This window comes from Choristoneura fumiferana, chromosome 12 (genome assembly GCF_025370935.1).
Source record: "Choristoneura fumiferana chromosome 12, NRCan_CFum_1, whole genome shotgun sequence".
Taxonomy (NCBI): domain Eukaryota; kingdom Metazoa; phylum Arthropoda; class Insecta; order Lepidoptera; family Tortricidae; genus Choristoneura; species Choristoneura fumiferana.
Genome location: NC_133483.1, coordinates 15177615 through 15241847, shown reverse-complemented (window position 1 = coordinate 15241847; position 64233 = coordinate 15177615). Strand labels below are relative to the sequence as shown.

General features: G+C 34.2%; 2 protein-coding genes across 2 annotated transcripts; both read left to right on the top strand.

Annotated features, from left to right (window-relative positions):
* The first annotated feature begins 31129 nt into the window (after window positions 1–31129).
* LOC141433467 (uncharacterized) lies at window positions 31130–40539 on the top strand. The gene is made up of 4 exons (XM_074095519.1): window positions 31130–31209; window positions 34843–35094; window positions 38470–38566; window positions 39288–40539. Exons 1-4 carry the CDS (start codon window positions 31195–31197, stop codon window positions 39443–39445), a joined length of 522 nt encoding a protein of 173 aa, XP_073951620.1. The 5' UTR covers window positions 31130–31194; the 3' UTR covers window positions 39446–40539.
* A 5515-nt stretch (window positions 40540–46054) lies between these two features.
* Window positions 46055–55668, top strand: LOC141433447 (uncharacterized). Its single transcript, XM_074095493.1, has 4 exons — window positions 46055–46175; window positions 46681–46761; window positions 53208–53304; window positions 54251–55668. Exons 1-4 carry the CDS (start codon window positions 46152–46154, stop codon window positions 55258–55260), a joined length of 1212 nt encoding a protein of 403 aa, XP_073951594.1. The 5' UTR covers window positions 46055–46151; the 3' UTR covers window positions 55261–55668.
* Window positions 55669–64233: the final 8565 nt, after the last annotated feature.

Genomic DNA, 64233 nt, shown 5'->3' with positions numbered 1-64233 from the left:
GGGTAGTCTATCACACACAGTTGAGGTATCAAGGGAAAGTAGAAATAAACAAACAAGCGATTTTCACGCTTCAAATATTAGGATGAATTAAAATTCTTACTACGTACAATCTTTTACATGACTTCACATTTTTATACTACTTAAATGTTTGTTGACTTCTACTTTGATATCTATCTATACAGTACAGCCAATAACATTGATTGTATGAACGAGAGTATTATCCTTGGAAAAAGGTTCAATCTGGTTTTAAGTATTGTTGTGTCCTTTGCAAGGCGCTAATGGACAATTAAATAGATAGGTACCAAGTCAGACAGTGCATTTAGTCTTAAACGATTCAACAATTCATTTTAGCTATCGTGGTACTGGTGCATCATTGAAATATGTACTTAATATCAATACTTAATTTCTAAAACGCAGCACACTTTTCTAAAACATTTTATGTTTTGTACCCTCCAATTTCAACGAATGTTATGAAAATTACTAAGCATTATTAAATATTTTCAAGTTAATTAACCTACTCGACTCGACACAATATGACCCCAAGCTCCAAGAATGTTGCTAAACTGTAACTGAACCATGAAGTGAACTATCAACATAACTAGCTCACTAACAACGTAATTACGTAATTACTCTCATGCCTTGCACCAAACCAGAAGGCACGGTCATTAGTACGAGTATCATCGCGAGGGCTGCAACTTCTTTACTTCCTAGACTAAAGCAGTTAAAATGTATGACAATATAGATAAAAGTAAAGCCGTTTCATACAGGTAGCTGATAGATAAAATGAGATAAAAAAAAGAAGAAAGAAGAAGATCAGAACCATTCCTTTAAATAATTTTGATATGTATGACACAAAACAATCACATACATTAGAAAAACACCTGCTTAAGTTAAAAAAATATGCAAAGGATATTTTAACAGAGCAAAAATGGTTGGTTTGCTTTTGTTTGTTTACGTTTTATTTGGGAAAACTGTCAATCTAAAAATAAAAAAAAATTGATCGATGATCTTTTGAAACTACCTAATAAGACGAAATTTTTGATCGTGTTATCTACAGATTGCTTTATGTTATGTCACGTTAAAATACTTACTTTATAATAATCCTTGATAACGTCCGAGTTGAATTACATTACGGTCAATGACCATGACTATTACATGTGTCAATTTTTTTTAAACATTGTGTAATTTAACCCTTAATAAGGTAGAGGTAATTTAGCGACCACATGCATTGACTTGGAAATTCAACCTTATTGTTTTACCTATAGTATTAAGTTACAGTGTGTCGTATTCCTCAGTAATGAGGGTCGTGACCACCCTTCTGAATCACTTTCTCTCGCACGAACTTTTTCCATCTATTTCTGTCTCTGGCGATTGAAAATACTACTAGCTTTAAAAATATCCTGTCAGGTATGTATTCGATAGCTGCTTTTGATTCTGTGGTAGTATGCTCCAGTAAATGGGGCCTTATTAAGGGGTAATACGCACTCTAAAACATAGTTCAGGAGACTCCCATTTACGTAAGCGCGTCCAAGCAACATTGAATCAGGAACAGCTTAATACCAGAGTTATTAAACCCATTTTACCTCGTAATTAGGTATTAAGTATAAGAAGTAATTGCAACTCGCTGCAAATGTTTCTTGCCTCTAAATATCAAACAAGTAACCGAAACAATGATTAAGCCTACAAAGTGCAGTTAGTGCAATCTAGAACAAGTTGCGAACTAAAGTTCTGTTCTACCTCTCAGAAAATAAAGTTTGGAAATGACAGTTCCTATGAATCGCTGCAGCGACCATTTCCTAATTACATTTTCTTTGAAGAAACTCCATTTCAATGGTAAGGTATTCCGTGAATTCTGCCGCATGTGTGGAACGTTTAAAAGGTACTTGAGTATAGAAATAAATTTAAGAACTACTAGAATTAGAGCGAGCATCATGCTATTTAAAAAATAATAATCATCATCATCATTTCAATTTATATAATATCCCACTTCTGGGCACAGAGATCTCCTCTCAAACTAAAAGGGATTGAATCGTAGGCCACACGCGGGCCTTTCACAGATACACTTTTACATATACTAGAACAGTCACCTGCATTAATATCTGCCAAAATATTTGACACGTCCTACCGGTCCTAGAAATAGAGTTAAATCAGATTTTATGCACGGTTTGTTTTGTCAAATATTGATATTGGTGACTGTATTAGGATTCGTATAATAGGGTAATGAAAGTATCATATCAAATTAAATTGAAACCAATTTTAATGATATAAATGGAGCCGTCATAGAACCTTACACCAGATTCTTTGGATCATACCTTAGGTTTCATGTATGGTTCCTACAATTTAAGATTTATTTGTGGCGTTCCTAGAATTTTCCGCAAGAGTTGATTGATCTAGCTTTATGAAGTTTATTACGGATCATTAGAAGCTGTAGGTACAATAATTATTTTCTTAATTGCCCTACATTTTCTAAATCAAAATTGGGACTGTATCTTTCTAAGGATTGATATGTGGGACATGGACACGGTGGCTAGTCACATGTAATTCATCATCATCATCATCATTATCCCAGCGCATACATATACATCCCACTGCTGGGCACAGAATGAGAGGGCTTGGACCGTAGTTCCCACGCGGGCCCAGTGCGAAATGGGCACTTCAGACATACCATCGAATTGCTTCACAGGTCTGTGCAGGTTTCCTCACGCTGTTTTCCTTCACCGCAAAGCCCAAAGTATATTTCAAAAATTTAATTTCGCATATGGATTTCGAAAAACTCAGAGGAGCGAACCCGGTCTTGAAGCCACGTGTCCTCTGCTTAAGAGCCGATAAATCAAACCACCACGGCATTTAAAATTAAATTATTATTACAATTGACTATGAAACTCGTTCCCGTCAAATTTTTTAACGTAACATTGCGTGAAATAGAGAAGAAAATATAATACCTATGCAAGAACTGAAATGTACGGCATGATGAAAATGGTGGTGAAGAAACTATAACATTTCGCCCTTGTTAAGTAAACACGGCACAGTCTTGAATGTTTAAGACTTAATTAAGCTCAGGTAATTGCTTGCTGATTGCGTATTCACCAAACGTAGGCAGTCATATTTGATTGGAATTCGATAAACGGTTGATACATATTGATGACAATCGCATACTAAGTTTTCTGTCCGCAAGACCGTATAATACTAGTACCGTCAATGTTCTGACGACTGCAAACCATATTATTTCCACGAATTATCTACTATGAGTCCAATGCAACGGCAGTTATTTAGTTTATCACAGGAAAAGCACGGTGATTTTCGCACGCGTGACTTTAGGTCCTGATGACTGATGAGTTATTAAAAAGTGCTTGCGGCTAGCATTTGTGTACCATCACATATTCGCTGTCCATTTATATTAAATTAAATCTGCTTACTTTACTAACTCAAATCTGAGTACTTGAGGTGCTTTACCGCATGTAGCAATTTAGCAAAGCATTATGAACTGCGGGTGCAGACAAAGGAGAAATTTTAGTATAAACCTGTTTTATTTTATTATATAAGTTACCAACAGCCCGTGAAATAGCAAAGAAAATAGTTATATGCACGACCTTAAATGTACGGTCTGATGAAAATGGTTAAATTTGCAAAAACTTAGCCAAGTTCGAATTCAAGGCACACACGGGAAGCTCCGTACTACGTAAAGAAAAAATCACGTTTCTTGTACACGTTGCTTGTAGGACACTCCTTTTATTTTTTTAATTTAAGTATTTAGTTTTTAACAAGTTTTGTTATTGTAGTCGACATAGTAGGTGAATTACTGTCATAACTTCAAGTTGCCTCTTACGATTAAAAAGCACTTCCCTTAAACTGACACACGTGGAAGCTTAAGATTCGATAGGGCCCCTTTGAACAACCTTTGGGTGTGAAATCCTAAAAATAGGCTTTAAATATTAATACTACGAGTAATGGTTTGTCAAGCATGGTTGCTCAGCCACAATGTAAAGTGGCAACAACGAAGTTTCATGAAAACAGTTGAAAACCGGTTCCCTTGGACAATTAAAATATAATTATCAGTAATCCTGCAACTAATCATCCTTAATAACATCGCTGCATTGTTATAACGCGTGTATTCAAGAGGTGTGTTCCCACGATATATATCTTGTTTGTTGCAGAATAAACAGATGAGTAACATGTTAATTTATGTTGTTTCTGATAAATTAAATCTTATAATTTAAAAAAATATGGCAAAAAAATTAATCAATACCAAAAGCCACGAAATATTTTTCTAACAGTTTGAAGTCGTTGCCTCGGGGGTGAACGACCTCGCTTGGAAAAACCTACCTTTGGAAAAACGCGTAATTTCGAGTTAAAGCCCAAACTTAGCTCGGTTGCCCAGCCCAACACATTTGTAGTAAGTACTATAACAAACAGTGGTAAGGAAAAAAATAACTTTATTTTTGTCACAGAAGTCACCTTCAGTTTGAATTTAAATCATAAATCTCTCATATCTCTTTTATGTATCGTTACTCATAACAATGCGACTTAATTTAAATCTAGATGCGCAGGCACAGTTCAGGCAATCGACTTTGAGCTCACGCTCTACTTTCACCTACTACTTTGAGTCTAAACTTTTTTCACATCTCGGCATCAACGTCTCAGCAGAAACTAGTTCATGGTGTCATTTTGTCTCACTATCTTTTTATAAAATGTATGAAAATATCACAATTATTCTCATTGCTGGTTAGTTTCAAATACAGATGTCTCAAAGAATGTAGCAACGTTTACTTTTGCACAAACAGTTCAGATTCACTAATATCTAAAATGTAGGTATAAATTTAACATAAAATAAGATAAACGTAATACTTTCGCTCTGTCCCATATCCAGGCAACTAGCTCACAAGCCGGCTCTGCGGCTGATCAAGCCCAACTCCTCAAGCACCGCAAGTACTCCTCTTTATTAAAAGATTACGAGTTTGCGGCGCTTGCTGTTGAGACTTTAGGGCCTTGGTCAGCCGATATGAAGTGTTTGATAAAGGTCCTTTCTTCCCGGTTGGTCGACACCTCGGGGACCCAAGAGCTAGACCGTATTTATCCCAGAGGATGGCGCTTGCGGTTCAAAGGGGTAATGCGGCCAGCATCATGGGAACCCTGCCACAGGCAGATCTTTTGGACGGGTGTCCTTTTTATAATTTTTATTTTTATAGTAATATATCCGTACTAATATTATAAATGCGAAAGTGTGTGTGTTTGTGTGTATGTTTGTCCGTCTTTCACCCCGTAACGGAGCGACGGATCGACGTGATTTTTGGCATATAGATAGTTTATGAGCCCGAGAGTGACATAGGCTACTTTTTATCCCGGAAAAATGCACAGTTCCCGAGGGAACGGCGCGCGATAACCGAATACCACGCGGGCGGAGCCGCGGGCAAAAGCTAGTAAATAGATATATTTAGTTAAGGTTTCTTAGGTAAGTTTTCTTTGTCTTCGTTTTAATTATTAATTTCATGTTACTATTTACTGAATAAACGCTCAAAAATATTATTAATGGTAACAACTCCACGTAAATGCATTATTACATAAACATAAATAAAGTTTTATTATGAAGTTATACCTAAGTTGCGTTAATAACACGTAATTAAATAAAGAAACACTAACTGATGTCACTGAATTACGCCACTACCTACTACATAGCATAAATCAATCGTGTCAATTATTCCTTACCTTCTTTTATCTTAGGTCATCGTCTTGACCTGCCACACGGTGTAGGAAGATGATGCAGATGAGAAAAAGAGGGTGAAGTAACCGCGAGCGCCCGGACGTAAGTCAATACGGCCCCTGATGATACGATACTTACCGTTAGTCACCGCTTGCCAATGACGTGTGACGTTTGACTAAATTCACTCTCGCCCATTCACTTTCGTTGAAAGTGCAAGTGACCATGAACGCTCACTGTGACGCGCCATGACGATTGTGACGTGGACTTTCTTGTCGCGTCACATTAGTATTGTGAGTAATATTTTGATAGAATCATGACTGTGTAAGTATTTACACATGACTTGTTATAGGACTATCACCCTTCTCAGTATTGTTGATGAACTTCAGATTTACCTACATACTGTAACATTTTAGGTTTAAAATGAACTATTATTTATATATGTAATCACAGTCTCAGTAAGGATCCTACAAGTAATATTACATAATTGTTTACACTTGACGTGTATTTGTTGTTCTTATACTTATAAGTTTGTAAAAAACATTTTTTTTTTAGTAATGACATTATTACCCATTTATTTAATTATCGATATTTAGTGCAAAGCGTGCGTCAGCTTTTTGCCTGGCGTAGTAATTTTAAATAACTGGTAATGAATTTGGAGGTAAAAGAATTACACTCCTTTCATTGAGCAGTCGTGTAAAATGACTAATCGATACGTCATAAAGTGACGTTGACCAGATTCACTTTCGCACATTCACTTTTATCGAAAGTGCGAGTGACCGTGACCTCAATGTGACGCGAATGACGATTCTGACGTAGCACTTTCTTGCCGCGTCATTTTTTCGGCGATAGTGACAGTGTTCTTAAAAGTTGACCCACTGTAATACTTTTCGATTTGATGGCAGTAGAACGATTTCAAATTGTATAGTTATGTAGGTAATATTTTTTAGGCTTGGTGTTTAATCTTAATGTTTGTTGTAAACTAGAGTCTAAAGGAGTAATTGTTGTAGGTTTGCTAGCCTTAAAAAAATCAAAAATTTAAGAGCCGATGATTTATCTATAACTACTATTAATTATATTATTAGCAACAAATAGCACGTAAGTGCGATAGCTAATACAATGATATTTCAATCACAGTGCAACTGTAAGAATTTTCCGTGAATATGTATGTAAAGTTAGTTAGTATTAAGTTTAATATAAGTAGAACACTTTCTGGATAGTAAAGATTATTAATTTGTTTTAGCGATTCAATATGGATGAAACGGCGTAATTTTACCTACTTTAATATTGTTCAGATGCTGTATTCGGGAACGGCACATGACAGCGTTCGAGAAATAAGACTGAGCCCTACGAACAAATTATTTATTCGTAGATTGAGCCTTAGTCATTAAAAACAACCGTGGTGGCCTAGTGGCTTGACCTATCGCCTCTCAAGCAGAGGGTCGTGGGTTCAAACCCCGGCTCGCACCTCTGAGTTTTTCGAAATTCATGTGCGGAATTACATTTGAAATTTACCACGAGCTATGCGGTGAAGGAAAACATCGTGAGGAAACCTGCACAAACCTGCGAAGCAATTCAATGGTGCGTGTGAAGTTCCCAATCCGCACTGGGCCCGCGTGGAAACTATGGCCCAAGCCCTATTGTTCTGAGAGGAGGCCTGTGCCCAGCCGTGGGACGTATATAGGCTGGGATGATGATTAGAAACAATTGATATTCGGCGCCGCAAAAAGTCAGTTTCGTGTGAAACGAGCGACGAAAAAGAGACGTGCTGTTAGTTTGATATTCAGCGCACCACGTCATTGTGGTGTGGAAAAAATCAGAGAAATTGTGATAGCAAAATGTTTTCACATAATAACATTTACAGAGCTACTTACCTAAAATGGGAATATCAAAAAGATCACAGTTAAAGTTTTGGATAAGGAAAACTTAAACCATGAATCCTCATTTTTGGGGCCTGACATTCTTCCTTTTTTTAATAAGATAGGCGGAAAACGAGCAGACGGTCACCTGATGGAAAGCAATCACCGCCACCTATGGACATCCATAACATAAGTTGAGTTACGAATGCGGTTCCGGCCCTTTGAGAAAGGAGTAGGCACATTTTTTGAAGATTCCCTATGTTTTTTTCTATTCGGTCAAAAAAGGAGTCTTCTAAAGTCAGTTTAGCTGTAACTTTTTGACGCAGATACCTACTTTCTCGTAACTTTGAAAGAAATTTTTCTTGAAGCTATAACTTGCTGTGTTTGGACTGTACCACGTGTGGCAGGCTCGTAATTATGACACATTAGGGCCCACGTAATTACGTGATCATCACAAAACCAGTTTGTTTAAGGGTAATCTCTCAACTTAGGCATGAACTTATTTTATTAACCCCCGACGCAAAAAGAGGGGTGTTATAAGTTTCACCGCTATGTGTGTCTGTGTGTCTTTCTGTGGCACCGTAGCTCGTAAACTGCTCGACCGATTTGAATGCGGTTTTTTTTATTTCAAAGTAGGTTTTCTAGCGATGGTTCTTAGACATGTTTTATCGAAATCGGTTTAGCCATTTTTGAGCTATTGAACTTTGAAGTGAAAATATATATTCGTGCAAAATTACAGCTTGCCAGCATTGATAGTCCCTGAGCAAAGCCGCGGACGGACAGACAGACAGACATGGTGAAACTATAAGAGTTTAGTTTTTGCCATTTTGGCTACGGAACCCTAAAAACCTTCTGGGTTCAGATTTATAGTCGACTAGCTCTTGAACGCGACTTCGTCTGCCCATAATTCGTTTACCGCTAGCCCGCGGGAACTAGGTAAGTACGCAATTTTCCGAGATAAAACTATCCTACTTATATACTTTCTAAGGTCTCAAATTATCCCATATCAAATGTTACCTATGTCGGCTCAGTAGAATTAGCTTCGCATTTGTCTAAGATGACATATCTTATTACCTACCTATTTAAGACCTATAATAAGACTAAGATGATATAATAAGTGACTTTAGTTTATCTAGGATAAACTATCTAAGATAACCCTACACAGCGTACATTTTGCTTAGAAGGCTTCGTGTTCACCAATAATGTGCGAGGATGTGTTGCGAGTGTATTTTTCATGAGCCAATAGAAACTCTTCATTTACCCATCCTCGCACAGCACATCTCTGATGGAAACAGCTGAGCGGAGTGAGTGAGTTTTTTTTTTACATTTCTGGTGGAAATGGAACCTAACACTGGTAATTTATAGATACCTAGAAATTTGTAGGGAACCCTCGGTGCGCGAGTCCAGCTGGCACATGGTCAGTTTTAAGTTTTATTTGTAAACAAAGATTAAATTACGGTAAATAATGTAATCATTTTCATCTGAAATATTTTGCGGTACGTCATCTTAACACGAAGCTGTCACTAACATTGTATACAATAGAAACAAGCACAAGGTCCATCGCTCGTGGCGAGCCATTGCATACGTTGCATAATTAGCCAACGACACATAAAAGGACTTTGATGGGCTGCAACAACGATAAGAAATTGGAGGTCACCATATGTTCTCAAAATACTGGCGCTTCCAAAAGGCGTGTACGATACCTACGCGTTTCAAATATACTTTGAATCTTTTTCCAAAACTAGTAGGTATTAAGATATATTGAAATTTTATCATTTGTATCCTCCTATTACTAACGTGCACATGTTTTTAGTATTTTCATGGGTTTCTAGTTGATAATGATAACAATTCACCTGTATTTTTTTTTAATTTTTTTTTTGTTTATTGGCTTTAATAGTTATAAAAATTCTAATATAATTTATGTATTAAAAATTATTTTTATGCCAAGTTTTTTGGGGCGCATTCTTCAGAAAAAGATGGTCTTTCCAAAAGCGCTTGTATTATAAAAAAGTGACATGTAAAAGAGCCTTTTGCGGCTTCATTTCAGAAGAAATGTTTAGATTTTTAATGGGTTCCGTGGTGTAGATATTACAAAGAAATTTATCAGGCCTTGTTATAAAATATTTTCAAAAACCTGTAGACTTGTTACTTTACTGCTCTGTTGGAAGCTTAAACCGACAAAGCCCCTATTAAATTTAACATATAAGTTCATCTTTCGATACTCATATTAACCTTATAACTTAAATAAATTGAATGTCAATAAACGATTGCCATAAATTGTTGCCGGTTAAAGGACATCAACAATTGCGATATTGTTGCGTTGGACGTTGGAATTTGGTTGTTTAACCCGGCGCTAAAAGAGTCGCGTTAAACCTGTGTATCTGTGTGTATTTATAAAGTATCATAATTAACCTAGTGCCATCCACGAAGACGCTTGATTTTGACAAAATTAGAAATTAATGACATTGTAATAAGAACTACGGCACGCGTCATTGTGAATTACTCTACCTATAGTTCCTAAATTAATGAATCGATTTTTATGTGTTTTTTTAGTAATAGGTACTATCACAGTTTAACAATATTATACGTTTATTAGTTTTATCTCGTGGCCTCAAATTCGTGATAGATTAAAAATTAGCTTGCTTTCTACACCGTCTTGGAAAATTTGGGAAATCCTTTGTTCCTGTGACTGCAAAATTTCAAGTCACTAGAATTAATTAATAATTAATTAATTAATAATTTAGGCTGTGCGTCACTTTTCAGATAATCAGTTATGATAGGTACTTTTTTATCAGTTAATCAGTTACGATACTTTTTTAATGTATTTATATCTAGGTATGTATATTTATGAGGTCAGTGACTCGACGTGTGTAGAAAAAATTGTTATCATTGATCGCTGTTAATGACATAATAAAATAAATTAATATTTTCACTGAAAAATGTTCCGAACAGTTTCATTCGATTACGACTATACTCCGGTCGCGAAGCAAAAAGATGCATTTTAAGTATACAAAAAAATAGTTATTTGTGCAACAAGAGAGCAAAGTCGTTTTTTGGTGCGAGTGTTGATTTTGAATCCCGAGTAAGCGAAGGATTCTACAATTGAATCACGAGCGACAGCGAGTGATTCTAGGTTAGAATCATGAGATCAGCAAGGGATTCAAACACACGAGATGCAAAAAAACTTTGGTCTCGTGTGACACATACAACTTTTCACCTGAGCAGCGAGAACATTTAAATTAAAGGTTAAAATAAAACCACATAAGTACCTATATAGAGAAGACAAAAAATAACAAAAACTTTAAAATATAATCCGATTGTTAAGAAATAAATATAATACCTACTTATTTAATGATATTTAAAACTTTTTCTCGAAAATGATTCATACAGTCGCCATTACATCTTTAAAAAGTCACTTAAGAATGCCAGACAACGATCAAAAGTCTCCGGTAAGTAGACAGGTTTTGAATATGGAACGAAAAAGTATCCAGTATAAAAATAAACCTTTAAATATGATTTTATTACGATTTCTATTGTTTGAAACATGAATATAAATATATTACTTTCAAATTCATTCAATTTGACAAATATTTGATCCAACTTTAAGAGTAAGGCAGTATACGGAACGAATTTATTAAAAAAAAAACAAGAGCAGCGGCTTTCGCACACCGAGGTTGCATACTTTATTATAAGAGTGGGAAAATTGAAAAATTTCGGAAATATTTCGCCGTCATATAATGCACTATGTTTTTTAATTTAACCTCGTGTTTTTGTTCTTCAATTTGTCCTTATTATAATTAATTCATTATTGACATATTTTTAATGCTAAAGGTCAACACAGTATTTTTTTATTAGGTTGGTATAATGCTTCTTGCTTAATTAAAAAGTAAAAAAAAAACCAAGAAAAAAGTAAAATTGAGCGGGATATTCGTTCATTTACGCTCGTTTTGTTTGCTAATTTATCTTTGTAATTTTGCGGTTATATGTGTATCCGAACGTTTGTTTGTTTCTTTTTAAGCCTACAGAATTTGAAAATCGAACTTAGTATCGATTTGATCCTATCTCTCGCTTTTTTCATATTGAAGTGAAAGTGACACATCAAAGTCAGGTTCAAATATTTGGCATTCAGTGAGTGGACCCAGCACTGTCCTCAGCATTTAAAAAAAATAATTAAAAAGCTACTTTGTCTCACGGAGTGAGCAAAATGCGATTTTGCTCACTGATTCTTCATAGCAAAACCTGCTTGTTTGAGCTGCTGAGGTGAAAAAGGTTTTTTTTCCATTTTTAATCTGCATAACACCATCCCGAGAAAAAGGTCATACTGATGTAACATGAGCTAAGCTCCTTTCCCTTGTTACAATTGGAGTTGAGTATCTTAGAGATGACAAATGTTATTTCGACTAAGCATAGCTAATTACCATCTCAACAGACAATACATACCTTTGATGAAATAACCACACTGAAACTAGTTCATCCGTTTGGGAGCTATGATACTGGTGACCGACACACAGAAACGCCATGCTTTTCACATAGGGGGATAAAAATAAGTTGACCAGTATTACGGGATCACGAATGTAGATTCAGACGATTTCGAAACGCTTCGCTACCGTTTAAGATCGCGACCGATCGGAGTGTATTAAAATATTCGTAATTACCAAGACAAGCGTTGAATGTGGAATATTACAGTTCAACCTCGAGATAAACTGGCCACAGCGATTTATGAGACAATTAAGTCGCGATGCGCATCGGCAGAGGTGAACCAGTTAAGCCTGTGGCATACTGATACGATGCAATATAAGAATGTAGACCATGCTATGAAAATATAAACGTAACATATTGTTTACACTATGGATACTCTGTTTGTCCGAAATAAAGAATTTGAATTTGAATTTCACACGCGTTGTTTTCGGGGCTAAGTCGCCTTATGGGCCAAAGAGGTCTTCGCTTCTGTTTACTTGTTTGTTTGTTTTTTTGTTTATACTAGGTTCATATTTACTCTTTAATGTACAAAAAATAAATACAAAAAATGCTACAATACTGTACGCAAAAAAGTGCTTTAGTACGAAGGCGGACTTTCCTTCCCTTGTTGTTGTTGGTAATTTGTTAGACTTGATTTTGTTTTTTAAATTTTATTTAAGATGCTTTATAGGAGATGGGGGCGTGGAGTCGGGAAAAATCCGTTATGGACGAATAGCAAGGGAAGACCCAGATAGTGCCGGACTCTCGCCGGTTAAAAAACCCGGCTGCACGTCTGCAACTCTCTTTACAAACGCATAAGCATATGTCATCAATTTTCATTGAAGACCACAACCACTTTGCCAAAAACGTAGTGACTTAGATTAGAAGTATAAGAATTGCTATACCTAAAGATACGAGGTGCCTCAAATCATAATTTAATAATATCATAAAAATAAAGAATTCTGCTTTTTATACGTTTCTGGTTTTAATACTCTCACTAGTTTTTTGCGACTTTAAACCCACTGATAATGTGGTGTTTTAAAAATACACGCAACATAGTAAACTAGTTTTACAACATAAAAAATAAGATTAGTAGAAAATAGCTAAACTATTTTTATGTACATATAGAAGTACATACAAATAATTTACAGGCCTTAAATCCACGAGTTATCTCACTAAACACATCTTGTCTGAAATATTACAATTACTTTATTGCTAAGTGTTTAAATTTTACACCACCGTTAAAATTACTTAATTAGAAATATTCACAGATAACTGGTGTATGAAAATTTCACATTAATCATTTTGGTCTAAATTGGTTACAGTTCTTAGAATTTATACGGTGTTACAAAAATACCCGTAAAGCGGAAAGGGGGTGAAATGGTCCCTTATAAAGAGTCTATGTAGAATATTTGAAAACCAGTATCACTGTATAACTTTCGAACAAAAAAAAATCATTGATATGTAAATCATGTTTCGGTAAAATTAAAGACTAAACTACGCAGACTGTTTATTTACACTTTATACCTAATATTTATCCATGAAACGACAAAAAGTCTTAAAATAAGTGTACACCTCTGTTAAATATATGCTAACTCCGGTAGCAACATTACAGCTTACTAGGGTTGAAATATTTTTCGCTTCAATAATTTGTAATATTCTATACGGGTTACTCAGTTACTCTGTAACGGTAGTACTATACTTATTCTATGGTAACACATTGTATAAGTAGTACTAGATATAGATTATAAACTGCCTTGTATGTATAGGTAATAATACTTTATTAAAAATGTATTCTAAAACTGAACATACATAATACGTACCAGAGGTTTTAATATACTAAGTGTGTCCCAGGAGCAAAGTAATATATATGCAAAGTAATACTAATAATAGTCTATACGGTCATTTATATAATGCAATACTCTTGCAGTAAAAAAACCACTTGTTATTAGACAACATTATTTTTAGTAATAATTATACCAAGCACGTTGATAAAATGATTACATTGAAATAGAGGCGCATAATAAACTTAATTTAATTCAGTAAATTTTATTTCAAAATTCACATACATTTATAGCCGTCACAAGTATCGTATCGTATAAGATATCTTGATATAAATTTAAATTCATATGCAGGTACGTTAAATGTCATGAGTCGGTAATCGGGCCATCGGATGTGTATTTTATATTTTTTTACTACATTTGTATTAATTTCAGAAGCGATGTTGCAAAATTCAATAATAATCAAATTGATTCTGAACTCGTCTTTTCTTCAACCTACTGCAATAGCTTTAGATCTTTACTTTTTAATTAAGTATGACCGAATTGGTGTTGTTTGAAATAAATTGAATTTTAATAGTAAGCAAGCTATTCTCGTATACGCGTTTGCTTTCAGTTTCTGCAACGATACATTGCATCAATACGTGTTGAAATAAGATTGATGTATTATTTTTAAGTGTGACATAAACTTTCATTGACAACCGGATGGGCAAGTGGTTAGAGAACCTGACTACGAAGCTTGAGGTCCCGGGTTCGATCCCCGGCCGGGGCAGATATTTGTGTGAATAACACGAATGTTTGTTCTCGGGTCTTGGATGTTTAATATGTATTTAAGTATGTTTATCCGTTGCATAGTGTCCATAGTAGGTACAAGCTTTGCTTAGTTTGGGACTAGGTCAATTGATGTCAAGTGTCCCATGATATTATATATTTATTATTTATTGATAAGGTAAAATTACTGGCACTTGAGGTATTTCATCTTAGGCCTCTAGGTTGGCAACGTATCTGCAATACCCCTGGTGATCTCTTACCATCAGGAGACCCACTTAAAAAAAGGTAATCAATCGACCGAGTGCCCGATACGCTAATGCACAATAGACGACACCCTGATGTCATCTCTAAATTGATGATGAATGACATAAGATGAAAGATGACAACTATTGGGGCAGTGACGTGCACTCGTACGTTTACTAAACTAAACGTCAAAGGCAAATGGTAACTCCGGCTTTGATACGGTATTTTAAGCAAAAAACTATCGCATTTGTAATGAAAAAATATGTTCATGCAAAATTGCACCATTTTAGACTGAATATTTACGCATCAATAATAAAATTTAAACTTTCATACATACATACATAAAAGACGCAAATTACTTATCATGAGTTTTTTTCAAACATATTCTTTATCGTGTTATCGTGGTTCTACTCGTTTTAATGTCGTATTATTTAGACGTTTGCATAGCAATGGTTGGAGAAACTGAGTACGAAGCTTGAGGTAATGGGTTCAATCCCCTGTGGCAGGTATTTTATAAACAATACGAATGCTTGTGTTCGATTCATAGATGTTTAATATGTACGTACGTATATGAGTAAAAATACTTAAGAGATTAAATACTTTAGATTCAGCCTTAAAAACGAATGCAACGAATAAATTGTAAGCTTTGATGCTATCTTAATGTGATGAAGATCTCTTCGTATGTTATTTAAGTAACACTTTGTGTCAAGGACTTGTTTACATTTAATTTCGTAATTTTTTCAATACAACAATCAGAATCCACTTGCATAAGATACAAGTAAATTGCAGTACGAAGTTGCTAATACTATTTTGCCCGGATTGTTTGTTGGTAGAAATTTACTTGCAATTTGCGAGTTATGCAGTAAAATATGCCGTTAACAAGCAAAAATTAGGAAAAAAAAATATGTAGAAATACGTTCAGTGTTTTATAGTGTAACAATATACGTAAAAATAAAAACGTTTCTTGGTAACAGTCTTAGAGGAGGTCTGGGCCTGGAATATGTACGTAACGCCAGATGTATGTACGTACACATTTGGTCAGAAAAGGGACGATGATCTAAATCGATCGAGTATATGTACATATAATAACAGGTCTAAACCTGTTGTTACTCTGAAATTGTTAACTAGATAGGTATTATAACGTCGTTTTAATACTATTGATATACGTAAGAAAAAACAATTTCACATTGCAATATTTTTACATGGTAACTTACCTGAGTAAATCATTCTAAGTAACTGACATCTCACTTATTCTATTTATTTTCTCTGGAAAGGCAAACTTTAAGTGAATTACACATCCGATTATCCGAGTTCTGTTAATCCCACACTTAAAATCGCATCGGATTCTGATTGGCCAATCAGCATGGTATAATTAAGTAAAAACCAATTAATTGAGAGTTTATTGACTAAGGAAACCATTCATATCGATCACAGTGTGACACTTATTTTCAAGATTACTGCTAATAACTAGCAGTTAATGTGTTAAGATTTTAATGTAGTCGTGAGAAAATGCGTAAACGCCTTCGCAGCATAACGGTTAACTACAGTCATATTTACCCTTAGTACTCGTAACTTGCTCGTTTTCACCTGTAATATAAAAATAAATTTAAAGGACTTATGTAAACAGATTGTTTGGTATGTTTTATTTAACACTTCTTGACAATGCTATTAAGATTTTTTTAAATGTGCTTACCAAATATTCTCATACCTTGGTCTATGTTTAAAGTGTACGGCCTCAAAGGGATGAATTCATTTTGAATCAACATTTTTGATAAAAATCGTTCATGAATAGAGATTTACCGAATATCACGTTCAGTAAAACTAAATTCTCCATACCTATGTGCTAAAATAGGAATTTGATTTTAATATGAATAAATTTATGTATTCTACATACCTAATTAAGCAACACTCAACCATTTCCCATTATACAAATTTACTAAATGAATAAATTTCTCGTCTCCGCCTAGAATTGCACTTTATTGAAATGGTGAGGAGCACTGGTAGATAATTAAGAATTGACAGATTTATTGCAGTTGAGATACTTTGAGAATTGCGTTGTGTGCAAATTGCATTTACTATTACAATTACTGACCGTATGTTTAATTATAATTAACCAATAAATTACATAGTTTATTCAAATCATGCTTTAGCCTATTACTTCACCTGTGCAAAAAATTTGAAAAGTTAAATTAAAATGACAGATGATATCATTCGATTTGGTTTAAAAGTGACAAATAAAATGTTAAGCTTATAGTTTCAGTAGTTTGGAATCTGCGTTATTTTTATGCCAGTCAGTCATTCACTTAGCTTTAGCTCAGCTTTTTTATTTTATTGTGAGAAGGAGGAAAACGAGCAAGCGCGTCATCTGATGGGAAATGACCACCATGAATACTAACAACTCATGGAGAGTCACTGGTCTGCTGCCACCTTTTAAAGGAAATATAAACCCTTTTTTTTTTTCTTCTTTAAATCAAAACTGTAATATTTCTAACACTCAATGATTTTAACGAAATACCTTACAAGATTGATTGCATAGTTGAATGCATCTTATTTTTATGACTTGCAGATTTTATCGTTGGCAATATGAAATGTTATATTAACAAAGTAATCTGTTTGGCTACGGCGTGTCAGCATCGTAATTATAAAATACATGTAAGAATTTATATTATATTTGAACTTGCTCAGTATGTTCAACCAAGTAAGTCCTTCACCATATTTGTAACAGTTCATACACCAGAATAAAAATAATAAGGCTTACTGTCACATGGATTCGGAAGTGAAAATAGCATTTGATCCATACAACTGACGTTGAACCTTAGGGTGGTTAAATACGAGTATTTTAAATATAACCAAATATGGCCATTGAGATAAGTCACGTTAAAAAAAATCATCTACAAATACAAAGCTTAAAATGAAAACAAAATAAACAAACAAAACTGAAACATGGCAGCAAACGGACTGCTTTTGCAACCCAATAAAATATTATTTGATAGTGTTACTCTGCCAGGTTATTAATTTATATTGTCTGTTACGTTTTGCAACATATATGGCCGAAGTGTACAATTTTGTAGGAAACTTGCGAATAAAAAGCACACTTGTTATGTCATATGTGTTTACTAGTTACGTGATAAATTGATGATAAAAATTTAACCAATTAAAAATCTTTATTAAAATAAAGAAAATCAACAAATGGACGAGAATAGACGGATGTAAAAAAACTATTACAAAAAGTATTTGGAAACAACAAAAAATAGTTTTAAAGTCTTTCGTGTAAAAATTATAGCAAAGTAGGTATAGTTTGAAATTTTATTCATCTCTAACTTAATTATGTCGTTCAATCGGGCACAGATCTCCTCTCCTAAATAGAGGTCAAGAATTTAAAATTCTAGCGTCATCATGCATACATATTTTGGTTGTTTATTTCTAAATCCAACCATCCTTTAAAGGTTGAAAGAAATAAAGTAACACTTGGTCAAGTACCCTCGGATTTTGTAATTAAATATTTTACCTAACAACGTCTTAAATCTGGTTGATTGTCAAGCAACAAATATATAACTTGTACTCGCAGAAATAGATTTTAAAAGTTGAATATAAAAACCAGTATACATTTTTTATTTTTTACGGGTGCCATTGAGACCTTGGTTCTTGCCCAATTTCATGATTCTAGGACAATTTGAGGAACCCTAAAGATTTCATTTACTAGGAAGTGTCAAAACTCGAAATACTAAATGATAAACAAACAGCCTGTGAACAAAGTAATCCTATAAGGGTTTCTTTTTTTTCATTTCAGATACCTACCCTAAAAAATAAGGCAAGCAACAAAAGATGCAAAGGAAGTGCCATATTTGAAATTGCAGTTTGTAAAGTAGTTGACATTTTAAATTATGAAGCAACTTGTTTTGAAGGTTGCATCATCAATTTTATGCAGTCTCGCAGGAAAGAATTTATTAATCAATTGCCTTGTATAGAGACAGGTTCACCATATTCTGATTTAAGGATTGTTTCATGTATTTTTTCAGATTAATTATCAATACTCTGTCAATTTATTTGTCGGCAATTTACAGAATTAGTTATGAAAAATAATTATTATATTTAATAACAGAATTTATTAACTTATTGTTTTTTTTTAAGTACCTACAGACGTGTTTTAGCTTAATTACGCGCTTTCTTTGTATGATAAATGCAAACTAAGTATCGAGATGACAGGATAAAGAGAAAACAAATTACCTATGCTTTATGAAGTCAACTTATGAAGAGACTCAGCTTTAGTTTAGAGTCTTCTTAGAAAGGTCCAAATGAGACAACTTTACCAGTTCGGTCAAAATCCCATCAGAAGTTTTGCGAAGAACTCTATCCAAGGTACGCCATCTAGTGACAACGACTTATATTAAAAGCTGAAATAAGCAAGTATGCTTGATTTTATGAGCTTACGTTCACCCTTTCGCTCTAGCGGACTGACCAAGCTATGCGCACGAGTCTACTAGTTTGCGAAAATGCCGTTAGATGGCGTTATGTCAAAGAGGTGTTGTTTACTACAATGGTTTTTGATAGTTTTGTTAGTTCGTTGGTCACATTACATACCACGCAAATAAATAAGTTTTTGTTGAAAAAGTTTTTACTAACTTTTAATCCGTAGCAAGTTTCATGTTAATGCCATCAACCGTTGAAGAGTTCCGTCTTGCAGAGACGATCCTGGCAGGGCCACTTGAATTTCACTACCAGTATATTGTTTCGTCCCAGGACTTGTAAAATTTGGGCTTAATCGAATACCGAGAAGTGATTTAAAATTGATTAGTATTTTTTAGCGGACAAGCTGCATACTCGTACATAGACACATACAAACCGTGCAAATAAATAAAAGCTTTGGTAAAACATTTCTATAACAGTATATTTGTTGTTATAAATAAGAATGTTAAGATTGTAAGCTATGTAGCGTACGTAAATATTATTTGACTACTTCTCATTAAATAAATGATATTATTGTTAAAATGAATATAATTTAAAACCGTGGGTGGTGGCTTATGGTTTTACCTAATCAGAGGATCGTGGGTTTAATATGGGCCTGCTTCTGAGTTTTTCAAAATTTATGTGTGAAATTGCATTTGAAATTTACCACAAGTTCTGCGGTGAAGGAAAACATTACGAGGAAATTCAATGATGTGTGAGAATGAAATGCGCGGGAACTACAGCTCAAGCTCTCTCATTCTGAGAGGAGTCTTGTGCCCAGCAGTAGGACGTATCTAGGCTGGGATGGAAGACACAATACAAGTATCAAAACTGAAAATGAGGAACTTTTTCAACGGCCTTTAATCATGTCACAAAATCTACGCTTCACTGCCTTGCGGTTTCAAACAAATCCAATTCGATCTCAATGACCGAATTCCTCGGTCAAGTTCAATACAGTTAAGACAATAACGAGTTATTTGCATACAAAAAAATATTTTTCCATTGTCCATGACTCAGTGTCAAGTTTTAATTATCATACGGTATCAAGGTCGTCTTTTATGGCTGCCGTGTGAACTTATCTACTTACGTATGCCCCACTTTCGATTTCATCGTGCTAACATATCAGGCAAATGAAATTGGAGGCATTGTGTACACATCATGTAACCTATGGGCAAGACCTCGTAGTGAACTAGAACGGAAGGCGGACTTGTCAAAATGACTTCTAATTCAACAAGTTTCTGTAAAAAATCTCATTCATACAAGCTCTTTCTTGGAAAAAGGCACTATAGGTCCTTTTTTAGGTACTTGCATCGTCATTCAAATCTCATTATGAGATATCAAAACTAAATAGAACAGGGTGAACTTAATTTTGCGACATATATGAAGTTGCAAATTAAATAAGAGCTTGTAAAAATATTTTACTACCCTTTGTTGAGGATGAAAGATTAGAAAAATCAGAGAGTTTGAAACAGAGAGGGAAGACATTAAAGGAAATGTCGAATATACTCTTGGGGTAATAAGCTAATAAATATATTCTATTAATTACATGATATTAGTTTGTAAACTCTGCCAGGGTATAATTATGATAACTTATTAATATTTCTCCTTTTTTCGAAAGTTACAAATTAGTTGTAGAATATTATGTCTGCATCTGACAGAAAACAAATAACAAAATGAGAAAGATTAACGTAAGCATAAGAGACGATAAATAATAATGGAGTTAATGAAATTCTGAAAAATTAAATTTGTGTTAGTATGTGCAGGTGGTAGGACCTTGTGCAAGGTCCGCCCGGATTGCTACCACCATCTTGCTCGCTAATCCTGCCGTGAAGCAGCAGTGCTACTACTACATATATTGTGTTATAAGCTGTTGGTTCTCCTTAAATAATATTGCCAATGCACTCTTTTGCCTTGGCAAAATAAAATACTTTACCAACTGTCAATCTTCACTACGAGTAGTTGGAGAAGTCTCATTTAAGAAGAAAATAAACTAGACAGGTAGTGGCTGTACAACTATGTGGTTACTATATTGAGAGTGAATGCTTCACCTAAAAAGCAATTAACAATATTTCACGCAATGCAATAACATTACGTAAAGATCAAATCAAAATGATAAGAAAGCACACTGAGAAATGAGTCTAAGGTGTCAACGTAAGTTGCGTAGTCAATAGTTTGTCAAATATTATGAATAACGTTTTTTGTATAGTTCCATAGAAACGACCACGGATCAGTTGTTATGGGGCTGGCTCTGTCAAACGAAGCTTGACGGTCAAATGAGTACGTGGTTATTATGTTCTTTCCTTGGCCGACTCAGTGTGAGTTTTTACGGTGGAAATGAAGAACTATAGTTTTGCAATGATTCTTTAGGTACTTTAAGGTTCTAAGTACATTTGCTGAAATCACGTGGCCAATTTTCAGCGTAATGACGCCTGCAGTGTTGTTTCAACTAGCAATATTCTCTGATATAACGTCACAAAAAACTTTGTTGTTAAGCTTTTTCTAAAAAACCTAAAAGATAGAGAATTTATTTTAAATTAAAAAGGTACAATTGAAGTTACACTAAACTATCCTAAAAATAAATTAACTATATATACAATTCCCCCAAGTCTTTTCCCTGAGGAAGTGCCCATAAGGCTGGCTGCATTTCCGCGCTGGATCGTTATTCCAATACGTTGGGCGAGAAATGCACCAGCCCTATGGTCATTGGTAATTTCGTTTTTTTTATTTGTCCAAAAAGTTTGTGAGCGTCCGAACTCCATGGACCCAAAGTTTCAAGTTTTTTTTTCTTAGTGAGACCAAAAAATAACGTTTTTTCAAAAAACTGTTATGCAGAACGTAAACAAAATTATTTTCGAATCTACTTCGATCGATCATGCGTGAAACAAATCAGTATCGATTGTAGATAATCGATGCATCGATTGGCAATTACAGAAGTTCTTTGTTCCATCGACTCGTCTAATGAGCAGTTTGGGGCAGTTGCATCGAGCCTTGGTACAAATCCTGCGCAACCGGAATATCAGCTATTTTATCGGATCTTCCACCGGTAATTAGAGGCTTTTGACCGCATTTTTGAATGCAAAGTGACGACGATTTCTAGTTGATTTGGAAAAATGCTGAATATTAAAAACTATTTATACAGAATAATTTTAAAAAAATGTCCAAGATTTATGAAAAATATCAATAATCAAAAACTTATGCTGCGGAAGGATCCTTTCACAATTTTTTCTAGCTATAGGTAATAAATCTAGTTATTAGTTTTTATTTTTATTTTAAGGTAATAAATAATTTTAAATTGGTTTAATTTTGATTGTTTTGTAATACTTTATTTACGTAATTTTATATCAAATGTATACGTATACTTACGTTATTAATATTATAAATGAAAAAGTGGGCATGTTTGTTTGTTACGCTTAAACGTCTAAAGTACCAAGACAACCGATCGTGATAAAATTTGGCATGGAGATAGGTTTAAGACCCTGAGAAAGACACAGGTTGGTGTTTGTCCCAGAAAATTCTATAGTTTCCACGGGGTAGCGAATAAACGAATATTTCGCAAACGGAGTCGGGGATGAAAGCTAGTCCATACTACTAATAATATAAAAGCAAAATAGCGAAAGTAGTTCTGTTCGCCTGTCGGTCGGTCTATTACTTCTTTGCGTTTAAATAGCTGAACCGATTTAGGGGAAATTTGTAGGTTTGGATATATCTTAAGACCCTTCTGTTATTTTAAAGTTTATTAAAGTCATTAAATATGGAGCGCATAAAGTAATTATTTATTGTTAAAATTATTAAATATAAAATTTTGTGTGCCCTAGTTTTGGCGTGGTCAATCTGTAGGAAGGACATTGGGCAGTTTTCATCCCAGAAAATTCCACTGTTCCCGTGGGATAGCGATAAATGCATTCATCGCAGTCAAAGTCACTGGTAAAAGCTAGTGAAAACCGGCCAAGTGCGAGTCGGACTCGCGCACCGAGGGTTTCGAACAAATTATTATAAAAAAAATCTATAATTTTTTTTATAATAATTTGTTCGGAACCCTTGCATTTCCTCGTAGTGAGATCTGTGTAAGATAATAACGTAGTATCACCGAATTACCAAGTATCATCGATAAAGCAAGGTTTTTTCCCAGCTCACTTCTTCAGTGACAGACAGCTTAGTCTATTCAGTCTAACCTTGAATTTTTATATGCGAAGCTGCATAATATAGGAGTATACGATTATTTTACTTCAAAATTATCAAAAATATTTTTATTATATGATGTAAATAAAAATGTATGCTTTTCGCAATTTTTCTTTTATCTGTGCTATAAGACGTTGCTTCGTACCAAATTTCAAGATTCTGAATTCATGGGATAAGTACCCCGTAGCTTTTGATTTCCTTGCGAATGTCGAAAATTTGCAGCATAAACGGCTGTATCTTTTGATTGCGTTGCCTTAGAAGTTTGATTTTTTCACAGCTTAGAAGGACAGTAGAGCTGAGTATTTTGTATAAATTTCAGCTTGATACCTCCACGCGTTCCTGAGAAAAAAGGTCTTGACAGACATAGACAGACGGACAAAAAGTGATGCTATAGGGATTCCGTTTTTTCCTTTTGAGGTACGGCACCCTAAAAATGAATATAAAACCTTAATCTTTTTTAATGATATTTATCAAGCAATCAAGCAGCGCACGCGTTTTCAATAATTTAAGTCAGCGCATTACCCCAGTTGTTACAAATAACTTCGCTATAGGATTAAGCACATCCAATAACCGTTAAATTAGTTTCGTAAGTAAAATGCATTTAATACGTGTAGTTTGAAGATGTATGTGCATTCTGTTTGTATTGCTTATGTAATAATTTGAAATCAGTTTGTTTTTGTTTTTCAAAGTTCTTTATTATTAACTGAATAGGTACATATTGGAACGAATATAATTGCTACTTAACAACTATATTAATTTGCTAAAATTAAGGGTACTTACAGGCTATTGACGCCTCTTAAAGTTGACGGCAGGCGTATACATTTTTTATGACCACAGTAATTAGATTAAAAAAGAGATACACTGTACATACAATGTCTAACTATGACCGATGCAGGCGCATAACTTTGTTTCAGTTATTGCTTATAGCATAAATCTTTTGGAACACACAAACCACTACACCTGGGTCCAATTTGCTGCCTTAACGGTTTACTCATGTCTAACCAAAACATTTTTTTACAAATGATTCGTTTTATTTGACTTAATGCATTTTATTCTGAAACAGTAAATATTGTAGGTATTTTATAAAACTAACTTTAGGTACCTAAATTTTTGTAGAACCTATACAATTGCCTTGAAATAAATCCCGAAAAGATTCACAGTTAAAAAAAATGCACTTGGCCAAAATGAAGCATTTGTCAAACGAAAAAAAAAATTTTGGCAAATGAAACAATGACCTGTCTAAACAGTAGTAATGTAACGATTACACGAAATCATGGTAAAAACTTGCCAAGCACGAATCGGAGTCACAGAGTAAGGGTTCTGTATATCAAAGGCCAGCAGAAATTAGTTTGATACATAGTCTTTTTGTCAGTAGGAATGACCTTAGATTTTGATTTTTACGATTTTGGTATATGAAGTTGTATCTTCGGTTGCACGAAATCAGAAATCTATTTTTTTTGGGACGGTTGCAAGATACTTTCATAGCCGTAGTATTTTGTAATGATTTCAAATTAATATAGATGTGTGTCTGATATAAAGAGTCTCAATATTCTTTTTATCACAGAGATAAATAGATTATACAGTCATGATCAAAAATATAGTCATCACAAATCCTATAAGGAACCCTAATAGTTTCGTTGTCCGTCCGTCCATCCGCATCCGCGGCTTAGCTTAGAAACTGTAATTGCTAGGAAACTGTAATTTGGGATCACCTACGCGGACAAAGCTTAAAATAAAAATAAGAATAAAAATCCAGTGTTCCTCCACAAGTCAAACCGTTGGCTTAAAAACCTGAAAAAATAAATCATGCCGTTAAAATTTGAAAAAAAAAACTACCACCGATTAATAATCTTCACGAGTAAACGAGTACAATAAAAATCACACTTTATTGACCCCACAAAGGGACATATGAGATGGACCAACTCTACCGGATTAAGTTACTTAAAGCTGCTATCGTACCAGTTTTAGTGAGATTAACTTTTTTCTAAGAGTTGCAAACAAAAAGTATCGAGTCATTTACTGGGTGCATGGTCACTTCAATTAAAAGTGTGACGGATATAAAAAAAAATTATACGATCTATTATTAATTTAATTACTGAGTGTTTAGAGTTGGTCCTGCTCACCTCTCCCAAATCACCTTGTATTTTATACATATAACGTCAAAGATAAAAATATTATTGGACGATTTAACGACAAAAAAATCCCATAGTTAAGAACTAAATGCTCGTATCATACGACACATGTGACCATAACGCAACGCGCCATCGCCGCGACACTCAGTTTCATTAATGACATGAAATTTCGTTGTTTATTGCCAACATTGCTACCAAACTAACCTCGGTTCACATTACCTTTTTACCTGTCAACGGTTGCAAAAAAAACTGACAGTTTTTGATCGATATTAGATTGCTATCGACGAAAGAGCAGGGCGTTTATTGACTATTTAACTACTAAGAGTACACTATATTTCACAACCGGATAGCTTAGTGGTTAAGGATCTGACTATAAAACTTGAGATCTCGGGTTCATTCTCCAGTTAGGGTACCAGCTGATCATGAATTAAAAACCATCCTAACTTCAATTACAATTTGTGTGTGGGGTGTTGCTGAATATTCTGAATTAAAAACAGAGCTCGCTTTGTCTAGGCTTGTGTAATACTATCCGAAGAAACACCAAACTGTGTTTTAACTAATACATATAACTTACCATCCTATAATTCAACAAACACAACCTAAATCCAGGCCATCTTGAGCAACTTTACATAAATCGTTTTTGCGGCAATTGACGTACAACTAAAACTAGTTAGTAAACTGACAAAATAAATAATAATAATAATAATAATTCTTTAAGAAACACAAAAATCATTACAGGATCTGTACAATAAATGTAGCTATATTTAAGTACCTAGTTCTTTAGGTTTGTGTTAAAATTTAACATGAGCGTGATTGGACAATGTTCCTTACTCCCCGTACTAGTTTAAACTGTATCACGGTGAAGTAAGATAAAACAACGTTTATGGGAGTGCCAACATTAAGAAAGCATGCATAATTGTAAATGTCCATAAATTACTAATACCTAAGGACTTGATCTACTCTTTCCGTGTTATATAATTGTGATCGTTTCATAATAAATTCTGCCGCCTTTATGTCCCGGCCCTATAACACCTGTTACGCACGAATAAATTTAGGTAATTCACCAATATTTGTTTGGTTTACATAAAAAAAGGAGCCCCTGAAGAATTACTCACTATGAATTAAAAAGCCGTGGTGGCCTAGTGGTTTGACCTATCGCCTCTCAAGGAGAGGATTGTGGGTTCAAACCACGGCCAGCACCTCTGATTTTTTCGAAATCCATGTGCGAAATTACTATTGAAATTTACTGCGAGCTTTACGGTGAAGGAAAAACATCGTGAGGAAACCTGCACCACCTGCGAAGCAATTCAATGGTGTGTGTGAAGTTCCCAATCCGCACTGGGCCCGCGTGGGAACTACGGCTCAAGCCCTCTCATTCTGAAAGGCGGCCTGTGCCCAGCAGTGGGACGTTTATAGATTGGATGAACATAATAATAAAGAATTACTCATGTGTTTGTCTGTCACAGCCAATTTTCTACGAAACTACTAATACTAGAAAATCGGTGCACACAATGAAAGCCGGTGATCCACAGACGGAGATGTGATGTAAATAACTGAATTTTCAGTATGAGACAACTTCGTAATTTTTAAATAAAAAAATGTAATTATGAACTATATCGTGTGACATATCAAATCAAAAGAGATGTTGTAAGAATCTTAAACACTATTTAATTTTCAAAATTTATCTTCCTCGAACTTTTTCTCTAAAATTACTGAGCCTTAAATGTTGAAAACGTAGTCCAGAAAATAGTTCACAAGAAAAACTATAAAAAATCTAAGGAAATATGGAACCCTCTCCACGCGAGTTTTACTCGTTCTTGTCCGTATAGTGTTTAAATTGACAATGTGTAAACTATTTGTTGTTTTTTTTTTTAAGTTTAGTACTCAAAAAGAGAAAAAGGAGCATCAAGTTTAGATTACACTCAGGTTTATTTATTAGCTCTCTATAAATTATTCTAAGACCTAGTATAGGTAATTTTAGTATTACATGTCAATTAATAAAATAATTACTTCCCGTTGACATAGGATTATGAAATACTATATTATTATGTATTTTGCTTACTTTAATAGCATTATTTCGTACGGCCTTATTTTATGGGGATCTGCTGCAGACATTGAGTCAATTTTTATCTTACAAAAGAGAGCAATTAGAGCAATTTATAATTTGAAGACGCGTGAATCTTTGAGATCTTTTTTTAAGGAAACAGGTATCCTAACCCTGCCGTCGCTTTATGTTTTTGAAATAATCATGTATGTAAGGAAGAAAATATGTGATTTTCCCACTAACGTTGATAAGCTAAAGGCTACTAGAAACACAGGGAAGCTTAAACTTCCATCTCATAGACTGGCTAAAACCAAAAAGTCGTTTCTGGGAAATTGCATCCGTTTTTATAATAAAATTCAAAAAAATATTATAAATGAAACGGATACAAAATTCAGATTTATTGTCAAGAAGACATTAATATCAAAGGCGTATTATAAAGTGAATGATTATATCATGGACAGAGATATTTGGAAATAATTCCGATCCTCATTAGCGATCCCTTCAAATAGCGAACCTACTGTGTTAAAAATGAAGTTGTGTTAAATACTTGTGATGTATACATATCATTTAACAATATTGTTGCCTTGTTGAGTTTCTTGCCGGATTCTTCTCAGCAGAGGTTTTTCCAAACCGGTGGTAGTTTTTTTTTGACATTTATAAGTGCTTGTTATAGCCTAAATTGAATAAAGATATTTTGACTTTGACTTTGACTTTGAATAGAACTTACCCGCGGCTTTGCACGCATAAAACATTAATAAACCCGGCAGTAGAATTAAATTCAGAGATTTTACGAAATTCCCATCGGAATTCCCAAAAAATACAATAGAATTCTTTAAAATCTCACATAAAATACTATGTAAAATTTGGTCTCTAATCCTATCGTTTGATGTTGGTATTTTATCCCGTGGAAATATCGGTAAAAAAAGTAGCTTATGTGTCATTTCAGGCATCCAGCTGCCTACCCATACCCGTCCATCCATTCTAGCGCAAAAGAGTAACAAACAATTTCCCACGATAATTCCCAAGACTTACTTATATATCATGGTTTTTATTGTCATTTAATTAAAAACAACCGTGCCGAATTTCCTGACTCTAAACCGAAATTTTGAAATTTGGCAATTGAAGCAATATTCCAGAGATAATTAAGAAGAACTTAAATATAATTTCATATTGAAGTGAAACGATTATTTCTACACTGTAAGCTACGTTACAACAAAATTCAATCACTATTCTCTCAAATGAATCATTGGCTTGCATTACCTCGTTTTGCAAACTATGTAACAAGAGTTTGCTAAAATAATTAAATAGAACTGGGGCGCCGTTGAACATCGCCTCGAGCCTAAATGCATTTCGTATTATATTACCAGTGAATAAACGCTTTGTGGGCATCACCTTAGAACCTTAGAGCCATAATGCGTAATCCTAGGTATATCTAAAGGCATGAAGAACGAAGAACTAGACGAAAATATATTAGCCATTAAGTTTTTGGTAAAAATTTCATTTTCAATACAAGCTTGTTTTTGCTGACTACAATTTTTGTTGACTGTATTTGTATTATTACCCAAACTACATTTACATACCAAATTTCAAGTCGATGCTATTAACCGTTGAAGAGTTCCGTCCTGGGCAGACGATCCTGGCCGGACTATCAGGATGTCACTACCAGATTATTATATTGTCACGTAATTTACATAAGTATACCAAATTTCAAGTCAATCCAACTACTGGAAGTTGGTCGAATTTAACTTGCAAGATTTGATTACAGACAGACAGACAGATATCGGGACAGGTGAAACTAAATAAAAGCTTGTAGAAAGGATGGACGAAAACCTCCTCACCGCCTTTCTAAAAATTTTGTTACTTTCGTCTTATTGTCATTAAGAATGGAATTAACTATATGATTAATTAACTATTATTAATTATTATGATTCAATTGTATCTTGCTGTTACTTAATAAATATAACTGATAAACTAAATAGTTATTGAGGGGTAACTTAAATATATCGAAATTTTAATTCTGTAAGTAACGCAGTGTTTCCTCCAATAATGTGCGAGAATGTGTTTTTCATTAACCAATAGAAACGCTTCATTTACCCATCCTCGCACAGCACATCTCTGATGGAAATAGCTGAGCGGAGCGAGGCTCGCCTCGCTAAACCTCTTACCTCGGTAAATTAAGCGTTTCTATTGGTTAATGAAAAACATATTCCTTCAAACACATCCTCGCACATCTCTGGTCGAAACGCAAGCAAGGCATGTCTCTTTTATATAATACCAGCGCTTTTGTAAAAACCATGATTACTAAGAAGAATTCACCGCAAGAACATAAAATAAAGTATAAAAAAAACTCTTAACTGTTATAGCTACACTAAATAAAGCTTGTAAATTGCTAAACCAACTACTACTGTTCTTAATTTAGTCAAGTATTGGTATTAAATACATACTCGTAAACATTTTATTAATAAACCTGACTAGCATTAAGTACACGGCCAAATTACGAGCAGTGGCAAGCAGGCGATATGCGACAGGTGGCTCACCAATCCCGTGTCATGATATACTATGAGTGCTCAGTAATATTATAAACACGCTTATGTAGATCTATTAAATATCTAAGAGACGAGAAGATACATCATGTTGTTCATACATAATTGTATAGTATAATATCAATTAGATTTAGAACCAAAGACTAACCCCCTGTTTTACCATCCATTGATTAAATTTATTTGACAGATAAATATGATGCCGTCTCTGTTCGTTTTATTCGAATAGACGGAGACTGCATCACATTTATTCGTCAAATAAAATTAATCAATGGGTGGTGAAACAGTCCCAAAGTTTCACAGTACCTAAGATTCTTAACCCAGTATCTGCATTACGCGTGTCCTATAAAAAATTAAAGAACAAGCATGGCTGATAAAAATAGAGATACAATTAAGTTCAAATGTGAACTTAGTCCAATAAAAGATACAATAAAATACAATACAATTACTCTTTATGTACACCAGAAATAGTAAGCTCAATAAAGATCAATAAAGTTAAATTTGAGTGGGTGAAATTAGTTGCAGTTTTTAGTATAAAATTATCATTATAGTATTATCTCTTCAAAAACTATCATTTACATATACTTGTGACCAATTAACGCTAAGAATAACGGCGGAATGTACTTTATACAGTACAAATTGTTCATTGAATAAAGAATTTTAACAATTTTGAATCCAAAATGAAATTTTGAATGAAATTATTATCCAAAAATTAAAGATGGTGAATCATGTCAAGTACTATGTCTGTTAAAAATAGTTAGGACTCAAGAGTATATTAAAAACATCCGATTTTATCAAACACATCTAATTATTTTTTTATAACTGGCACCCAAAATTCACCACCATTAAAAAAAAACAAATAACAGCCGCATACAACTAGCGTCACAAACCCTATGTGGGAAAAAACACAGTAGCAGGGCTGTCGCAACGCGCCCGCCGTGAACTAATATAAAACGGTGTGAGGTGGCTAACACTGCTAGTGTCAGTTCTGCTCCTGTCGGCGTAGCTGAAGAGGACGAAAGTGACCCAAGTGACTTTGCGGGATAAAAATGCGTGGTTTTCAAGTAAGTAAACAAACTGCTACGGTATTATAAGAAGAAAAGAAAAAAACAAAAATCGTGATAAACTAAGCTGTCGAAAGCTGCTGAAATATTCCTGAAGAATCTGAAGAGACTTTGTATATGTTGGTACTGAATGCGCTTTGTTGTTACTGGTAGTAATTACTAAGTCGATCGAACCATGGAAAGTGATTATTAATTGACCTGTGTGTTTTTTAGTTTGCAAGGATCAAGTGAAGGTTGTTTAACTGCAAAGATGTTAAAAATAACCTTTTGTTAACTTTACCAAATTATATTTAATTAAATTCTAGTAAAACAGTAGCGAAATATGAAAAAATAACGACGATATATTGGAAGGAAATATTCAGTTTTTCTTAGGCTACCGACACCTATATTATAATATGTGATAAGCTTAGACTCTAAGTCTAGAGGAATTATTAAAATAAATAAATATCCCATAGTGTCCCATACACTTGACACCAATTGACCTAGTCGCAAACTAAGCAAAGCTTGTACTATGGATAAACATACTTATAGATAAATGCATACTTAAAAACATACCAACATCCACGACCCGAGAACAAACATTCGTATTATTCCTATATTATTCATACAAATATGTGCCCCGACCAGGAATCGAACCCGGGACCTCAAGCTTCGTAGTAAGGTTCTCTAACCACTTGGCCATCCGGTCGTCGTATAATTTCAGTGATGAGATGAAGTAGTAAGTGATGAAATTCTAATCTGTACTTCATATGATTTAAGTGATAAAACTAAACAGAAATATTATAAGAGCTTTTATTTACTTCGTATTTTAATACGATGACAAATTTTAATTATTGTTACCTGTTGAATGCACAGTGTCGAAAAATTACAAAAAGTAACGACAATGCGTGAGTTTTAAAATTGGGCACAGCACGGACTCTATCTATTACCCTAACGCCCTGTTTCACCATCCATTGATTAAAATTTATCCAGCAAATAAAATTAATTAATAGGTGGTGAAACAGCCTCTACCTAATTCTTATATTATTATAAAAATGTGCGTTTGTATCCGTGCGTTTTTGTTCTTCACGCTTACATTTTTGGACGGATTATGATAAAATTTAGTATATTTCCCGCGGGATAGCAACAGTTTTTTTTTTCTCTATGAAGTCTAATATTATGAATATGAAAGTGTGTGTGTTTGTATGTTTGACCGTCTTGGATAATATTATACTTTATGGGCCAGAGAGTGACATAGGCTACTTTTTATCCCGGAAAAATCACAGTTCCCGAGAGAACAGCCCGCGATAACTGAATTTCACGCATGCGAAGTCACGGGCAAAAGCTAGTATTATATAATTTATTATTAGGTACTTAAAGTACCTACGTTCCGCCTTATTAAATCTGCTCTGTAATAAGATATAAACAACGTAATACGGGAAATAATACAAACATCTGAACCGGAAAATAATAATTCGGTTTCCTCCTTTTGTTACCAATTCTATTGTTCTGGTTTATTAAATTCGTATTCGGATGGTATTGTTTTCTTTTTTTCAGACTGCGACCTCTGTTTGCATTGTAATCTGTCCCAAGGAGATCGATTCTTGATAAGAGTTCAATTTAGATTTTCATTGTTTATATATACACTCATATTTAAGTGTAAATTTTTTTTGTTTGTTTTTAAGATTTTTAAAAAATGAGACCAATTTTGGATCGCCGATCAGGATTCCAAATCAGACTTGAAATAACTTTACATGCCAGAGATGTGTTACCAACTGGAACACGGGGAATCCAGGCAACCAACCGGAAATCTAATTCACTCGTATCCAATAGTGACGTGTGAACCATCACAACTACCACAAATCACGACTCCTCTGAATGCAAATCCAAATCTTAGAGCAAGCGTATTGGTAATAAAAAAAATATATTTTAATTTGAAGTGGCTGTGGTTATCAGCTAGTATGTGAACACCAGAGGAATGATGAGTCATCTGTACATTGCCTGCCTAGAGGGTTAAACAGAATATCTAATGTGCCCAAAATGTCAATTTCAACTACTGTCTTACTTTGTTATTTAGCTTAGATACGCAAGCGTTGCTGCTTGGCGGCAAAATTAGTGAGAGAAATGGTGGTAATGATCCGGACGGACTTTGTACACTTTTATAGCTACTTCTTTGAGCTACTCATAATTTTTAATTAGCCATAATACTTATAAATTTGTACGAAACCCTCGGTACGCGAGTACAAACAATATTTGTTAGTGAAAATGTTTCAAGTTCATGATTACAATCCAGCGAGCGTTGATGTCTTTGATGGGAAAGCAACGTTGCGAAAAAATAATGATAGCATTGATTCCGGGTTTACTATTCAAACAATCTGCCAAGTCCGAGTCGGACTCGCGTTCTGAGGGTTTCGTACAAATTTATAAGTATCTTTGAATAGCAGAGGCCAACTCCTAAGCATAATCTAGGCAGTGTGGGGTCTTTTCAGATGGTTACTGACATAAACAGACAGACATTAAGAATTGAGATTTATAATTATTTTTTGGATCAAGTTTCTAAGCTAACTAGTTTCGATTCTCCAATATTTTTTATGGAAATTCGTTTATTAATTACTGTATTTTTTGATTTTGTTGACTTACAAGTTTGATTTTTCGCTCCAAGGGGTAGTAGACGCGAGTATTTGCTATTAATTTAAGCTCGATACCTTCACGCTTTCCCGAAAAAAAGTATCTTGACAGACGGACGGACTGAGAGACGAACAACAAAAATATTATTTACGTCTGCCGTTTTTGCCAAAATAAGTACGGAACCTTAAAATGACAATAAAGATGGAAACTGAACCCTCTTAAAGTAAATTTATGTCTGAGTAAGCTAGAACATTATTAATAATATTTTTTTCTTAAGATCAAGTTCAACGTCAGCGCGCGTTAATGTCTTTTGTATGTGTGATGAGAGCTTAAGCGTTGCGCTATTGTTTTTGCGCCTTGAATTAAATTAAAGGCAAAGTTTAGCTTTAGGTACGTCGAAGTCCTCTGAAATTATAGGTGCCCATACAAATAACTTTCTTCTTTACTTTACGTATCAACATAATTATAGTCAGGGGTGGGAAGCGACTCTATTTTTATATTGATATTTCGACCATTCGTACAAAGCGCTTCATTTCATCCTAACTTCCTTACAACCTATTATAAATGCGAATCTGAGTATGTTTGTATGATACACTTTCCCGAATAAAGTGTTCAACTAATTATGGTCAAATTCGACGTGGATATAGTTTTACACCCTGAGAAGGACACAGAACAGTTTTATACCAAAAATTGCGTAGTTCCCGTGGGGTAGCGATATAAAACACTTTGCAGACGAAATCAAGAGCAACAGCTAGTATTTAATATTTGTATCGATTCCTAATCAGACATAAACTAATTAGTTCAACTTATAAGGAATTAATTATTTTGTTTTTATCAGCAGTGTGTTTGCTTAAAACATAAATAAATATCGAAAAGAAAATACTTAGTCAATTCTATTTGCAAATAAGCATGCTATTTTCATAATAAATCTATCAAGGATTTGTACTTTGACAAGCTTAAAAAAAGTATATCAATTGATTGGTGGTATCAAATATCTTATTTCGTATTTGTTACTCGTAATTCCAGGTACTAGTATTCGCTGCCGCTTGCGCCGCTGCTAGCGCTGGCTACATTGGCCACGCTGGCTACAGTGGTCTTGGTTACGGTGGCTACGCGGGTCATGGTGGCTACGCTGGGCAAGGTGGCTACGCGGGGCAAGGTGGCTACGCGGGGCAAGGTGACTACGGGGGTCATGGCTACGAGGGACAAGGTGGCTACGGGGGACAAGAATACGTAGCCAATGTGGGCCACGATGGTGGACACCATGGAGATTATTATGTAAGTAGAAGATCATTTTTAATTTTATAGTTAGAAGGCTTGTCATGAACTTAGCTGCGGTGGGTACGTGGGGTGAAATGATTACGGGGTCATGGCTATGAGTGGCAAAGTGACTACGGGGGCTAAAGATATGGATGTAATGTTAGCCATGAGGATGGGCACCATGGTAATGATTATGTAGGTTTTTTTACAAGTATTTAAACAAAAGTTATGTATTTAGTTGATGTACTACGTACGACAAAAACTTTTTCAAATAATTAATTACAACCATGTGTTACAAATAATATAAATATTTACATGGACCCCGTTGGGGTAAAGTAATAATTACAAGCTAATTTGTTTCGTTAGAGTTGTTCTTTTAGTGAATCATTAAGTGAAATCACCAAGTGTTTTAAAGATCTGTTGGGACTCCGATGCATCATTCTACGTTCACTTGAAAAATTATACACACAAACGAATCCTTTTGTACACAACTTTCATTTTTCGTCGTTGTATGGAACAATAAGGACTTCTGTATGAAACTATAACTATAACTATCCATATGTGGTCTCGTTCAGGGAGAGGTTAAAACATTATGCCTAGTCACTGACGACTGAGGCGAGACTCTGTCTGCTTTTGTAATTATTTTTAATAAGTTCTATTTGTTTTATTTTTGATTTAAGTAAACAATTTTGTACTTATTTTCTCTCTTTTGAGTATTTCTGTTTTTCTCTTTACCGCAAGTAATTTTCACTGTCTGCTTATCCTCTATATAACCAATTGTCTTCTCTTAACTAGGTTAGCTGGAAGAGATCCCTTTTTAGGGATAAGCTCGCCTTTGTTCTCCTCTCTCTGTATTTGTATTTTTATTTTTATGTACAATTAAGAGTTTATATACATACATACAATAATGAAGCGTAAATTACGCGATTTATAACTCTTAAAATTATAGTCGTTTAACACTATCCTAGAACTGCAAAATCTTAGCAACATAGTCGATTGCAGTTAGTTACGCTTCACTAAGGTTTCATCTGAAACTAACAAATGTAATTATGAACAAACACCATTTTTTCGGAAAGTTTAAGAAAACAGTTTATTACAATAACCAGTGATCGCAGCATGGAACGTGCTAGACTTAGAGTGGTAGTTTATTTTGTTGACTAATAAGTAATCTAGGTCAGACAAGCATGAACACAAATTATTATTTTATGTTTCCGTATAAAATGTGCACATTTATAGACAAGCAAATTTAAATTTACTTTCAACGTAGGGTTGAACAAATTGGACCATGACTCAGGGTGGAACCTTTTAATAATCAATTTCACTATGATTTCCATGACAAAGGTATGAGATTTCAACATGACATTTGTAGCACAAAGGTTCCACCCTGGGTCATGATTCAATTTGTTCGACTATACATAGATGATGCAAAGAAAAAAACGAAATTACGTCAGTTTGAAGATTTTAACGTTATTGGTTTATATCTTTTTTTTTGGTACTAACAAAACAGTATTTATTTTAAGGACCACGGTAGTTTTGAATTACAAGTGATTTGGTTAAGGTCTAATCGACGAAAAAATAAAAAATAAATGAAATGTTTAATATTTTGCATTTATTTATTATTTATTATTTTTATATATATAATTACTTACATAAATTTAGTCTATTGTTATGCATACAGTATTAAAGTATTGCCTTGCGCAGGTATCAGTAGCATGGCACCGTAACAATCCGATTCCTACGTGGTGCCTTCATTTTATGTCCAGTCTGCATCTAAAGTAGCGGATCAATTTTATACTCTGTCGCATTGGCAATCTTTCATAGCGTTTAGTACGTGGCTGTAAAACGACAAAGTACGAAAGTATGCAGCTACTTTGGATGCCGACTATACCTACATGTCGTCAGTTACATATTATGACATGTATGACAAAGGTTGTCGATAGATTAATTACAGCTCGTCCCATATTCCACCAGTTTTCAACCATTCCGGTTGCCTAACGAAAATGTGTACTTTAAGCCACTACACAGGACAATAAATTCCAACATTCTGTCACGATACCAACAATCGTGATTTGCAACCTGAACCTATAACTCTAAAATTACAGCCGTCAGTTAAACATGCGTCTGTTGACAGTAATGACCATTAGTAACCGTAATAGTTAGTTATAACAGTAACAAGCACGAATCGACTACCGGATACTTGCACAGGAAATAGAATTGCTGTGAAATATATATTATTATTGTTGTAAAAGAGGCGTAATTAAATGTGTGTATGTTATGTGTATGTAACTACCGCAGGACACAGACGTTAATATTAAAATAAGGTACAGGAGTCACTCAAGTACTTATTGGTAATCGTGGTACGCCCGACATGTTTCGAACTAAAGCTTGGTTCCTTGTCAAAATGAGCTTTAACGGAAAGCCAACCGTGAATCCCACTAATATAATAAATGCGAAAGTTTATAAGTCTGTTTGTTTGGTTATTTGTTTGTTACTTCATTACGTCTAAACCACAGAACCGATTTAGATGAAATTCGGTATAAATATAGTTTGCGTCCCGGGGAAGGACATAGGATATTTTTTTCCCGGAAAATTCCATAGTTCCCGCGGGATAGTGAAAACCGAATTCTACGCGCACGGAATCCATCGCTTTCTTATTTATGAATATTTTGGAGGGAAACTTTTGCAAATTTCAATTTTCTAGGCGTTGATGAGTTAGTTAATTATTAAAAATATTTATTTTAACAAAATGTTATTATTATTGCAGGCTTTTTAACCTACTTAAAAAAAAGAGGAGGTTATCAATTCGGTTGTATTTTTTATCATCATTATTTTTATAGAACTCTGTTATTTATAATAATAATGATATTCATTTATTTCAAGTAACCAAGGACTTGTAGAACTAAGGTTACCGACATAGCCCGAAGAATTGCGAAACTGAAGTGGCAGTGGGCGGGGCACATTGCTCGCAGGACTGATGGCCGATGGGGTCAGAAGGTTCTCGAATGGCGTCTGCGGATCGGGAGACGAACTGTCGGCAGGCTTCCAACAAGATGGAGCGATGACCTGGTTAAGATCGCGGGATCGCGGTGGATGCGGAAAGCACAAGACCGGTCTGAGTGGAGAGCCTTGGGGTACGCCTATGTCCAGCAGTGGACGTCTTTCAGCTGACATGATGATGATTTCAAGTAACATGACTTGTAGAAAATACAAAAAATACACATTTTCGAAACAAAATACACTTTATGAACCGACTTTTAGTATCTCAAGGCATGATCAGTCTGGGCTGTCGTTGTGCTTTTCATACTCCCTCCGGTGGGATTGGAGCAAGGCAACAGCTATATTTCATGCAAATACCTGTTTTTATTTCCTCTCAATAATGTTACGTTTGCGCAGGCGCATCCCAAGTACGCGTTCGACTACTCCGTGAAAGACCCGCACACCGGCGACCACAAGTCCCAATGGGAGACGAGAGATGGCGACGTTGTTAAAGGTAAATTGATAGAGATTAAAACATTTGCAGCAGTTAGACGCACCCTACACCTGTGCAGAAGATAGGCGGGAGACGAGTGGCTAAGGATTGTCGAGCTTGACACTAGCTGGACATGCCCACCACGACAATTCTGTCTAGAGTACACTTTTCACAAAGTTCTTCATCAGGTTGTCAGAGGCTAGAGTAACTAAGAGAAAATATTTGCGTTAAGTACAGTCACCAGCACCAATATCTGACATAACAAGCGTGCATAAATATCTGATACGACTCTATTTCTAGGGCCGGAAGGACGTGTCAGATATTTTTGCACGCTCCGCTGTGGCAGATATTATTACGCGTTGACTTGACACCATCGATCAATCAATATACTTTTTATGGTAGTAGTATTTATTTCATAATAATCAGAATACATTTTTACAGTTTGTTAAAAATAGTCAGGTCTCAGTGCTACACAGTTAACTATTTTTATGGGAATTGAGTCTTGAGAAGCGGAGCAAATTTTGTCTTCCACTATATGTTAAACTGTTTTATTTTTGAGATTGATTGTTATATTTAACGCGTTAGCGATATATTGCTTATAACTCAAACAAAAATTGTCCTTGTACCAAGAAGTCGGCATTCACTTAAAAAAAACTATGTTTATACTCCCCAAAAGCTTACTTTTTATGTTCCCCTATATTTCTACACTTCTCTAACGCAAATTGCCTTTAAAATTTTTCAGGCGCCTACTCCCTTGCGGAACCCGACGGCACGACGCGCATTGTTGAATACACCGCAGACAAACACAATGGTTTCAACGCAGTGGTCAAGCGCATCGGTCACGCCCACCACCCGCAAGTGTACGGTCACGAAGCACCTGCTTACTACGGTTACCACTAGATGGCGCTGATATCAATGCTGATGATGGAAGTTGTTACGAGAGCAGCTGTTGTGACTAAATGTGGATGCGAAACGGTTAACTAAAGACGTTACTAGATGGCGCTAATCCCGAAATACTGATTTATATAGGTTGTACCAGATCAGATACCAGAGTTGAGGTCACGCACACAAGAACATAATATCGTATAATGACAGCAGGATTTTGATATTTTCTCATTAATTTTCCTTTTGTGCAATCGTTTCTTTTTGTCGCTGTGTGTGTAATCATTCACTTCAACTGTGGTGGAACTACCTATACCATCTCTCTACAACAAAATTATTTATTTATTCTTTACTTACAAAAAAAAGCCACTATAATTATGGAGTTGGTATCTAGAAAGTTTTTCTGTGTTGGGGAGTAATGGTACTTAAACTATAAGATAAGAATTGGATGTATTAATATACCATTTTGGCACTCGCTTTGCTACAAAAGCGAAGAAAAATTAAGTTGACCGGTGTAACCAAATAGTACCAACGTAATCAAATAGATGGCATTAAGTAGTGTTTAAGGTATAGCGCTCAAGTTACCTGTTGTGATGGTACTTAGTCTATCACATATGTGTTTTGGTTTTTGAATCTCTCAACCCAAATATGAGTGTCATGGTGTAGTGCCAGCATTATCCATGATTTACAACATTGAAGAGGGGTGTTTGGTTGAAGATAACTGTGATATTGATTGGTTGCCTATTGCAATGTAAATTCACTCGATGTGCCACTGTATCACTTACTTAAATATTAAATTTTATATCAAAAGCATTCACTTTCCTTGCTTTTTCATTCATTCGTTATTCTGTGTGTGTGCAGCTTTATTTAGGCGCATTTTGGGTCAGTAAATATAATGAAAGATATATAATTTATACATTATGAAGGCAATTTCACATTTCACAGTGCGTGTTTATTTTTGAAATATTATTGTTCGTACCATATAGAATAAAGAATGATAACTTCACATCTTCTTAGGTATATTGATTGTATATTTCTTAGGTTGTAAGAGTTCGATGAAACGTTTATGTAATTATTACTTTCTTACGTCCAAAAATAAAATACTTAAATAATATAAAAAAATTATATTTCAATTCCCCTAATTATGAGTAAGATTAAATCAATCTTGACTGGTTTCCCGTTGAAAATGCAATCTATCATCGCAACAAAAACTAGTCCACGTATAAAACATCGTAAAGTGGTCATTAATAAATGTTGCTAATAATGAATGGATTACGTCTAGTCTTTAAAATACTACTTAAGTCGTCTCGCTTCACTAGACTTAAGGCGAAGACAGGCTCGACTCAACATTTTTTTCCTGCAACATTTTTTATGGGATTACCTATGTCTGACAGGTGGACGTCCTACATCATCATCATGATGAATATTTGGTTGCCATTTTGTGTATCACTTTTGCGACTTATCCCTGTTGAGTTACAAAAGCTTTACTACACTTTTCCTGAAAAGGGACTAATTTAGCCTCTGACGAAAACAAACAGAAAAATATTATTTTCATTTGAAATAGAACTCAGTTTTTTTAGAATTATTTTCCTTTATTTGTGTTGCGAGGCCTCCTTTCTTTTCAAATTTCATTATTGTATGACAACAGAAAGCACCATATATATGTGTTGACGCTCTCGCCTTTTGTACAAAAAACGCTTTGAAAAGGTTTATTAATTATGTAGGTATAATGTTCATGAACTTAGAAACCTTTTTTTGAGTTTTAAGCTGCAAACCTAAATAGGTAACTATTTTATATTAATGTCAATTTCATATTTTTATACAATACCACAATACTTTTGTCAGACCGATAAACACACAAAAATACGCTCGTACAGACGACAAACTGTTCCATCAAGGGTTCACTTTGTGGTAGAGAAACCTAACCACACGTTTTCTTTCTGAAGTAAGTAATCTGCTGCTAACAAATAAATTGAAATTTAACTGATACTAAACTACAACGTTGCCTTAACAAAATCACAGCGTGTTTCTTTACGCAGCCAGTAAAACTACAAGTATGATGTACTACTTTTCTTTACTATAATTTACGAAGAAAGTCCGCCATTGTTTTGAAGGCTTACGATTGATATGACTTGTGGCGATTGTCGGCATATTTCATTGTCGTTCATTCTTCATTCATAGGGTTGGCATAAATGATCAGAACAGTCTATAAACTTGTAATTAATAAACTAAGTAATAATTCAATCAACGTTCCTAGTGGTCCGATTGACTTGAAATTTGATTAATGTATGTACAGTCACCAGCACCAATATTTGACACAACAAAGCGTGTATAAATATCTGATACGACTCTATTTCTAGGGCCGGTAGGACGTGTCAGATATGTTTGCACGCTCCGCTGTGGCAGATATTAATGCAGGTGACTGTACGAGTAGGATTATTCTCTTGCGCTGCTGGCAGCTATGTCAGTACAGTCTTTTTTCGTGTTCCGGAGCCAAAATGGCAAAAACGGAACCCTTATAGTTTCGCCATGTCTGTCTGTCCGTCCGCGGCTTTGCTCAGGGACTATCAATGCTAGAAAGCTGTAATTTTGCACGGATATATTTAACTTTAAATTGCAAATTTTCATTAAAATCCAGCGCCCCCCCCCCCTCTAAAACCTAAACCGGTGGGTGGAAAAATTTGAAAAAAATTCAGGATGGTAATTATCAAACTTTCAAGGAAAACTATAATGGCTAAGTTTGCTTAAGAATTATTAGTAGTTTTACTCTTAAATGGTAGCCTAAGGTATAAAATATACCTAAACTTGGAAGATTCCGTATAAAATACGAAATCCTTAGAAAAATATGACTTATTTTTTTCGTAATGGCTGCGGAACCCTATTTTGGGCGTGTCCGACACGCTCTCGACCGGTTTTTTTTTGGTGTGACAATAAACCATAACCAGGTTAGCTGGAAGAGATCCCTTTTTATGAATAAGCTCTCCTTTGCGCACCTTTCTGTGTATTTGGATTTATTTTTATTTTATTTTTGTGCAATAAAGAGTTTACATACATACATACATACCATTTTTTTCTTTATGTGTGTAGCTGCATTGGCAAAACAATAATCGAGTACCGTCACGCCAGAAAAGCAACAAGTAAAAACTAGTTGCGAATAAACATTCGTGCATCGTTTCAAATTGTGATATGATGAGGTTGACATTCGACCGGTAAATTTTTTTTTTTTGGAATGTGGGAAGTGGTAAGTGTTTATCGTCGCCCATGGGCACCTGCAACAGCAGAAGAATCACAAGCACGTTGCCGGTCTTTTAGGTACGCTCTTTTCTTGAAGGCTTGAAGGTCATATCGGTTCGGGAATACCGCAGGCGGCAGTTCATTCCACAGTAAAATTATTAAAGAAGAAGAAGAAGAGGAAGATTATTGGCAACTGTACAAAATGAGAAGTAGTTTTATTTTATGTTATAAAAAACAATTGACCACACATTTTCTGAATTTCGGAAACAGTCACTTGTAAATTTTTATATGCCCTAATAATTAAACTTTTCATCACCAGGCAACCCTATGTCTTTATCCTGTTATTAAATGCAACTAACCTAACCATACGTTTACGAGTACGCACTTAATGGGGCTTATCGTTGACGTTAGATCGCACAAAAAGCTTCCGCGATGCAATCCACTCTCACAATACTAATTCTGATCCATATCATTCATTAACTTTGGTTAACAGTTAAATCCTTGTTAAAGCAAAATTGCTGAATCGAGGAATTATTGTTGCACGCACGGTCACTGTTGCATTCACTATCTCTTTCTATGACCATCTACCGTTTGAAAACAAGAAGCGTTAGCAATAGCGATTATATTATGCTTTTACTTTCTTTTCATGGTCATAACAGTAAGCTAATTATTACAAGCACTATTAAATTTTATGCGAGTTTTAGGGGCTGTTTCATCATCCATTGATTAGCGTTAAACGACGGTTAAATGTGATGCCGTCTCCGTCTATTCGAACAAAACAAATGGAGATGGCATCACACCTAACCGCCAGTTAACACTAATCAATGGATGGTGAAACAGCCCCTTAGTACTTAATACTGTATCAGCAGATTTTAGTTTTCTTTTGTTCATGATTCTAGCCTCGTCGGTACCTTATAGCCCAAAAAATTCTACATTTAAAAAAATACTAAAAGAAAGTCTTGAATCATGGTCCCTGTAGTGTACACTATCAATTTAAGGGTTAAAGTGTCCCAAACCCAAAAATTAAAAAAATAATAGAAACTAGTGCTGGAAATCCAAAAATATCTTTCGAGAACTACTAATCGCTCGTGTAGTACCTAAATTACCTAAATTATTGCTGTTTATGGTAAATAATGCATTACGGAATGATACGATATTAAGTTCGGTTTCCAGTTTCAGTTTCATTTTTCTTTAACAATTACTATTCACATCGATTTCAGTTGGTTATTATTAATGTAAATCTCGAAAATCAACACGTTTATTCTGTAAGTAGGCCAGAAAGTAACTTTTACCTGTTACTTTTTTAAACTACCAGCGCTTTCAGAATACCAATATTTGTCAAGTAGAATGCGCCACAAGAAAATAACTTTTTTTAAATAAACTTAATTACGAAAAGTAACATAGCAAAGTAAATTAAAAATCAAATTACATAAAAATACTGGGATATGTATGGGGTCCCTCAGTTTTCTTCTTATTATTTAAGTAGCATTCAAGCTGTTTGTTTTATCCATGTACAAAAACGCTGTAGTTCACTAGTTTTCATCAAAATTGTTGTTGTTGTTCGTCGTCATACTCATAATTATAAATTTATAAGTATTTATGTACAAAGCTTACCTACATACTTACTTAAAGCAAAATCTTATTACACTAATCATACTGAACAGCATAAACAGCACGAGTTGAGATACTGATTACTTGTAGTGTCTTCAATAAATAACTGTATTTAACTTGAAGATTATTTACTTCATATTAATGAAAAAAAAAGTATTTCCATCAATCATAGAAAATTTCTCTTAATTCCATCTTTAATTGCCAGATAAATTTGTCTTCGATCGCACTAAATGTCTTCATGACAAGATGAGATAAGTATACGATTACTTGTCTTCATGACAAGACGAGATAAGTATACGATACGATTGTTACTTCGTTAAAAGCATTGATTATGCGCAACTGCAACTGTCATGCGTTTCATGCTCATACATACCGTCACAATACATAGACTCGTCATAATTTACTAACGGAGATTGCAAAAAAAAAATCTGACATACTATGACGTCGCAAGATTAATTTTATTAAGTGACCAAAAACCAAGATGCACACTTCTAGCTTGATTTTAAATTTCAAATTGAATCTACAAGAAAATAAGCGCATTGTTTTGGGCTGCTTGACTTGAAAGTTAAGTTAAGTTAGTTTGTTCTCAGATCGCACTACGATTTTTTTAGATTCTTATTTGCTAATCGGGAAAATTTTATACATTAGGCATACATTCTTAAATTGTAAAAGTAACGTTAGTTAAAATTTCGCATTTTTGTGGCGTTTTTTTCTCATTACGTCTCAATAAATATTAATAATGAAGATAATGTTCAGGGCAAATTTTTTATCAAAATTAAAGATAGTAGAAAGGAAGTAGTCTGACGAAAACTCTTTGTCCTTTCGTTGTTGTAATAATCCTTCACAACTTCTTAATTTTTGCTATAGTAATAGAACCCTCAAATATTCAGCCGTTTAAGCCCGTTTAGTTTCAGACTATTCACATCTATCAGCTTACTAGCTAGCTTCAGTTAACTTTACAATCGTTTCTATTTATCTTTCACTCTAATTTGACTCTGCGATACAGAGACAACACATAATTTAGTTAAATCAGGTTTGTTTGAATAAGGGGATAAATATCTGAAAATTAAGATAGTGCGGTCAGCCCAAGTCTTTCTTCTTCATGCATTCTATCCCGCGGTACGTCTTCTATCCCGCGGTACGTCTGTTATGTCATGTGTAGAATGGTACATATTTCACTTTCATTGATTTGCATGCCTAGTTTAATTAGCAATACATGTCTGCGTACGTTTTTTCACTGTTTCGCATTACACTATTCGTAATTATAGATACCATACATTTCTACTCATCCTTTCTTAATTTATATCATAACGACCTTTATTAAGGCCTGGTAAAATTTTACTATGCCCCTCATTGTTCTAATAAATTGTGAATTTTAACGATTCACATTAATATAGTAGAATTCTTAACTTTTGAGCAAAATACTAATCAAAAATATGAGAACACGACTCTATTGCTACTGGCGTTAAAGCGTGCTTAGATTATATTGATTTAATTTTTGCTCAGAAATCTTGTACAAAAATTCTAGCCGATATCATTTATTTTTCTTGGAAGTGTGCGATTTATTGCCACTTATTATTTATCATGACTTTGCATCTAGCTGGCATTTGTTTTAATTGTAAACTATTTAATAGATAACCCACTATATTGTCAAGTGCATCCTAGTTGGGTGACTGTTACTGTCACTGTGTGGGTGCGTGCGTATACTCTGGAGGTGTGAATGGTTGCGTTTGTATATAGGTAAGTGATGGGCGGTGTGGGGCGTCTTCGCGGTTTCGCAACCTTGATATGGACTCGTTAGGAATTATGTCATAAAATGTAAATTAAAATAAAAAAGTGATTTTGTGACAAAAGTGACAAGTTACCTGGATACCGAATAATGATGGCGAAAGTTTTTACACTGGTTTGTTATTGCTATTATTTTATAGTTGAAATTATCATTTCACTTGGACAATTGTAAAATAATTAATATCACCAGGGTCTTAATTACCATTATCTAGGTACATTGTTAAAATAACCATCACGTTTCGACCACATTGCAGAGGTCGTAGTAACAAGTCGACCACTCGTCTACTCGTGACCACGGCCATTGCATTGCAGTTGAATTAGTCGAAATGTGAAGGTAATTTGAGCATTATAGGTAGTCATGATTAAGTCCTGGGTGACATTAAAATGATTAGTGAGAATCGTGAAAGTTTAAAACATTATAATAGTAAAATATTATTGAATAATTATAAGGATAATAACAAGAAACAAAACGAATAATTTATACTCCGCTAACTCTTTCAGCAATAAAGTTTTTTAAAGTTTTTTTTTTTCAAGTTTACCCGCTGTTTTTTTGTCTTTGAACACTGTAAGACTGTAAGAATAATATTATTATTATAATACTCATTTATTTAATATTTTAGGCGCTCTTGGCAAACTTCCTTATACTAACAAGTCAGGAAGAGACTGAAATCGCAGACGAAGTGAAACAAAATCCTAACCAAGTAAGTAAAAATAAATTATAGAGGTATCTACCACTGGTCTTGCTACTCCATGAATGTGCATAAGTTAGTATTTTTTATAATGTTTTATTAATTTTCTAATGCACAATGAAAAATCCAATATTGTGTAAATAAAAAAAAAAGTTGTAAAAAGTTATAATCCATATTAGTCCGTTCACATATCCAGGAAACGTGATCAGTCTTTTTGATTATCATTTAGTGTTTTGTACTATATTTGCATTTGCGATTATAGACCTTTTTTACACCCAAAATAATGAACATCATAATATATTAGATTTGGTGTATTTAAGTATTATCTTTTGAAAAAATAAATTATAAATACTTGTCACAGTTAATTATAACAAATTCACAAAAGGGTCGTCAAAACGTCAAATTATAATTAAATTCAATAATAATTAAAGATAAAATAATAATATAAATTCATGTCAAATTTTTGAAATAGGAAAAATCAATCAAGCAAACAATAATAATTAATAATAATTATCATATTCCTAGAACACTGATTTGTTTTTAATAAATTGATTGAACCGCTTGTACTGTAAAATACTTAGGTGTTTCTTTTTGCTTACTTAAAAAATTATATAGTAGTATTTTAACTGATACGGTGGAACCCAAAAGAAGAATAGTGGTAGTTTAATTTTTTTAACCGACTTAAAAAAGGGGGTTGTCAATTTGGTTGTATTTTTTTTTACTCGTACTTTCTAATTAACCACAACAACACTGTACAAGAAAAACTTTCTAATTTGATTTATTTATAAAGATTAGGTTTATTTTAATAATCTTATAAATATTTATAAAAATTATAAAAAACTTGGCATCAATCGGTAGTCAGTATAGTCACAGTCTAAGCAAACCGGATCTTAATTTCGCAAACACATACTTAAATACGTAAGAAGTCGGAAATCCATGATTTAAAAATCGTGTACTGAAATATAAACCCGGAATTTCTAAGTAATATTCATTCACTAACTCACTAGACCATCCGGCCGTCTATATACTTATTGATGGCCAAATGTCCCAATATACATACCACAATTGGACGCAAGCCTCCTCTCAAAAACTAAGACGGCCAAATACTAGTGATTAAGGGTTTAATTTCATATTCAATACTGCGGCGGCGACATATTAAAAAGGGAACAAAATAAGATTACATTATCGTACCGGTGTCGCTACAGTTTGCTATGACGAAACCTATAAGCGCCGTATTCGCGTAATACTCGTATGTCACTGGCCATTCTTTAAATAAGAATATTTATAAAATGATCACGGGTAGTATAAACATTATGGAACCAATAGCTAAATAAATTTGATGTCGTTTTTAGGGTTCCGGAGCCAAAATGGCAAAAGCGGAACCCTTATAGTTTCACCATGTCTGTCTGTCTGTCCATCCGCGGCTTTACTCAGGGACTATCAACGCTGGAAAGCTGTAATTTGGCACGGATATATGTATATGTAAGCTATGCCGACAAAATGGTACAATTATGGGTACCTCCCTTAGACAAATTCATTGTGTGGGGTATTGTAATACGTAAAAAAAAAAAAACGACGATTTTTGGATTCAGTGATTTGTTTGCGAAATATTCAACTTTAAGGTGCAAATTTTCATTAAAATCGAGCCCCCCCCCCGCTCTCTAAAATCTAAACCGATGGGTGGATAAATTGTTCAGGATGGTAGTAAATATATCAAACTTTCAAGGAATACTATTATTGAGAATTATTTGTAGTTTAAAAGTAAATAGCAGCCTAAGGTATAAAATATACCTAAACTTGGATGGTTCCGTATAAATTACGGAATCCTTACAAAATATTTTTTATTTATTTATTTAATATCTATAGTTTAAATTATTGTTTGGATAAGTTCGTAATATTAAAAGATTTCTATGAACTTCTACGTGGAACTGATATATTTGTCAAAAAAAGTATAAAATATTTTTGCAATGGTGTAATTAGGGAACTTCCACCTTTTTTTTGGCTTTGAGTTTCTTTTACTCAGAAAAATTTGCAGTATTGATTTGGACGAAGAAAATAAGTGTGCCCTATTTTTTTGTCAGTTTTGTGACTTTTTAATGTGTGTGTGATCTGATTAAAAGAAGAACCCTCAATTAACGAATTCTGAAAAAAAGCTACATTTAAAGTGAAAATATCCGATATTTGACACAAGTATCACTCACGTTTGTCTATGTTGACCTGACCTGTTTAAGACATTTTAAGAATACGGAACAAAGTTAATGTCTGTTACACAAGTGACAGTGAGAGTTGATCATAAAATAAATCCGTTTCTGTACATAATAATATATTCTGTAGTCTTTTACTAGATTTTATTGTTTAATGTACCTACAACTAGGTAATTTTACAACTTTTTATTTGATATATACAAATTAGTTAGCAATCAAAATCATTATAAACTGCAACATACATATCCTTTGATCTGTCTCAAGGACTTTTTAAGGTTTCTACAGCGCCTTCTATTTTTCCTTCTGTCACTGAGCATTATCTGAACATTATAGGCAAACAATTGAAATAGACAACCATCGTTCCATCGACTAGAACTTTTCCATTGAACAAACTACTTGTTTCAATGTTTTACCGCAACATAATGCACAAATAGTTATGGAAAGTGGTCATTGGATGGCGCAAGCGTTCGATATTGCCTCGTTCAATGTAGCTCACCCACTTTTCTCCGACTCGTTTAGCCGCAGTAAAAGTACTGTGTTAACATGTTTAGGTCACTTTTCGTTTCTTTTGACCTTGGTATGTGATCTTTTCAGTTACTTCATGCATACTTTTTAATGCGAGAATAGAATAGAATGTTTATTTGCATAGAATAAGTAAAGCAATGGTACTTTAATGGTAAAATATGTATCTAAATATAAGTATTTTTAACTGGCAAAACTACAATTACATGTATTTTATATTAAATGTATTTTTATTACTAAAAGATAGAAACGAATAAAAAGAAAAATAGGTAAACAATAACTGTCTGCAACGAATACTTGTATTTTATATATTTTTTTTATCTGGGAATTAATATTAGATTAAGTACTTTTCGACAACTTCAAAGATTGGCCAAAAGTAAAATTTAGAAACAATGAACTTACTTCTTCTTCTACAAAGTAGAAGAAAAGACATAAGTAATAAGTCTATTTTCAAAGCCGGAAATAAATATCTAAAGCATTCTACTAATAAAATAATGCACCGTGATAAACTAAATAACAAAGTCACTGACGTATCTAGGTTAATCTACAAATCATATCACGACACAACCAAATTAAGCCTTTTCAGTCCTCTAATTTTGATAGGCAATACATCAAATTAACATTACATAACGATTATCAAACAGTTTAATGCGTATGAAAGCGAAACAAATGAAAGCGAAGCTGTCATTGACATTGAGTAATGCGCCCGCGCTGCCTGCTCATCTTGAACTTGAGATGAAACAGTGACATTTCAATGTTTACAAACATTTTAGTGTTGCCCGCGACTTCGTCTGCAATGAAGTCGATTTATTTACTACGATCAGCTGAGTAATTTAAGCGTGACAAAACAATCAAAGAAAAATTAATACTTGCAATATTTATTTGCATTTGTAATGTTGGTCAGAATACATATCGTTCTATAAACTTTGTTGAAGTGCAATAAAATGTTCCTCTGCCTAATTTTGTAAAAAGTAGTGATCTCTAACAATTTTAAACGGTTCACGGTTGAAAATATTACACATAACATTATTAATTTATTTATTTTTCAGTAAATAAATAAAGTAATAGTAATGTAAATACGAGTAAGTACTAGTCAAAAAGAAATATGCGGTGAAAATAAAAAAAGTCAAGCTGTTAATGAATGTGCATTTTTAATCATTTATTCAGCAACTTAATTGCGAATTTCAATATGGATGACTACACACGTGCTAATTAACTTTTTGTAACGTTTTACTGATATGTCTAAAGATATGAAGAGCAAAGACTGCCGTAAATGGAAAGGTTTGATGAAGCACGACAATGCACTGTCTATTAAAATAAATCCGGAATAATAATCCATACGAATATTATAAATGTGAAAGTGGGTTTATATGTTTGCCCTTCTTTCAAGCCGCATCGGAGCAACGGATCGACGTGATTTTTGGCATAGAGATAGCTTATGGGCCAGAAAGTGACATAGGCTACTTTTTATCCCGGAAAAATGCAAAGTTTCCAATGGAACAGCGCGCGATAACCGAATTCCACGCGGAAGAAGCCGCGGGCAAAAGCTAGTATGGTTGATAAAATGATGTGGGGAAAGGCTATAATAAATAAATAAATAAATATCACGGGACAATTCACACCAATTGACCTAGTCCCAAAGTAAGCTTAGCAAAGCTTGTGTTATGGGTACTAAGCAACTGATAATTATAATTATATAGATAGATACATACTTAAATACATATTAAACACCCAAGACCCGAGAACAAACATTCGTATTTTTTCATAAAAATATCTGCCCCGACACGGTAATCGAACCCGGGACCTCAAGCTTCGTAGTCAGGTTCTCTAGCCACCTGGTCGTCTAAATAGATCTCTCTCCCGGCAGAAGTCCAAAAGAAGAGCGGCGGAAACTTGAGAAACTTCGATGGCGCGCAGGGTGTTGAAGTTTGTATATTTGTACACCAGGTGGCGCTAGGACTCGCTACAATGTTTCCATACAAATCGTCACTACTTACCTTAAATTCAAATAAAATAATAATAATAATAATAATACAATGGAAACAGTTAAATAAATAATATAGCTGAGTAAAAAATACTTCGTTCGTGCTTATAAGGAGGTTTAAAATATTTTTTCACTATTTTTTACATGTTATTCAGTATCGTTATTAGAGAATAACGATACTGAATAACATGTAACATAATAATAACAACACATCGAAACTTGGATGGTGACTAAAAATTACTAAATTAATTATTTCTTTTCTAATAAAATAGGGATATTGTTGGGATCGATTTTTTAAATCTCATTACCCGAAAACACCATTCGAAAATGGTAAAAATCTGAGATTGACTACAAAACTACAGCTCAAAATTAGTTACAGCTATAATTTTCAACTAAACTACTCTATTTTAAATTCACTGCAATTTTTACCACATTTGGAATGGTATTCTCAAGTGATAATTTTAAAAAATCTTAAAAAATCGACCCACTTAGACTTAAGAAAGATAATGAGGCGCATGTTAGCAGTTTTAGAAGTACTCGTATGTTATAACCTATCGCTTATTAAAAGTGAAAAACTAACTAGGTAATTCAAAACTATGAATTGATAATGCTAGGAAAAACACAAATACTTATTTTTATCGGTTAACGAATACGGATGCATTGATGTATGTACATAAACATAAACCAATTGAGGCAAATAAAAAAGTTGAACTAGATGTGTTTAAAAACCTGCCAAGTGTCTGTCAGACCACGCGTAGTGAAAGGTTCCGTACTACTAAATTTTGCCGGACTAGGTATTGGTCGTTAACATTGAAAACTTACATTTGTAGCTGTGGTATTTTTCCATTTGGTTTTACTGTATGTACTACTACGGTGATTTTTTTATGAATTACTTAACCAAAAACAAGCATTTAGTTACAAGGGAGGGGACATAATACTAGTGCACTTACTAACGTAGATGTCGGAATCGAAGAATGTGTTTTAAAAACATTGCAAGTTTTTGGAAAACCTACTACTGTGTAAGAAGCAAAATCTTACGTCTCCCCTATAAACAATTATAAAACCCGTTTACCTTTACTTGCCCGAATTTCACTTGTCATACCAACGTTTGCTATAAAATATATAGAACCATGCTGTTTTCAGGATTTTTTTAAATGTCATCATATATAATGCAGTAGGTTAGGTTAGGTTAGTTTAATATCAACTCTGAAGAAATTACTATTTCAGAAATAAATTACTTTATGGCAAATGAAAATTCTAGAATACGATACATTCGGGCATATAAAATTCGGGCAAACGATAGAGAACCAAAAAAAACATATTTTATCCAAAGACTTTGTTGGCATGCCAAATACCTAATAGCTTTTGAGAGTAGGTAAATAGTTTAAGCTAAGCCGTAATATAGACAGAAAGGCGGTACAAGAGTTCAGCTTTTGCCTACGGAATCTTATAAAATAGTATTAAATTGAATTTGATGGACAGACGACGGCTACACTGACTCAAACTATCAATTAACTTGATTATGCTACTCACATTCCACTCTCATGTAAATTATTTTACCGATCATTTATTATTCTGAATATTAAACTATAATTACGTGGCATGCGATGAGTTGTCATGAGTTAAATACGGCTTTAGATCACGCAAGCTACTAATTCACACATTCTTTAGTTCTTTTTTCTGTAAAGTTAATAGTTTAATTAATGGTTTCAAAGAAACGATCGATAAATTGATATTTTTACTTTCAGGAAAATCCAAGTTATTCGTTTAGTTACGGAGTGTCCGACGCAAGTACCGGAGACGTGAAATCAGCGTGGGAGACAAAAAACGGTGATACTGTTACAGGTATTAAGCAAAGTAGCTTAATTTTTAAACCTATTTCAATAGCGTTGCAATCACATGGCGAATCGATGATCAAAAGACATGATATGATAAATACCGGGTGTGGCCTGTAATACGAGCAAAAAATTAAAACATAGATCGTCCTCGTCAAACTGAACAACATTAGTTCAGCGACTTTTAAAAATAATGGAGTCTTTGAATTTTCCCTTTTTCGTACACTTAAGTACTGCTATCAATGTACGCCATCCTAGAACACAACTGACGTCGCCTGTCACGCTACAAAAATCAAGCATTTTGCTTTACGAGTACATTGCTTCTTCGAATAAACTTAAAAGTGTAATAAAAATTTAAATAACTAATTATTTTTAAAAGTCGCTGAAATAATGTTGTTCAGTTTGACGAGTATGATCTACGTTTTAATTATTTGCTCGTATTACAGGCCACACCCGGTACCTATATGTTGTCTAATACACTCACAATCTCAATCATTTCAGTTAAATATTTCTTTCAACCACCACCTTTCCCGTTTGAGACGAGACATTAAGATTGTTTGCCAATTATCTTGCAATATTGTGAGCGATGTAGGTAAATTATTATAATATGTCGTTTTTCACCATAAATTCTAGCAAACTGGAATTCGAAAAACATGATTAATGTTTTTTTTTAACAAAACGCCGCGTACGGTTTTGTAGTTTGGTGAATTATACGGGCGGAGCTAGGGTTGAAATATTTTCGGGTGCCTCATCGAAACCATGACCACACGCACTTTAGACATAATCTCACACATTATTGAATGTGCTCATGATCAAAGAAGCTAACACAAAAATTTCATTTCTTTCTGGGAGACTCTTTTAGACGCAAGGCTCACCATTTACTAAATGTAGAAAAAGCCACTGACTGTGCTCGGAACTTACACCTATTCCAAGTAACCTAAATTCTTTCTTTACAGGCCATTACACCGTGGTTGAACCAGATGGTTCCATCAGATCAGTAGAATACTCCGCGGGACCTGAAACTGGCTTCCAAGCTACAGTCAATAACGATGGTGAACCAGCACAGAAAACTGGTCGCAGTATGTTCGAGGAGAAGTCTCATAGAGACTACGAGAAGTTTTACGATTATTCCGAAGACAACGAAGAGGAAGATTCTTATGTACCCACCGGAAGGAAAAAGTCAAAGCATCCGTTTGACTCACTCTTTAAAGATTATTCACTTATGAAGCGACCGAAGCACCCAATGGATTTAGAGCCTAGTGATTTCACTCATAGTATTACTATAAAACACCCACTTGACGAGGCTGGAAACGAGCCCCATAGTCACCAAGGAATTAATTACGATCCAAATTGCAAAACAAAACATAATAAAGAAACTAACAATCTTTACGCAAATTTGGTAGAGCTGAATTTAAGGAACAAATATAATGACCACAAACCTTACCCAACTACAGCGTATGGTTTTGATATAAATAACTCACCTTCCAATTTTGAGCCCGAGAAAATAAGTCCTTATAATTACGGTTCGTTGCCTGGTAAGTTCACAGAGTACACAGAATCAGAAATCAGACAATTAGCTAACAAACACAAGGGTCGGCCTACTTTTCAAAATGATCACAATCCTTACGTACCTGATATTCCATCTGCAGACAAATATTACCCAGACCATATACCTACACGGCCTAAGAAAAAAAATAGACCAGTAAAGTCACCAGATTTCAGTTACGATAACTTAGATGACTATATATTAGTGCCAAAGAAGAAATTTAGGAAACCGCCGAGAATAACAGACGATTATAGGCAAGAAGAAGAAGAAGATTACGGGCGTCCACATTACTCTGATGATGACGAAGATGATGACGACCAATACCATGTACCAAAAAAAGGCGAGAAAAAAGTTATTCGCAAAATTATTAAGAAACGACGGCCTCCGGTTATTAATCTATTAGACATTCTTGATATTTAATTTACTTTTAAATTAACATGAATAACAAAAAAATAAGGATGTGTAGATTATTTATTTTTCGAGAGTAAATTGGAAAAATAAAAAATAATCTATGATATGCTTTATGAGTACCTAACTTTATAGTTGCATTTGGATCACATCTTGTATATGTTTTTATTTATTTCGGGGATCTCGGACACAGCACTAATGGTTTCGTTTAAATTTGCTGGTTTTCAAGCTCAGCTAGGTCGCTGATGTACTATTTAATAAAATATGAAAAACCTATAAGAGTAACACTTGCCTAAACAGTATATTTTTCATTAGTTTTGTATAAAAATATAAAGTTTCTTAACGAACTTTGAAAAACCATGACACAAAAAATACGATATTACTTTGTATCATAATTCTAGGTTACAGCCCATTTTAGAATATCGGTGTAAAGACCCAAATAAAATGAAAATGAATTTAAAACGAACCTTTTATTTCAATAAAGCAATTAAATTACATTAAAAATATGTTTTAATATAATGTATATTTTGCGAATGTTTTAATCAGTATTTTTAGATTCGTGTGAAATCAATAAAAAAATATGATTACCTTGAAAAACTACAAATTCTGATATGACACTTTTTTCCGGAACACAAAGATATAAAAATCTACCTGACCTGGACCTGGGTTCGATTCCCAGCGCTGGTCTCTTTAAATTCGAATGGTATTTTTAGATTCGTGTGAAATCAATAAAAAAATATGATTACCTTTAAAACTACAAATTCTGATATGACACTTTCGATAAAAATCTAGCTTTGTCAAAATTTTCAGCAATTCGAGTACGTAAAATTTTCATTTTTTTTGTACAAGCCTAAAGTAAAAACAGTTTAAATATATAACGCTTTCCTTGTAGATATAATCGTTATTTTATTTAAACGGGAAATTTTATTCGAAATGATTTATAACCTCTCTTCTACTTTACGCATTTAATACAAGCGGAACTTGAATATAACAACCAAACCAAGATTTTATTTCCTACTGGCACAGTTTATTTATAACCTAAAGGTAAATACTTCTATTTTTATTATAAGAGTTAAACTAAAGTAATCGTTAGGTTGAGTTACATACAAACACACACATAATTTTCTACTTTTTTTTTGTGCTGTCGAAATTTTGTGTGTGTGTTTGTGTGTGTTGCTCTTTTACGTTTAAACGATGGAACGGATTCGTATGCAATTCGGAATTAACATTTGCTCGATATTCTGTTGTGCTGGTTACCATGCTGATCATGTTCATGAACAAAATCGAGAATATTGGTAGCATTATTATCGCCGTAAGAAAATTAATGGTTTTAAAATTAAAATATATACTTTCTCGAATGTTTCTCTAAACAATGCCGTGTACGCGTTACTAATGATTTTGGCGAACTGTATCAGTTATGCTGGCGCTTGCGCAAGCAATCTTCAATGATAGCGAAAGTGCCAATGCCTTGGCAACGAGCGAGTGGAAGCTATTACGTCGCAAGGACGTTGGGTTATTTTAAACTTATGAATCAACCTGATTCAGTTATACCTTATTGATCATTGTTTGTTTTATAATTATTATTACAAAAAGAAAGAAAGGTACTCGTGAAACTCCAACACAATACATACATATTTTATGTTTTATTAATAGAACCTTTGTTCAACGAAATCTGAGATTTTTCAAGAAGGAAAAAGTTTATCGGGTGCTTTTACCAACAAAGTAAAAGTGAAATTTAAAGGATAAATATAAAGGTAAAATGTAAAGGGTAATCCCGATCACTCTACTTGAATATTTATATGTTTAAATCGGGTTTGAATAAAAAATTGGCTTATGCATCCGAGAAACTTTTTCGCGCATACACAGAGAACTAGTTTTTTTTTTGTTTTCGTTCTTTTGAATAGAAAATGACAGGTAGCAATAACAACGTAAGTAACACCTGTAATGGCCTGTGATTAATTTTACAGCTGTAGTAGTGATTAATGGAGTATTGGTTACGTGAGGCATCAATACGTTTGTACAACTCAGACATACAATTAATCTATAACGTGAGTTATAACATTTGTTACGTTCATGTTTATTTGTTCGTGAGTCTTTGTTGTTGTTTTTTTTATGAAATACCTGCGAGCGGTACGCCCTGTTTCTCTGTACGATTTAATTTAGGTACGATGTAAAACGAAAAAAGCAAACAGAATATTAACAATGATTTCAAACGATTTAAAAATTTGTACGAACTTTATCAATTTACTTTTACTAAGATACTTAAGTTTAAAACCAAATTCATGTAGACATTTTGAAACCGGACGTGCGTCCGAGATGAAAGTATCTTTTCATTCGCTTTTAAATTTGACAGCCAAAGGTTATCGCCGTCGAAATTGCTTCAACCTTTGTCGACCTTAATTACTAAACGTAATTGTGGAATTAACTAAAAATAAGAAAGTGATCGAGTTGACGTTTACGTCGTTCTTAACGGTTACGTATTCACGTCGCGCACGCACGCCAGCTTAGGGTTGACAGAGACACAAGATTTTTCACGGGATAAGACTTCTTTTTTTCTTCTTAAATTTATGAAATAGCTACGTTCATACATTAAAAAAAATACAGTCAAGTTATTATCATCCCAGCCTATACATCCCACTGCTGGGCACAGGCCTCCTCTCAGAACAAGAGGCCTTGGGCATAGTTCCCACGCGGACCCAGTGCGGATTGGGAACCTCACACGCACCATTGAATTGCTTCAAGTCATGTTATATAAAAAATAACAAATGAATGTTAAACTAACAAAAGCTTTACCTCAGTATATTACGTCCTACTGCAGGCCACAGGCCTCCTCTTACGATGAAAAAGCTTGTGCTGTAGTCTACATGCGGGTCCAGTGTGAATTGGGAACTTCACACACATCACTTAATATTTAGGCTATGGTAAATTTCAAGTGTAATTTCACACATAAATTCTGAAAAACTCAGTTTGAACCCCAGTTTGAACAAACTAAACTAAAAATATTTGTTTTTTTAATTTATTTATTTCACCAACACATACAGTTATCAACATTAGTATGATCCCTGAAATATTTTAATCAATAATTGAAATGAGTTAATAGTTACTTCCGGCCGAATACACAGGTCTCCTAACTTTCATACAGCTTTGTCTGGTCTCATCCACATCAGATCTGGTGATCCACATGGTCTAAACACCTCGGAATATAAATCGTCGACCCATCTTTTCGAGTGTCCCAGCATCTCCACTTGACTCTAGGTATCCTTCTTCCAACATCCGAAACTCTAGTCTATTTCCTTTGTTTCCAAATTTCTTACCGATATTTTTTATTACATAATCTGACACCAATCTGACACAAAAAGCTTCTATACATTTTTTGATACGGCTCTATTCCTAAGGCCAGTAGGACGTGACTGTACAAGAAACTCAAAAACATTTTTATTTTACATAGAGATAACAAAAATGTTTTTGAGTTTGCCTTTTGAGCGTTTTGAGCTGCCTTAACAAGGCAGTATTATGAAGGAATAAATAATGGGTCCCTTTAAAAAAACAGCACGTTTAAGCTATGAAACCTTTACGAGCATTTTTATGATATAAAAATAAATATATTAAAAAGCGTATAGTAACCCTGCACTGGCCATTCACCGGTGGGCGCGGCCATGACATGGCCGGCATTGTCGCAATGCGCAGGAGTGTATTCCACTACAGTTTCAGTTTTTGCTCCAGTTAAAGGTAAAGGAATTTATCGAGCTGTTGAAAGATAATTAATCAATATCGAATGGTTCAACACTTGCATTTAAAATCGACGCGTGGTCAGATAGATCGATATTATGTTTTTTTGCATTTTTTGATAAATATGTAAGAGCATCCATTGCATTCATTGTTTTCTTAACTTTTTTTTTTATTCAACTGGATGGCAAACTTAGTGTTAACTTAATATTAGAGAGCTTTGTAAGCTATAAGACTTTAATGCAGATCACAAAAATCCATATTCTTTGCTAGTATTAGTCTTATAAGTACTCGTACAATCTATAAAACTGAATAAATATTTAACGTGGACTTTAAAAACCCCTTGGCTCTATCACACATTGAATCGATAAAAATACAATAGTTATCAAATCTACACGCGAACATCTATTAAGAATTTACTTGAAAAATGTGACCTGTATGTAGATAGCTGTCAAAAAAACCATAAAAAAACAATCAAAATCACTTCATCCATTTAGGAGCTGGGATTGCACAGACAGATTGTACACGGACACACAACACGGACACACAACTTATAACGCCGTTTTTTTCAGTTGGGGTTAAAAATAGTATGTAACAAACCAACTATGTAATAAAGTGAACTGAATAAGATTAGACATGCTTTCAATCAACTGGCATAACCCATCAAATTATGATTGAGGTAAAAAAAGTCCAGTGACTTAATTACAGATTGATATCGCTCACTTAAGATTTTAATGAACGATTGTCTTGATCATTCGATTTAATGTAATAATTAGAGGGTAGGGAACTTTGGTGAAAGGCGGCAAGACTAGAGCACAAGTGGAACAAACTAAACGCCACGCGTCGTTGAAACTGTAGATTTGTCTCCCGATTTGTCCTCTAGTCGTACAGATCTTAGACAATTACACTAACAGCTGTTGAAAGACATATACTTCTACAGGAAGTATTATCACAAAAGGCAGCAAAGTCACAACGACTGCTAGATTTAGTCTGCTACACTTGTTTGCGTCATCACCATCATCTCAGCCGTAGGACATCCACTGTTGGACATAGGCCTCCCCCATAGACCTCCAGTTGCTTCAGTTGGCAGCGGCTTGTAACCACCGTGAACCCGTAGCTTTAACCAGGTCATCCATTCATCTCGTTGGTGAAGATTTATATGTATACTCGTATAAAGTAACTGTATTAAAAAACTTCTTAGGTATTCTTGGTCTTGTAAACATTTTTCATCACACTTGCTCGTAAGCAGTGACGTAACAAGCAGGATAACTCGGTTGCAACCCCCTGAATAAAACCCAACATGTGCACGTGGGCTGCATGTGGGCCTTTTTTAGCGTATACCGCCTAAGGGCGTTATGAGCTGTTGCGTGTACTGCTGCTAGGTGCGCTGTTGCTGCTCACGGAGGCCCACATGCACCTCAAGCGAGCTGTTGCAGGTGAAGGTGGCGGCGGCAAGGTACTGGCGTGGCGCTGCCTCCGAGCTGCATGCCAGCCGTATATCTAAACAATTTTGGTAAAAACGGGCGGTACTGGAATTACGAATATCAACTCATTAGAAGCCCTCAGTCTTTGACTTCGGGCTCCTAATAGACTCTCGTTCCTAATTCCTTATTTACCGCCCTTAAGACATATTGTACTATTTATTATCAACGCGTTATTCTAAAACGATGCAATAAATCCGTTGGTCCTTAAAGCAGCACGTTCTATTACGTACACCCTAAAATTATGACTCAGAGTAGTCTTGCTATAATTTATCGACATAAATATTCAGCGCAATTATTTTAATAGTTGCGTTGACTAAGGTTGACTAAGTTCCAAATTGAGGCTATTTGAATATAGAACTGATACTCGCAATATGATAGAAGCATAGAATTAAGTAGGTATCTGCCATCATAAACATTGGAACTGCTTATATGCTCAAAAATAACTGAATACGACCTGTCAATTGGTGAAATGCATTTTCGGACTGTAGCGCGTAGTTAGGCCTACATATATTTGTAATATCATTCCAAGTTTGAGATTTGTATGCTTAAACGCTACGGAGATAGAACGAAAACATTTTTTCTTGTATGGGTTCCATTTGTCATCCTTCAGTTACGGAACCCTAAAAATGGACAACGACACAAACTATGATGTTGGCGTCGAAAAAAAAACAATAAGTGTCGGTCTCTATGCACTTTCTGAATGTTTTCCGCATAATACTAGGTTTCTTGGGTGGAGTGAGCGACGCTGATAGATAGAGATAGCAAATCTGTTTTGACATGTTTAGAACGATAATTATTTTCTTTTATTTCATGAATTTAATACCATGGATAATTTATGAACGTCACGAGAAAAGCCCTAGAGAAGCCTCCTTTAGAAGTATAGTACCTATAATCTTATATTAATATCTTAATTAGAGATATCAGATATCAAACACAGTTTTGAAATATCAAACATACCAATGACCTAAACTACTAACAGAATTATCAAGTCTGAGTTTTTATTCAATTATAAATTACAAGTGCTACATTCAAAGGAATGCAGGTAGCTCCACTTTTGAAAGGCATTTCGTATTAACGTATAGTACTACTTTTTAAATGAAAGTATTTTGACCTTTAACACTTTTATATAGTATCAAGTGCTTGAATGTAATGAACTTAATCCAAATTATGTAAGTTTATATTTACATTATAACAGTCAAAATTGAACATGAATTGCCAGTCAAAATTTACTTGTTAAATGAAATGAATGAATGTTGTTGCTGATAACGGCCGATGCAATAATGATCAAAACATCCAGATAATTAATTCCAACTCTAAATAAATTATAAATTACACTTGATTGTATAATGCAGTAAATAGGTAGTATTGGTGATTTAGTTCCCAAAATATTTTAGTTACCTATGACGGAGAATCGCGAAAACTTAAAACATTATATTTTGACAAATAAAATTAACTGTATAAAACCTAAACTTTTATATTGATTACATACTTCTTGGAACGTACGACCTAACTCGTTAAACCATATTTTTAAAAAAAAAAACATTATTATTATTTGATTAGGTAGGTACATCATAAAAAATAATTTATGCACAATTTTAGATTTCTAGGTCTAAGGTTTTGAGCTGGATCTTGATGAATCAATCTTCAGATAAGACTTGTTTTAAAACAATATTATTTACACAAAGATTAAAAATATTTACGGAAATATGTCATTGATTGTATTTATTACATTTATTATACCTATTATTTTGCAAGCTGTAGTAGTCCTCTTAAGTCTTTCCATATAAGCCGATAAGTGGCAATTGCAACATAAATAGACGTAGACACGCGTTTAAAATTATAACACGACACTTACTCACATCCCGCATCAAGTTTTACAAGCTTTTATAAAACTAGGAACTTTCGTTTGTTTTGTAGGTTTTCTAAGATCTAATCTTACAAATCGAGTACCACTCATTTTTTGGTATGGATTGATACGAATATGTAGTAAACTAAGACATAGGGCTTGATGCCTAAGGCCAATTAAAGTCTCAATTCACAAAACGACGCTGCAAAAAAAACATATGATAGCGTCACAAAATAAAAAGCAAACTACTTCCAGGGAGTATTGCAATTTTTTTATTAAGTGCATGATACTTTTTTTAGTTACATCTATATCGGCATAATAAACGCGATGACCAGGGGTCGGACAAAAAGTGCAGTTGGCGTCAAACCACCTATAGGATGATTTCAAATAGTATTTTTGATTTTCATAAAAAAATAATCACATCATTTATCAACCTCTTTATTAAACGATATGAAATTTATTTTATTCACTGAATTCCATTGATTTATTTAGGATTATTTGGTTACTTTATTAATGCTACTTTGTTACTACATGTCACACGGAAGTTTAAATAAAAACATCATCTTGTGTGCAAGATTACGTTATTTTTACGTCATGACATAGGTTAAAATATAGACAAACTCACAAATGGATAGGCCCTTCACTATATCCTTTTCAATAAAATAGTAGTGTCCAATGAATCATGGTTTACCTTAACTATTTCAGGAAACAACTACTGTAACGAAATAGCACTATTTAAACAAAGAACATCAATAATTGGTGTTGCTGACAAAACATCCGGCAAGAAACGCGCATAGAACTGCATATGAATGGATCCTGACTTGCCTCGTTAGTAGAACACCTGTCCACGCGTAACAGTTACAAAACATGGTTTGACAAAAAATGACCGTATGGTATGCAACCGGAGGTGAAGATAACTGGTAATCGCCTCGAGGTAATAAAACGTTGTACAACGGGATAGTGGTAAATAGATTTTTTTATACACGATAGGGGATAAACCAGCAGGCGGGTTACCTGATGGAAAACAATCACTGCCATCCATGGACACCAATAACATTAGTTAAATTATGGATGGACGTTGTCGGCCTTTTGAGAAGGTTAGGTTTGTTTTTTGAAGCTTTCGAAGTTGTATTGGTCTGGAAATACTGGATATAATAAATAGCTATTTGTATGAAAGTGTGTTCGGCGTACTGGGTATCTGTTTAATTTATATTTTTTTGTAAGGCCTAGCTTGTGATAGTTGATTCTGTGCGACATAATGTTTATTTATGTTAAGTATAACTAGAGGAGGGTGGGTTTTGAATTAAAATAGACATGTGTTCTACAAATGTATCTATTAGGCCTTCACGCTAAAATGGGTCGACGGATTTGGATAAAATTCGGTGAAAAGATAGCTGGAACTCTGGAATAACACATACGCTAATTTTATCCTCATATTCCTGCGGGATTGCAACAGCTGGGTTTCGAGTCATTGAATTTGGCTTGCTTGTTTTAATGCAACGTCGATGAAAACCAAGATGTATTTAGTAAAACCCCGGAAATTCAATTCAACTGCAAGATGTAATGGATTACGTAAAGTCAAATAAGTAGTACATCGTCTAAGTAGTACGTGCATCTCTGTCAATTATATGATGGACTCACATCAGATACCTACTTATTTAAAGTCAAAGTCAAAATATCTTTATTCAATTTAGGCTATAACAAGCACTTATGAATGTCAAAAAAAATCTACTACCGGTTCGGTGTAGAGAAGAATCTCTTCTCTGTTGAGAAGAATCCTTCAAGAAACTCAACGATTGTAATTTTTTCCCAAACGGTTTAGATGTAGGTACATAAATTTCATTGAACATTAAAACTGCCGAAAGAAATCATCTATAAACCTGCTTCGCTCAGGTCAACGGCACCGTGGTATCGGTTAGATGAGTCACT

Coding starts and splice junctions, on each gene's coding strand:
- LOC141433447 (XM_074095493.1), top strand. CDS start 46,152: ATGATGGCGAAAGTTTTTACACTG. Junction 46,176..46,680: donor TGGCGAAAGTTTTTACACTG/GTTTGTTATTGC, acceptor TTAATATTTTAG/GCGCTCTTGGCAAACTTCCT. Junction 46,762..53,207: donor TGAAACAAAATCCTAACCAA/GTAAGTAAAAAT, acceptor TTTTACTTTCAG/GAAAATCCAAGTTATTCGTT.
- LOC141433467 (XM_074095519.1), top strand. Junction 35,095..38,469: donor GACACCATGGAGATTATTAT/GTAAGTAGAAGA, acceptor ACGTTTGCGCAG/GCGCATCCCAAGTACGCGTT. Junction 38,567..39,287: donor AGATGGCGACGTTGTTAAAG/GTAAATTGATAG, acceptor AAAATTTTTCAG/GCGCCTACTCCCTTGCGGAA.